Genomic DNA, 72,089 nt, shown 5'->3' on the forward strand with positions numbered 1-72,089 from the left:
ACTTGAGAAATATTCAGATAGGAGTCGGGGTAGTTAAAGGTACCGTATGAATGTTATGGAAATAAAAGATAGTCTCACTGGGAAGACAGTCAAAACTTTAGTTCAGGAGCAACCCTACAAGCACAAGGGCGTGGAAATAAGTAACTACGAATAATTATAGGCAGGAAAGAACATCAAAAATTCCGTCAAGTATACAATTTAATAAGCTCGCAGCTTCACGAGAGTCAGAAGATCTTCCCTAAGTACTACAACGAAAGACTAGTTAAGGAAATAAGGAAGAAGGCTTCAACCTAAGCACAGTGACCTAAAGAGGAAATGGTCATGTAAAAACAGTCTCATTACAACATTGTATGCACTCCATGAGAATGTGGCACCTACCATGGCTAAGGAATGGGAAGAAAAATCAAAAGTAATATTCGAGACCATGTGAGTTGCACAAAAATTCTGGCATGCGTGGGAACTAAGATATGCTAAGTATACACACAACAGAGGGGCAGAAAGACCAGGAAAAGTAATAGCTTACGTTTAAAGGAAGCTCAGAGGGAACAAAAGGGATTATGCACTTAAGACTTCAGAGTATTATCCATGCAGCATATATGTTGACAATCGTACGGCCATAGAAGACTCTGGTATAAGTTAGAATAAAGAATTGAGTCCATGTCATAGACAAGGGATTGAATTGTTATATGATGGTATCACGGATATTACATAGCGTCTATGAAAGGCTAAAATAATAACTAATACCATGAGCTGCAGATCGAAAGATAGCTTAAGCATACATAAAGGCTGATCAGAAGGAAGAGGAAACTAAAGAGTTACATCAACGAAGTAAATTAGGAGTCTGATTATTGGACCTAGAAAATTATAGACATCATGATTGAGAACATTGCAGAATCACTTTTAACATCAGAGATACAAGAGAGATAGTACAACAACCATATTCTATAACGGCCCTACGTTAGAGCCAGTTAGTAAAGTACCAACCTCATAAGAAATCAGTATGAAGCTCCCACCGGATTGTGTATGCACCAAAGGTGCAAGTGTTATAATAGAGCTTCAAGTTGTGGATGTGAATTATACCTATGTGGAAGGGAGGTCATGAAAGAGACATAAGATATGATGCGAGATTTTAAGGTAAGTAAGGTAAAGGTGAACACCATACGAGATACTCAAGCGCAGAAGGTTGTGAATAGTCCATACTACGGATAACAAGCTAGAAGCGTGGAGATTCAGTATCCAGGAATAATAGCAGCATCATCAGTGGCATATCTTCCAACCTATGGTTTCTAGGTATCGAGAAGTCTAGTTAAAAGAGTGAAGAAGAGTTAGAAATGATGTGATGTCTCTCGTGATGTTCCAGAATGACATAAGAAAATCTATGGTGCAAGCAAGTTGAAGGAAGATTGCGAGTAGTGTAAATGGATATGTGTAAATAGCATGATAAAGTATGTAGAGAGACAAGGTTTTAGAAAAATAAGAGTAAGGATAAGAAAGGGTGAGTGAGAAGGCGATGAGAATGGATAAGTCCTTAGGATTAAGTTCATGAAGAGAGCTGATGGTTTCTCTAAGTTATAGAAAGCTCAGTATAGCCTGAATGAACTCAAAGGAGTCTAAGACTAATAGCATTTAAAAGAGATGGCATGCTGCCCTGGTAGTAAAATGAGGGTATACTTGTGATAAATGAAGGATGACGTTTGGACCTTCGATTGAGTAATGATTTGAAGGGATTTCATGAATTGTACAGGATTAAAATACCCACATAAGTGAGTCCCATTGGGATACTATAAAGTACGGTTATTGAAGTACAGTATCGCCGCTAAGTGGATCAGGAAAATCACTTCGAATATTCCTCGATGCAACGTAAACCCCAGTGGAAATGTTTTACGTAAGAAGTTTCAAGATATCAGTGGTAGATTGTAGATCAACATTGAGGTAAATCAACAATGGATGGATAGAAGTTACAAACTACGAAATGAGATATGACAATATTTGTAAGTTCGACAAAGTACCGACCGAAGAACTTCAATACACCTATAGATACCTAGAGGGACATCTTATCAAGTTCTGTATATTCTTACAAAGTGGGGCCTAGATTTTGGCTAAAAACTAGAGGAAAAGGGAGAGAAGAGTCGCATAGGCGCACATACAAGGAAAAGGTCGTACAAGTTGCATGACAGAAGGTAGCAAGAGTTACGAGATTGGAAGAATTCCGACCACAGACCGTGGTGTGAGAAAGAGGCCTAAATGAGGGAATGCCTTGGCCTTTGGATTTATTCAAAGAATAGTTGCCTAAATGGCAAGAAGAGTATTAAAGTATTCGCAAGAGCTATGGGTTATGAGAATGATAAATGCATCAGTCAATATTCGAGGACGAATGTTCCAAAGGGGGGAATGATGTTACACCCCATGCTTTCGTACGTAAAAGTACGCCATAAGTAAATTGATGAAAGATATTACATCCCGCATTTTCGTACGTTAAAGTTTCGTCGTAAGTTAATCAACGTAAGTTCGTAAATGGGATTATTTTGAGATTATAAGCATTATGCTATTTCAAACAAGTGATGAGTAAATTCATGAAGGTGATAGGGTAAGCAAATCAAAAAAAATGAATTTCGTCGAAGTTTGACATTTTGGGATAAAATAGACCCGAGCTAAAATACCTGATATTTATGGACTAGAGCCATACAAGTATCACATGACTATGATAGTAAGATGTATGAAGTGTATTAAAAGTGAGTAGTATTTTAAGTTTTCAGATAATTCCTAATTATGTGGATAATCAGGTAATTATTCATTTTAGTGAGAGATTAACAATTAATTAGAAGTTTGTGCTTAATTATTTAAGTACAATTTTGGGTAATCATTAGGGGACAACACTTCCACGTGGGATTCTAGAATTGTGGCAGCAAATTGCCATCTAATTAGGTGCTTAAGGAGGTGGTGGAAAAAATTTAAAGACATGGGCACCTTATCTCATTCTTGTTGAAGAATTATATTCAAAGACCTCTCTTAAATTCACAAAAATGGAATGGAAAACGTGATTTGCTTTAGCAAGAAAAGCCATCCAAAATTGAGATCAAATTCACAAAGAGATTATATGAAATTTTCCACAATAACTCATACAAGACTACTAAGTAACGTGATATTTTCATATCATCTTCAACAAGATTTTCATATCATCTTCAACTAGATTTTCATAGCAATTCAACAAGATTTCATAACATCTTAAACAATGTGAGATTTTGCAATTATAAGGGAGTACAGTGCAATCTTTCTCAAGAATATCATACGAATTTTCTCCTACTTCGATCCGTCATTACGTGTTGTCACAATCAACGGGTGTTAAAGGGATTGTCAAGAAAATTGATTCAGGTATGTTAAGGCTATCCCTTCTTTCTTTTGGCATGGTCCAAATGATACAAATGAAACGAGCAAAATACGCAACTTTCATAAATGACTCTATTCATAGAAATACCAGTGGTGTCTATATTCTTGATTCCCCATGTGTCTTATTATTCTATCATATGTTCATGGGTCTCAGAAAATACGTAAGTTGATAAAGTTTATTTTATGATATTAAATCAAAGGCATAATGGTCTTATGACACTCTGAAAGATTTTATTGACGTAATTCTCATGCATTGCATTTTATATATATATATATATATATATATATATATATATATATTATATATATATATATATGTATATGAGATATGGGAAAATATTACGTCGTTATATACGCACCACCACCTGATCAGCTGGTATACGTTGATGATTTTACCCACAATGGCCGAAATAAAATGATGAGATTCCCTCAGAGGCTTGATGATGTTATGAACACATATACCTATGCATAGTATGATATTTATACGTATATGCATGATGTTATAAAAATGAAATGATTCACAGAGCTATGCAGACGTATATGCCGAGTCTTTTACTCCATGTTTCTCTCATGTCTATTATTTATTGATTTTCATTCCTTACATACTCGGTACATTATTTATACTGACGTCCCTTTTGCCTGGGGATACTGCGTTTCATGCCCGCAGGTCCTGATAGATAGGTTGAGAGTCCTCCAAGTAGGCTATCAGCTCAGCGAAAGGTGTTGGTGCGCTCCATTTACTCTGGAGTTGCTTATGTGGTCAGTATGATTAGGACATGTATTGATTAGTATAGCGGGGCCCTATCCCGACCTTTATGACCATTATGTACTCTTAGAGGCTTGTAGACATATGTCGTGTACGTGAAAGATTGTACGGCCTTGTCGGCCTATGTTTTGAGTTTATAAATGATCATGTTGGCCTATTAGGCCCTTATGTCATGTGTATATGATGATGTAATAAGAAAGATACGTTACGTTGGTACTCGGTTGAGTAAGGTACCGGGTGCCCGTCGCGGCCCATCGGTTTGGGTCGTGACACGTAGGGAGGAGCTACACAGGCAATTCGAGCAACAATGTTAGGATAGTCTATCTGTGACCCAGTATGAGATGGGATTTTTAGAGTTGGCTCGTCATGTAGTTTGGTTAGTTCCCACTGAGAGGGAGAGGATTAAGAGGTTCATTGATGGCCTCCACTATTAGTTGTGTTTTGTTATGACTTAGGAGAGTGTATCTGGTGCTCGGTTCGATGAGGTAGTTGATATTGCTCGGCGGCTAGAGATGGTCCGTAGTTAGGAGCGTGAGGAGAGGGAGGCCAAGAGATCTCGTGGTTTAAGTGGTTTCAGTGGTGTTCCTTCTGGGGGTCAGTTCCACTACAGCAGGGTTCGTACTTATAGGCTCGCTCAGATGGCTCGTCCAGTTCATCATGGCACATCAGCTAGCTATGGATTATACAGTGCTTGACCGGGTCAGTCATCTCTCAGTGCATTCCCAGCTTAGAGTTCATCCAGTGCTCCATCGATTTAGGGTTCATCTGTGTCAAGTCCTTATAGCAGTTACTCTAGTACTCGGGGCCTCATTCAATCCCCACCACTACTAGTGGGAGTTGCTTCAAGTGCGAGGAGTTTGGGCATATGTGAAAACAGTGTCCTCGCCCCCCGGGAGGTCCAGTTCAGTAGAGGAGTCAAGCCATGACTTCAACACCAGTTACTTCACCACACGCCCAGCCAACTCAGGGTGGGGCCTAGGCATCTAGAGGTCTCCCTAGAAGGGGAGGTCGATCAGGTGGTGGTTAGGCCCGATTCTATGTTATTCCTACCATACCGGATGTTGTTGCTTCAAACATAGTGATCACAGTTATTGTCTCAGTATGCCACATGGATGCTTCTGTATTATTTGACCCTAGTTCCACTTATTCGTATGTATCATCATATTTTGCTCGTTATCTAGATATGCCTCGTGAGTCCTTAGTTTCATCTGTTCATGTCTCTACGCTGGTGTATATCGGTCGTGTGTGGTGACTATTAGGGGATTGGAGACCAGAGATGATCTCTTATTGCTTAGTATGGTCGAGATGACGTGATCTTGGGTATGGATTGGTTGTCTCTATGTCATGCTATTCTGGATTGTCACGCTAAGACCGTGACATCGGCGATACCAGGGTTGCCAAGGATGGAGTGAAGAGGTTCTCTAGATTATATTCCCAGCAGGGTGATTTCTTATCTGAAGGGCCAACGAATGGTTGGGAAGGGGTGTTTGTCTTATTTGGCCTTTGTGAGGGATGTTGGTGTTGATACTCCTACTATTGATTCTGTTCCAGTGGTGTGAGACTTTCCATATATGTTTCCTGCAGACCTGCTGAGCATGCCGCCTGACACGGATATTTACTTTAGTATTAATTTGGTGCCGGGCACTCAGCCCATTTCTATTCCTCCGTATCGTATGACACCAACTGAGTTAAAGGAATTGAAAGAGCAACTTCAGGAACTTCTTGATAAGGGGTTTATTAGGCCTAGTGTGTCGCCTTGGGGTGCACCGGTTCTGTTTATGAAGAAGAAGGATGGTACTATGCGGATGTGAATCGATTATAGGCAGTTGAACAAAGTTACAATCAAGAACAAGTATCCTTTGCCGCGCATTAATGATCTATTTGACCAACTTCAGGGAGCGAGGGTGTTCTCTAAGATTGATTTGAGGTCTGGGTATCACCAGTTGATGATTCAGGACTCGAATATTCTAAAGACGGTATTCAGGACCTGTTATGGTTACTATGAGTTCCTTGTGATGTCGTTTGGGCTGACCAACGCCCCAGCAGCATTCATGCATATGATGAACAGTGTATTTCAGCCATATCTCGACTCATTTGTCATAGTATTTGATATTCAGGTGTACTCACGTAGCTAGGAGGAGCATTCCCATCATTTGAGGATGGTACTACAACGACTGAGGGAGGAAAAACTTTACGCCAAGTTCTCCAAGTGTGAGTTTTGGCTTAGTTTGGTGGCTTTCTTGGGGCACATAGTGTCCAGTGGGGGGATTAAGTTGGATCCAAAGAAGATAGAGGCGGTTTAGAGTTGGCCCAGACCATCCTCGGCTACTGAGATTCGGAGCTTTCTCTACTTGGCCAGTTATTATCTTCGCTTCGTGGATGGTTTCTCGTCTATTGCAGCGCCTTTGACCAAATTGACCCAAAATGGTGCTCCATTCAGGTGGTCGGATGAGTGTGGGGAGAGCTTTCAGAAGCTCGAGATTGCCTTGACTATAACTCCAGTTCTAGTTTTGCTTTCAGCTTCTGACTCTTATACAGTGTATTATGATGCTTCTCGGATCGGTATTGGTGTGTTTTGATGCAGGAGGGTAGAATGATTGCTTATGCTTCGCTCAGTTGAAGCCCCATGAGAAGAACTACCCTGTTCATGCTTTGGAGTTGGCTTCCATCGTTCATGCATGAAAGATTTGGAGGCATTATCTCTATGGTGTCTTGTGAGGTATGTACGGATCATCGGAGTCTCCAGCACTTGTTCAAACAAAAGGATCTAAATTTGAGGCAGCGGAGATGGTTGGAGCTGCTAAAGGACTATGATATCACCATTCTATATCATCCCGGGAAGGCCAATGTGGTAGCCGATGACTTGAGTAGAAAGGCGGTGAGTATGGGTAGCCTTGCATTCATTCCTGTTGGTGAGAGACCGCTTGCAGTTGATGTTCAGGCCTTGGCCAACCAGTTTGTGAGATTAGATGTTTCGGAGCCCAGCCAAGTTCTAGCTTATGTAGTTTCTCAGTCTTCCATATATGATCGCATCAGAGAACGCCAATATGATGATCCCCATTTGCTTGTCCTTAAGGACACGGTTTAGCACGGTGATGCCAAGGATGTTACTATTGGGGATGATAGGGTGTTAAGGATGCAAGGTCGGATTTGTGTGCCTAATGTAGATAGGTTACATGAGTTTATTCTTGAGGAGGCCAACAATTCCCGGTATTCCATCCATCCGGGTGCCGCGAATATGTATCAAGACTTGAGGAAACACTATTGGTGGAGGAGGATGAAGAAAAATATAGTGGGATTTGTATCTCGGTGCCTAAATTGCCAACAGTTGAAGTATAAGCATCAGAGACCGGGCAGATTACTTCAGAGGCTTGAGATTCTGGAGTGGAAATGGGAGCGTATCACCATGGATTTTGTAGTTGGGCTCCCACGGACTTCGAGGAAGTTTGATGTTATTTGGGTGATTGTGGATCGGTTGACCAAGTCCGCACACTTCATTCCATTTGGGGCTACTTATTCTTCAGAGCGATTGGCTGAGATCTACATCCGCGAGATTGTTCACCTTCACGGTGTGCCGGTGTCCATCATTTAATATCGGGGCACACAGCTTACATCGCAGTTTTGGAGAGCAGTGCAGTGAGAGTTGGGCACTTAGGTCGAGTTGAGTACAACATTACACCCTCATATGGACGGACAGTCTGGGCGCACTATTCAGATATTGGAGGATATGCTACGCACTTGTGTCATATATTTTGGGGGCTTTTGGAATCAATTCCTACCGCTCGCATAGTTTGCCTATAATAACAGCTACCAGTCAAACATTCAGATGGCTCTGTATGAGGCTTTGTATGAGAGACGGTGTCGGTCTCTGGTGGGTTGGTTTGAGCTAGGTGAGGTTAGGCTATTGGGTACTGACTTGGTTCAGGATGCTTTGGACAAGGTTAAATTGATTCGGGATCACTTTGCACGACGCAGTCTAGATAGAAGAGTTATGCCGATCAAAAGGTCCGTGATATTGCTTACGTGGTTGGGGAGAAGGTACTGCTTAAGGTTTTACCCATGAAGGGTGTTATGAGGTTCGGGAAGAAGGTCAAGTTGAGCCCTCGGTATATTGGGTAGTTTGAGGTGCTTCAAAGGATTGAAGAGGTGGCTTAAAAGCTTGCCTTGCCGCCTAGTCTGTCGAGTGTTCATCCAGTGTTTCATGTTTCTATGCTCTGAAAGTATGTCGGCGATCTGTCTCATGTTTTGGATTTCAACACAGTTCAGTTGGATGGTGATTTGACTTATGATGTGGAGCCGGTGGCCATTTTGGATCGACAGGTTCGAAAGTTGAGGTCAAAAGACATAGCTTCAGTAAAGGTGTAATGGTTAGCCAGTTGAGGCGGCAACTTGGGATACCGAGTGAGAGATGCAGAGAAGATATCCATACCTATTTGAGACTCCAGGTACATTTCTAGACCCGTTCGAGGACGAACGTTTATTTAAGAGGGGGAGGATGTAACAACCCGACCAGTCGTTTTGATAATTATACCCTCGTTTCCCCATTTACTGCTCACTTTATGCTTATCAGTTGTTATGTGACTTGCCGGGGTAGTTGGTTCAATTCGGGGGTGTTTCTGGATGAGTTGAGATGCTTAGTCTCGAGGTTGGAAGCTTAAGTTAAAAAGGTTAACCAGATGTTGACTCATGTATAAATGGCTACGAAATAGAGTTTTGATGGTTTTGATAGCCCTGTTGGATGATTTTGGACTTAGGAGTGTGTTCGGATAGTGATTTAGAGGTCCGTAGTTGATTTAGGCTTGAAATGGCAAAAGTTGGAGAATTAGATGTTTTGGAAATTGAGAAGTTTGACCGAGAGTTGACTTTATGAATACTGGGCTCGAATTTTAGTTCCGGGAGTTAGAGTATGTCTGTTGTGTCATTTATTACTTGTGTACAAAATTTGAGGTCAATCGAACTTGATTTGATAGGTTTCAGCATTGATTGTAGAAGTTGGAATTCCTTAGTTTTCATTATGCTTGAATTGGGGTGCAATTCATGTTTTTGATGTTGTTTGATGTGATTTGAGGGCTCGACTAAGTTCGTATCATTTTTTAGGACTTGTTAGTGTGTTTGGTTGAGATCTCGGGGACCTCGGGTGGAGTTTGGATGGTTAACAGATCAAACATTGGAATTTAAAGACTTCTGAAGTGCACCAGGTCTGGTGCGATCGCACATGCGGAGTTTTGATCACAGGTGCGAGCTTACAGAAGCGAGCAGGGAATCACAGAAGCGGCCTGGAAGGAAGTGGGTAGTGGTCGCATGTGCGAGGTTATTTTTCGCACCTGCGTGGTCGCAGATGCGACGCATTGAGCGTGGAAGCGGAGATTGGGCAATTGGGGGAGTTGCGCAGGTGCGAAGGGAAATTCTGCACCTGCGAGTTCGCAGATGCGGAGGAAGCGTCACAGAAGCGAAAGGGGGCCTGGTGAGGCAGATCTGTAGAAGCGGAAGAATTACCGCAAAAGCGGAACCGCATTTGCGGTTAAATGATCCACATAAGCGAAAGCATTGGGCAGAATGTTAAATTCGAGGGTTTCATGATTTTTCTCATTTTGGACTTTGCAAACTCGGTCTAAGGCGATTTTTGAGAGGATTTTTAGGGGTTTTTTGAGATAAGTCACTTGTGATAATTTTTATTCAATAATCTTGTTTCCCCATTGAATTTTCCACCTAGTTCGTGTGTTTTTGTGTTGAAATTTGGGAGTTTGAAGCTAGGGATTTGGAGAGTTTGATTTTGAGGATTTGAGTGGTGTTTTGGTATCGGAATTTGGTAAATTTAGTATGGTTGGACTCATGGTTGAATGGGCTTCTGGATTTTGTGACTTTAATTAGATTCCGAGACGTGGGACCGGGGTTCGACTTTTGAGTTGACTTTTTGACTTTTGATTAAGGACTTAGTATTTTCTTATGGAATTGATTCCTTTAGCTCGTGTTGATTGTATCGAATTGTTTGTGGCTAGATTCGAGGCATTCGGAGGCCGTTCCGTGAGGCAAGGGATTATTGGAGTAGGGATTTGCACAGTTTGAGGTAAGTAACACTTCTAAACTTGGTTCTGAGAGTATGAAACCCTAAACTACGTGTTGTGTGATTGGTGTTGAGGTGACGCACATGCTAGGTGACGGGTGTGTGGGCGTGCACCTTAGAAATTGTGACTTGGTCAATTCCATGGAATTATATAGTTGAATAATCTTGTTGTACCCGTATTTTCACCATGTGTTATAGAAGTTGATTTGTCAGTCATGTTAGAAATCATGCTTAGGCTACATGTTGGTATTGTTGAGACCCACAGAGGCTGTGTTACATGTTGAATTATTTGTTTAATTTGCTATTTTGTACTCAGTCACAGTTATTATTTGCATATTATATCTCAGTCTTTATTGTCCTTTATTGATACATTATATCATTATTGTTTGGGTTGATTATCATGGTTCTTGTGAGTCCGAGAGACTGGAGAGATTGATGACTGAGTGAGGACGAGGGCCTGATTGTGAGGATATTTATAGGATCGGGTTGCACGCCGCAACATGTTTATTTGATCCATGCCATGATTGGCTTATTATAGCGATTGGGCTGGAATTGCCCCTCTGGAGTCTGCACATCCACAATGAGCGTATTTACCTACTGAGTGCAAGTGCCGAGCGATTGGGAGGATTGAGTGGATGTGAGGATGGAGTGACTATAAGGAATGAGTGACTGTGAGGATGGCGTGAATGAGAGGACTGTGTGACTGATACTTCGAGAGTATGCATATGATTTCATTATAGTTTTTATACTTCAGTTGGCATATATGACTGTCATGTAGATACCGATATGTGCCATATCTTGTTTGAATTGAACTTGACATGATTTACCTTTTTGGGCTTTAACTATTAAACTTGAAAGCATGCCTATATTTCTGTACTGTAATCCTGTAATTGAACTATACCTATGAAGCTCGTCACTACTTTCAGCCCAATAGTTAGACTTGTTACTTACTGAGTTGCTTGTACTCATTTCTGTACTCATGCTACACTGGCGTCCGGACACAGTGGTTGCTGATTCTCAGAGTTTACTGTCGTTCGGAGATATTCGAGGTATTTGCCCTGGCGTCCACAGACCTTGACTCTCCCCTATCCCTCAGTCTTATTTATTCAGTTTCAGTTTTCTTAGACAGTATTGTAGACTTGTATTGAATAGATGCTCATGTACTCAGTGACACCGTGGTTTTGGGAACTTCTGTATTGAGTTGCGGCGGTTTTATCAGTTTTATGAGATATTTATTTATTTAAACCTGTTTTAGCATATCTTAAATTTGAAAGTGTTGGAATTGTCTCAGTAGTCGGCTTGTCTAGTACCATGATAGACGTCATCACGACAGATTGAATTTTGGGTCGTGACAATATTCCCTTTTGTTGCTCGACTACTTTGTCATGATCAATTTTACTATCGACATTGGCAAATAGAGTTCAACTTTTGCAATTATTTGACAATGCGATTTAAATCAATGCAAATCACAAACATATCCGAAATGTCTTTGAACAAATTGATTTTTAAAAATGAAAGTAGAGTTTTATTCGTTTATTTATAATTAGGAATAGTAGTGACACATTCAATTAGAATTTCGATATAGATCTCTAATTTGTATCTATGTAATAACAAAGTCAAAGAGTTAATTCTATATTGGTTAAAATCACAAAATATAGAATTGTCTCATTTTTAGAATATGATTGAATTAGAATAACATTCAGACTTTTTAACACCCGGAATATATAACACTTCCACATTCAGACATTTTAACATAAAACAACTGAATATTTATGCAAATAGGTCACATTCTGAATGTTTCTTTTAGTTTTTCGAGCAAACAAATCTGCATCGTACTATGAAATATTTTTAAAAAATTATATGAAACGCGTATTAAAATATTTACTATAAATAAATTTAATAGCTTTAATATCAGATAGAGCAGGTCTTAACATTAGAATAATGAACTCCTAACGAACACAACATCATTTTGTAACTAAAAGGAAGACAATAATTAAGCTCTTCACCCATGAAACCCCAGTCATGTATCGGAATTTAAGTTCAATTCTTTGCACTCAAAGTGATAATTTCTTTCAAGCCTACCCCTAAATATATTATAGTGTACTATAAAAAATTTAATATAGAAAAACTACTCTTTTACCTTCGGTCCTTTGTAGTTATATACTCCCAACAAGCAATAGTCAAGATAATTTTATACTTGAAAAAATAAATGTACGATGTTATGTGAGGAAAAAAAGGAGAAACTTCAGTACAAATAACTTAATACATAAAACAATAATGTAATTACATACATTAATTCATATTGTTATTATGGGCGTCATCTTTAACTTGCCAAAGATCTCCTTACCAATATGCTCTATGCAACCCGTATTATTCTTACAAATTTCAATTCAGTTATAGCATGATTACCATGGGTCCTAAATTTAATAAATACCTTTATTCATCAGTGGAATCTTATCAATTAGGTACCTACCACACTAAATTTCATAAATATATCAAGTAATCTGATCTCAAATATTGAATTAAATTAGCTGAATTGAATAACAAACTACACATAAACACGCACCCTACAAATTATATACGTCTCCTAACTACGCAAAAATCTCGTATTTTTATTAGTACGCTCAATTTATAAAAAATTAAACGAATTTAATGAGTATTGCGATTGGGATTGAACGTACTTTAGAATTTTGAAGAAAATAATACAACGTAAGAAATTCAATTGAAAATCAATATTCAGTCGAATTTGCTTCACATGAGCAATAAAAATATTTTCAAACTCATCATCACCTAGAAGAACCATATAACAATTTCTCTCCTTTGAGTGTTGTACGATGCTCTTCACGACTTCGTCTAAATACATGACGGCTAATTGTGAGTCTGTGACACCAATAGCTTATTTTGCATTACTACTTTCATGGATGGAACAAACCCTAGCGTAAAGGACAAAAACAACAAATCTAATTTAAATAAGGAATAATTTATATATGTTAGATTTTTAGTTGATATTTAGAGTCTTTAATATTAAGAGTTTTATATAATTCAAATAAGGAAATATTTAACAATTAAAAATTTAGTTGATTTCAATATCCTAAATATTAGAAAAATAACTTAAATTACAATTTTATCTAATGTAAAATATATTTTTAAGGGTAAAAAAGGCGAACGACATTTCACTAAGGGCATTCGTGCTATCAATATATATATATATATATATATATATATATATATATTGATACAGATTCGTGCCATTTTTAATTATTTCATATCCTTTTGTGAGTTTACAAACGAAAGGTCATAATAGTATAACTTGCAACACAAAATCAACTTGATATTTTAATTATACTAGCGATTAGTTTTTCATATATTAATTTAATACATGAAGTAAGAGCAATGTTTATAAAAGAATAATTAATATATATTCGTGTCATTTTTAATTATTTCATATCCTTTTGTGAGTTTACAAACGAAAGGTCATAATAGTATAACTTGCAACACAAAATCAACTTGATATTTTAATTATGCTAGCGATTAGTTTTCATATATTAATTTAATACATGAAGTAAGAGCAATGTTTATAAAAGAATAATTAATATATATTCGTGTCATATAACATGTATGTATCTAGCAAAATAATAATAAAATGTAACTATGAATGTCATTTTATACTAAGTTATGTTTTAAAATTTAAATTATCCGCAGTTAATTACTACGTTACAACTATTATTTTCTAGCTATTCTAATGACGTAAACGGAAAACATGTTCAATACGAATGTTCATAAATCTACTTATTTATATATATTTATCTATGCTATATTAAAAGCACAAAGATCCTTTGATAAATATTATTCATTTTTTTACCCTTTTAAAACAGGTTTTACATTGAACAAAATTATAATTTAGCTATTTTTCTGATGCTTAGTTATAAATCAACTAAATTTTAGTTATTAATTTTTTTCTTATTTGAGTTCTATAATAATTCCTAATATTTATGAACTAATGTGTGAACCTTACCTTATATGAATTGCTAAAAAATAGAAAACCCCACAAAATCATATATTTAATGCAAAAGTATTATAATAATGAACCACATGAATCTATATATCGTTCATCTTTTTTATTCTTTAAAATCTATTTTATATTAGACAAAATTATAATTTAAGCTACTTTCATACTATTTAAAACATTGAGATCTATTAAAATTTTACTTATTAAATTATTCAATATTTGAACTATGTACGAATACCTATTATTTAGGATTAAAAAAGTTATGTGAATAAGGAATAAACATATAAAAATTTCTCCAACAAATCCAATGACATAACATCTCTAAAATTGTGTTAGACTTTCAAAAACGTATCAATTACCGATAATAAATGACTCTGAAGTCAAGTATGAATATACCATTTCCATATGTTCATATCATTAATATTTGACATCTTTTCATATTCGTATAATATTTTCTCTTTTTGTTTTGGTAATAATATTTGAAAAATGCACTAATTGAACAAATGTAGTATTTTCTCTTCATCAATTGTGTAATATTTGAAAACCACTCTCAATATGTATGAACTATGAAGCAATTCTTTTTTCTTTGTCATTGTATTTTCTTCATACAAACTAATTTGCCTCTTTATTTTTCGTTTATATGAACGATTTGTGTTCTTAAAATTTAAAACATAAGTATTTTTTTTATAAGCTTAGGTATTGAATCTATTTTTTTTCTATTTTCTAAAACTTACTACGGCAAGTATTGCTACAAAAATTATCTACCATTATATTTTGAGATAGTAATTATTGTTGGAAAAAATAGCAATCGTTAATATCTCTCGCTAATTCGTCACTTAGTAGGATTTAATTTATGATGAATTTTTATTGTTTAAACTACATAACTTACCCGTCACTAATTCTTTTTTATTTTTTGTTAACTTGTCTAGAATACATGGTATCTAGAAGATCATGTTGATAAGAAACTAAAACAAAAGAAAGGGATACATAAAAAATCACTGAGCTTTCACCACTATCTTGGTCATTTTCATGATTTGCTAAGCCATTCTCTGCTTTGTTGACTAGATAGCACCAAATATTCTTATTTTCAAGAATTTTAATTTTTTAAATTTTATTTTATTACTTAATAATATTATTAATAATATTTATATATATATATTTTTAAATCTTTATATACATTAACATAGGTACACGTGCATCACACGTATCTTAAGACTAGTACAATCAAATCTCTCTATGCAGTCTCATTTGTTCCGATATTTTTTGATTGCTATAGTGAAGTGATGTTATACAGGATATATATTATAAATATAATATAAAAATTGGTTTCGAAAAAATATGACTTTTATAGTGAATGATTGTTATATACAGAATATGTTATATAAAGTTATGTCTGTATTATAAAATATGTATAGCCAAAAGAAGTTGAATAGGATTTTAAGAGAGAGAATTGAGTATTAACAATAGGCAACCTGGGCAAGGGGTTTATTCATATTAGTTCATTGACTTATTTCATACTTTGTTGAGTGTTCTTTTTATCGTTCAAAAGATCTTATTCTTATGACTAAAATTATTCGAATAAGATGTCAATTCCAGTATTGAATTTTTTTTTTTGTTGACGAAGGGGGTGTATTTTCCTTCTTAAAATTACTCTTATTACAAATATTAGTAAGTGGCAATTTGCTTATGACTACGATTTAAATACAACGTGTTTGAGTGGAAGGGGCGTAGGCGTTTACTTGATTTTATTAATTTATATTTATGCGTTTTTTTATTTTATTGAATTGAATTTGAATCGAGAAAATTAGATAAAGTTAGGACCAAAGTTTCCTTAAACCTATATTGTGTTATTTCCTTATACAATAATTTGTTTGTTCTGAATATTATTTTTAAATATTATAATAAAGTGACGTTATAGAGAACATATATAGTTATATAAGTATGCGAGAGTTACTGTTACTATATTTTCGTAAAAACCCTAAACCATTATATGTTGTGACCCATGTACAAAAGTCACACGTGCACTGTTCCACTTTCACCACATATAAAACCCATGGGTTTAGGCGTGTTTAGGGTTTAAGGCAGTACCACTCCAACAAAGAGCACTTGCAAGCTCTGTTGCCTGTTTTTTCCAGAGAAGAGAAAAAGATGGGTGCTGACAAAGGGAAGAAGCAAAAAGTAGATGAAGAGAACAACACCATTGATGGTGAGCTTGTTTTTTCCATTGAAAAATTGCAAGAAATACAAGACGAGCTTGAGAAGGTAAAGTAATCCATTTCTTCCTAAATATGATTTTTTTAAATTAAATTTTGAGGTAAAAAGGAAATATTTTACCCCCTTTGTGTTTATAATCCAAGATCTTAAGTGTGTTCGGAGTACACTGCATCTACTACTTTATAACAATTTTTGAGTTAGTGCTTATGGAGTATTAGTAACATATACTCTTTTTTTAAAGAATTAATTTGAGTGAAAAAGAGGACCTTTGATGTTTCTAATAGAGAATTTGGTGGTACCAGCTTCTAAATAGGGTGTGATTCATCCAATTTGGCATTTTGAAGCGGATTTTGTAAGTGGAAGGTTGTTGCAGTGGCATGGAATTTATTTCTTTGCGTGTGTTGATATATTATTATCTGGGTTTTCCCCTTATTTGTATATTGAAACCTGGGAAGATTTAATTTTTGCAATATATGCCTCCCCTTATTGGTCCCAATTTTTGCGAATTGGTGTGTAAATTTAATTTTTGCATTATATGCCTCTTCGTATTGGCCCTAAGTTTTGCAAATTGGTGAGTCTGTAACAGTGAAATAAGATATCGTGGCATCCTCTTATTGTGGACGCAAAGTGTCGTCTTTTTGTTGAAGTAATGGTAAAATGCTTAGCTTGAACGAAAAGTGAGTGTAACCTTGTTTATGTATTTTTTCTTCCTTGCAAACAACTCATGCTCGACAACGACATAAGCTACGCGAGAGGAATAACCTTGAGGTTTAGATTGGCAAGATAATATCTGAGTTACAACGTGTGAAACTCGTATAGAGGAAAAAAAAGGATTGTCTTCATTAATTTTTGTGATTTGGGGCATGTTGTCCTTTTTCTTTTCTTTTTGGATATGTTATGCGGCATCGTATGTTTTAGTTCCTGTTTTAGCAGTAAGTATTTACAAGATTGGTGATCCTTGTCTTTATTTCTGTGGTGGAAGAAAGGCCCAAATTTGGCTTCTAAGTTGCATCCAAGAGAGTTGACCTAGTGGTCAGTGAAGTAGATACAAACCTTGGAAAACCAGCAGAGACAAAAACATATAGGTGCTTTCTTCCCATCTGCTTAAGTCTTGGTGGGAAGATTACTCGGTACTGGGAGGTAGCAGGTACCCGATGGAATAGTCGAGGTGCGCATAAACTGGACCGTTATAAAAAAAGAAAAAAATTGGCTTCTAAGTTTAATGAGAATAACAACTAGTTTGCATCTGTGGGTTCCAATTTACATTTCTGTTTTTTTTCCCTTTTGAGTTAAGTTTCATTATTCTAATGCATCATTTTGTCGTTTGACATTAAAAATGTCACCTGCTCCGCCGGTGACGCGCCTCAACTTTTTTATATAAATCCTTTACCTTTTCATTAAAAAGAAGATTTAGGAGAACTCATTGGAGGAATAATCTAGTAATCCATCTTTCGTCCGCCAAAGTTCAATCTGGAAAACACCGTTGGAGCATATTTCTAAAAGCACCACCAATCTAAACCAAAATAATGAAAAGAACATAGAGAACTGGGACAATTTCTATATTGGTGGCACTCTTAGATCTTCCTTTATACGCAAGATGACAAAGAAAAAGTGTGTGATAGCTGAGAACCTTGCTTCGTAAGCTTCCCTTCTTTGAATGCATGTGGTAGTATCTATAGCATATAGTTCGACTCCATGATTTTTTGGAACATCATTAAAAGTACAAGAATATGGGCTGTTTTGCTACTGTGCTCACAACATAAGCTGGTCGTCAGGGTATAATCTAATTTAGGTGAAACAAAGATTATTTTTTTTAGCTATGGAAAAATAACTAAGAGTTGATTGCTAGATTTCTTTTGTTTAATTGGTCTTACATGTTAACTAATGAGCATTTAAATTTACCTAGCAGATCAATGAGGAAGCAAGTGATAAAGTATTGGAAGTGGAACAGAAGTACAATGAGATCCGCAAGCCTGTCTATGATAAACGAAACGACATCATTAAAGCTATCCCGGACTTCTGGTTGACTGCTGTTGGTGATCCTATCCTGATACTCCTCTCTAAGTTGTTTAAATTCTGAAGTGCTTCTCATCTTATTGACTTGTCTCATTTACTTGCAGTTTTTGAGTCATCCTGTCCTAGGTGAACTTCTAGCTGAAGAAGACCAAAAGGTTTGGTTCTAATCTGTTGCTTATAACACTATATTAAACTGGATTATTACCAACTCTACTGCTATTGATTTGGCCAAGTTTTATCAATGCTGAACTTGTTATTACTTTTAATGAGTCAATGCTGAATTAGCAATGAGGCTGTCTTCTACAATAAAAATTTGATTTATCCTTTAAATGCTTCTTGAGTTCTGCATCTCAAAATGTAACTGCCTTATACCATGCTAGATCTTCAAGTTTCTAAGTTCAATTGAAGTTGAAGACTCTAAAGATGTGAAGTCGGGCTACTCGATAACCTTTGTAAGTTTCCTCCCCCACATGAAATTAATGTACATCGGTATATGTTGCTTTTTTCTTTTTCTTCTTTTTATTTGGGAAATTCAGAATGTTGATCTCCTTTTTTTGACAGAACTTCAATGCGAATCCTTATTTTGAAAATACAAAGCTCTCAAAGACCTATACCTTCCTTGAAGATGGACCCACAAAGATTTCTGCTACAACAATAAAATGGAAAGAAGGCATGGTAAGTTTCCATTTTGCAGCTTGAGATGTGACATGTTCTGTACATTCTATATCTCGTCATATTAATTATGTTGGTCGACTCTTTGAAGGGCATTCCTAATGGAGTTGCACATGAGAAGAAAGGAAACAAGCGATCTCATGCTGAGGAAAGGTGAGTTTACTTATTTTTAGCATTTCTATATAATCTAAATTTAATCAAATTTGGCTATTTATTGATTTTATGCTAAGACTCAACTTAATTCACTGTTATATCGCCGGGAACCTTGGTTTGCCTAATGTCTGATGGTAGGCTTGCTCATGTCAAACTTTGTTGATGATATGTCAGAGGTGTTTGGTTCACATACTAGTTATAAGGGGATTATAATGTATGAATTGTTTTTGTGGGGATTAATAATGAGGGGATTGTTATGTATTGATTAATGATGAGGACATTGTTAAACATAAATCACTTATTTTAAAAGGGGAGTTTTTTGTCTTTAAATAGTTTAAACCCTATATCGCTAATACACATTCTAATTTCAAATTTAATGTTGCATAAAATATTACATAGATTCCCGCATAGTTTAATGCAAATATTATCTAATACCTCCAACCAAACACTATATTAGTTACGCGGCGATTATTTTTGCTTATGCGGCCAACCAAACACTGTATTATCTTATGCGGGATTTTATGCTGGTATTATTTATTCCAAACCATCAACCAAACGACCCCTTAATGCTTGAGTGTTTGTCGATGCAGACTATCACTTATGGGGCGTATAATTGGTCTATTGTAGTGCCTTTCGAATAGCATACCCAATTCATCATAGACAATATTGGTAACTGGATTGTTTTGCTTCAAAATTGCTGGTTTTTGGTTAATGGTGAGACTGAGCTTGGTCATCATAATGAGAACAGAAGCCGAGATTCTTTAGAAATCATGCCGGTAATTTTGGTTAATGCAGCTATGAAATTACTCTTCGTATTGGGGCTTGGTGGATGAGATGGAGGCTCGCCTCATGGGTTTTGTGTGATAAGAATGTGCCACCTGGACTTAAGGGCAAGTTCTATAGAGTGGTGGTCAGACCGGCTATGTTGTATGGGGCTGAATGCTGGCCTGTCAAGAAATCCCATGTTCAGAAGATGAAAGTAGCTGAAATGAGGATGTTGAGATGGATGTGTGAGCATACCAGGAAGGACATGATTAAGAATGAAGTTATTAGGGACAAGGTAGGAGTGACATCTGTGGAGGACAAGTTAAGGGAATCTAGGATGAGATGGTTCGGGCATGTGAAGAGGAGAGACATAGATGCACCGGTCAGGAGGTGTGAGGGGTTGTCCATGGCGGGTCTGCGGAGGGGAAGGGGCGGGCCTAAGAAGTATTGGGGAGAGGTTATTAAGCAGGACATGTCATTGCTTCAGCTTATCGAGGATATGACCCACGATAGGAAGGTGTGGAGGTCGAGGATTAGGGTTGCAGGTTGACAGTTAGTAGTATGTTCCTCCTAGGCTTACCAGTAGTACTAAGACTATTTTTGTATTATCTTAGTCATGGTTCTTTATTATTACATGTGTTTGTTGTTGTTGTGGTTGGTGTTGTTGTGTCATTCACGCTCGTCACCATAATACATTGTTGTCACCTTTGTTTACTACTTGGTTGCTTTATCTTATCTCTACTGTTCCATGAGCCGAGGGTCTATCGGAAACAACCTCTCTATCTTTATAAGGTAGGGGTAAGGTCCGCGTACACACTACCCTCCCCATACCCCATTTATGGGATTTCACTGGGTTTTTTTTTGTTGTTGTTGCAGCTTTAAAATTACTGTAGCAGTACTATGTCCTCACTGGCCTTATTTTCTGTAGTTTATGTTCTAGCACTTTCTTGATAAACATTGCAATGTGATAGTTCTGGTCATCCTTGCTCAGTTGCTTCCCCTCTTCGGGTTTTCTATGCAGCTTCTTTACATGGTTCAGTGAAGTCAATCAAAAAGATGAGGATGAGGATGAGGCTCTAGAGATTCAGGATGAGGTATATGTTTATATCTTCTGCAGATTTCTTCCTGATGATTTTTTCTTTCCAATTTTCCATTTTCTTTTTTAGGGGGGAGGTAGGGTTAACAGTGCTAATTTGGTAGAGACTGAGGTAAAATTTCTGCTGAAAGATTTTCATTTTGACACTTTGTACCTTTGTCGCTTTTGCAGGTCGCTGACATAATTAAGGATGACTTGTGGCCGAACCCGCTCACCTATTTTAACAATGTTAGTTCCATTCGAGTCCTTATTTTATTTAATAAAAATTTAGTCATGAATTGCTTTTGATAACATCATCTATGCATATTATACCACAGGAGCCTGATGAAGAAGATTTTGATGGTGACGAGGTAAAAATCACTTCGTTAGTGTCATATCTGTATCATGGATAAGTACATGAATACTTAGTTTTTTGTGACTGTTTGTGTGTTTCTCTTTGGGCATACATTTTTCTAAGAATATTTCATTTCCTTATTAAACTCTTGCATTATATCTGTCCTTTCTTGTAAATGATGTCGAACATTCTTCCTAATTGATGGATCAGCTTCATAATAAGGTACTTCCCAAGGTCAAAGATCGTAAGTAATAAAGGTTCATTGAGGGTGGAAGAAGACTCTGGAGTTGAGTGGAGCTTGAGGTTGTAACTACCTTATCACTAGAATTCAAGTGTATGGTTTTGGTTGCTACCTTGGGTGATTTTTTGTTGCATAAGTAAACTGTTGAGTAAAGCTTGCTGTAATGATGGCATTAGATTGAGTGCTTACTAAGCGTTTTCTTACTCCTACCTTAAGCACTTTTTGGTGAAAAACTATTTTCCATGTATAACTTCCTTTGTCCTTTTGTCTCTCCCTACTTACTATGTCAATACAATAGCAACAGAGCTTGCTCTTGAGATTAGAGGCCTTTTGAGCTTTTCAAGAATTTTCCTCATTTTATTTGTCTTCATAGAAGCATAAATTGTAAGCATAGTCTGATTATTCCGTGGAGGCTCTAAAATCCTAAGATCTGCAACCTCCCATATCTTTGTTGTGGTAGTTTCCTTCTCTTCTTTTAATGCTCATGCTACATTTTTTACATTATTTCTGATCAGTTTTCAGCTCGGTTGTGAGCCTCAGAAGATTCATTTACTATGCTTTCCACAAACCTTTATTGGTCTTATTTCAAGTCAAAAGTAAAGAAAGGGGACCTGAAAAATATAAGACACCAGAGGGTGAAAGGCAAGGGGTTGACGGCAGTGCTTTTGTATCTTTGCTCTTTGCAAAATGAGTCTGATATCAAGTCCAGAAGGTTAGAATGCAGCCGCCTTTAGAACATCGTAAAGAGAGAAAATAGTAGGTTTAAGTTTTGGGCAGGGTAGGTGAGTCGTTATTGTTACGTTTAAAAAGACCAGGTTACCTTCTAGCATTGAACAAATCTTTATTTCGATGGAGACTCCGCATTCTTATTTTGTTCTTGGGCGTAGGATATAGGTCTCTGTCGGAAGCTACAAGCTATTTGTTTAGAATGAGGGATGGGTAGCAGGACCGCTCAGTGTTGTTACCCTTCATTGATTAGGAAATAAAAGTAGAGTGGATACAATATTTCCAACCTCTCCCAAATTCGACTAAGGAAGAAATAATATCTTTTACCTTTTCTTTTTCCAGTTTTGTCAAACATGAGTAGAAGGGTAATTTTTTAAAACTTGGGGGAAGTATACATGTAATTCCCCTCACTTTATCTTCTCTTTCCTTGGTTAGACCATAGTGTATATGGTCCAATATTGGTCAGGACAGCTTAGAAGTGAATTCAGATGGATGGATAATTTTCAAACCTCTGGTGTTCTTTGATCCTTGATAAGTTACTGTTGAATTGCTCATAGGGTCATTGGTAGAGAAGTATCATTATGATGTGCGCCATTCTTTTTGGCAGAGGAACAATATTCTGATACTATCGTATTGATATGTTGTGCACTGTAGATTTTCGGGAATGTGGGCACAAATCACTTCTTGATTACTTTCCTGTTGTTGATTATATCAGGTGAAAAGACCTGTGTTTAATGGTTCTTGAGGGCTCTTGTCAAGAGCAGAAAGAGTCATTAATGGCTTAAAATTGTAAAACTGGCTTTAAGTCTTCCTGATGTTATTAAGATTGCAGATAAATGTTCTCTGGTCAAATTGTTGAATTGGTTGATTTGACTTGAATGCTAATGCAGGGAAAGGACAGTGAAGGCTCTGAAGACGAAGAGGAAGAAGAGGAGGAGGATGAGGATGGTGATGAAGAATGAAGGCAGATAATCGCCTCGTACTTTGGGATCTCGTCTTCAATGGTTTTAATCATCAGGGTTTAATGTCTGTAAAGAGGCTTTGAGTGTTGCCAAAGAACAGAATAACTGTGGTGACTATACCTTTTCTCTTCTTGTATGGTTTTAACTTATAAGCAAAATATCCAATTCCGGAGGTTCAAAAATGTTATTTCATTAGGCTGGCTTGCTCCCCCCTCCACCCTCCCTCCCAAAGGGAAAAAAAGGAAAGCGCGTGATTTTATGACACTTCTAGTTTGATTAATTAAGTGTTAGTCTGGCAAATACTGATAATGTTAGGTTATGGAGTTATGATCATGGATTATATATATTATATGCTCACTAATAGCTTAAATAGTGAAGTAGAGATTTTGTCTTTCTATCTGGAAAAAGCCTCCACAGTGCTCGTTTCCTAACTTATGCGCTTTTATAGAACACCACATCTTTTTAGTTCTCATCTTCAACGATCGAATAATCAGGGTCTTTTGATGTGCGTAAACAGGCGATGAATGTTGCATAAGAACGGAATTACCGATACTGGAGATTCTCGGAAGCTTGTTTAATTTAAAGCAGAAGCTTTCAGTTTCTAGTGATTTTGGAACATATAATGAGGTATTCAATTAAGGAGGGGGTTATTTTATGACATTTATTTATGGTTAATAATCAAGAGAAGTCTGGAAGAAAGTGCTCGTTTATTAGGTTGAATCGATTACTGGAGTTTTGGTTACGAAATCTATTCTATACTAACTGAAGAAGATGACATTGCTTTTAGGGAGCTCCCCATTTTGCTAGGGGCATCGCTATATATGCTTCACCACTTCGTCTGTGAGTTTGAAAATACGAATAGAAAGTTTTTGGCAAATATACATTTAACCCAAGCATGGATTGGACTGGATATCCTTTGCAAATATAAACTCACTCACGACGTTATTATACTCAAGATACAACATAGAAAATCAAGCAAAATGCAGTAGTTCAATTGTCTCTAAGTCGCAGAGGCAAAGGTGATTAATGTTGTATTGTCTTCGTGCCTGGCTGGAGGATTCAACTTCTCTTTTACTCTCACACCAAAGTAATCCTTATATGAGAATCTCCTATATTTTGGAGGCTCCCCGATTTCTTTACTAAATTGTGGCAATGGTTCAACCCATTTATCTCCATTCAAATTGTAGAAAAATACAAAAACGTAACGACTTTTTCCCTTGGGCCTCACCACTTGGTGGAAAGGGCTCACAAATCTGTCGTTGGTTAGCACCTGCCAATTTGCCATGCATACATTCAAGCAATTAGCAAGGATGAAATTAATACAATCAAATCTAAAACATTTCATTTTGTAGCTCTTGTTAATTAGTAATTTCTTTGTTACCTGAAGAACATCGCTTATATGGAAGACCAAGGCACCCTCAGTTGGAGTGACAGGTATCCATTCCCTATCAATGAGAACTTCTAAACCTCCAGCATCATCCTGAAATATGAGACTCAAAACAGTAGGGTCCTGGGAAGTAACGATAACTCAACAAAATATCCACCATGGTTGATCAAAGAATTCTTGTCAACAAAATAACGACAACTCCATAGCTTGGTGAATGAAATCTATGGGTACGCCATGGTTTACCACTTGAAATAAGCCGTACTCAGAGCAGGCTTGTTTGATTATGTCAGTGACCTTCTTCTTGCCCTCTCGATCTTCTTCATTCAAGAAGAAAGTTGACAGATCAATTGTGGGAATACTAACTGCGCTTGCCATCCTTGTCTAAGTTGATCCTAATTTGGAAGCCGTTAATTGTTGGTCTTTCCTTTCTTATCTATACACCCTCTCACTTGATCGTTCCCTTTTTATAGCCAGGCTCCAAGAGAACAAAGGAAAAATAATACGGCAAAGAGCCAAATATGCATCTTTACTTTCTAAAATGGTCTAAGAATACCCCTCGTTATATTATTGGATTATCTATACCCCTGCAGTCATACTTTGGGTTCAAATATACCCATCATTTAAATGGAGGGACACGTGTCATCGTCTTGTTGGTCAATTCTAAATATCTTCTAATTAATTAAAAAGACACATTACCCATACCCGAAAAATAATATTTTTTTTTGTAAAAACTGAAAAAAACTAAATTTTTGAACCCAAATTTTTACAAAAACAAATTATTTTTCGGGTATGTGTAATGAGTTTTTTTAATTAAATAGGAGATATTTAGAATTGACCAACGAGACGATGACATGTGTCCCTCCGTTTAAATGGGGGGTATATTTGAACCCAAAGTATGACTGCAGGAATATAGATAACCCAATAGTATAACGAGGGGTATTCTTAGACCATTTTCGAAAGTATAGGGGTATATTTGGCCCTTTGCCGAAAACAATAACCTTTGCCACAAGGAGGGATTAAACTCTTCTTTTGATGTTGTATGGGGTAAAACCGGTTGATAACAGATGGTCAAATGATAACATACCACGTGGAACCGAAGATAGACAAAGGACGAGTCGGGAAACAGCCGATACAACGGGTGTGGCCGGTACCGAGCAGATTCCAAGGAAACATAGTTGACGATAGAAATTCAAAGGTGTGCCATCGTATAACATTCAATGAGAGGATATTCACTAACATTAAACAACCTTTGCAGAGAATATTTGCATTAAACAACCGCTTGTGGGGTCTATCCCATTTAAGATTGAAAAAGAATTTTCTGCCAACCTATTAATTGGATGGCAAGTGGTGGTGAAAGTAAATTTAGTTTGTTTTTGCCTATGCAGAAAAAGAACTGAATTTACTTTTACCACCCTTTGCCATCAATTAATAGGTTGGCAAAAAATTCTTCTTCGGTAATAGATGGGATGGACCCCGTACAAGCGAAGTAGCAATATAGGTGCAAAAAAATTGAATTTACTTTCACCACCCTTTGTCATCCAATTAATAAGTTGGTAGAAAATTCTTCTTCAACCATAAATAGAATAGACCCCGCACAAGCGAAGTAGCATATAGGCAGCAAAAAAAATTGAATTTACTTTCACTACCCTTTGCCATCCAATTAATAGGTTAGCATAAAATTCTTCTTCAATCATAAATGGGACGGACAAGTAGCAATATAGGTCACAAAAAAAAAAAAAAAAAAAACAAAATTCCCTTTCACACCTTTTGCCATCAAATTAATAGGTTGACAGAAAATTCTTCTCCAATCATAAATGGGATGGACCTCGAACGATCAAAGTAGCAATATAGGCAGTAAAAAAAAAATTTAAATTTACTTTCACCACCCTTTGCCATCCAATTAATAGGATGTCAAAAAATTCTTCTTCAATGATAATTGGGATGGATCCTGCACGAGCAAAATAGCAATATAGGCGGAAAAATAAAACTGAATCATAGGTTGCCATAAAATTCTTCTTCAATTATAAATGGGATAGACCCCGCCCGCACGAGCGAAGTAACAATATAGGTAGAAAAAAAATTAAATTTACTTTTATCGCCCTTTGCCATCTAAATAATAGGTTGGTAGAAAATTCTTCTTTAATCATAAATGGGATGGATCCCGCACAAGCAAAGTAGCAATATACGCAGAAAAAAAAACTGAATTTACTGTCACACCCTTGCCATCCAATTGATGGACCTGCACAAGCGAAGTAGCAATCTTAATTTTATATATATATATATATGCACACTGATTACTACGTATCTTCATTATCTTAATACAAATGCTACCAAGTTATCAGTCTTAGACCGATAACTTGGTAGCATTTGTATTAAGACGATGAAGAAACGTAGTAACCGGTGTTTTTGTAGTAATCTCAGAAAAAATGGTAATAATTGCATATTTTGTTACTTAGAAGGTGAAGGTTCCTATCTGTCTCTTTTTGTAGACAATATTGTATTCAAATTTATGTGGGACTCATTTGTTCCGGAAAGAATGTCACTTTCCTTATTTAGAAAACAATTCTCTTTAGAATTCCTATTTTACCCTTAAAAATTGATTTACAGTCACACAAATATTTATAATTTATTTTAGATCATAAGTTTTAAAATTTTTCTTTCGTTCTTTCTTAAATTTCATGTTGAGTCAAACATCGCTACATAAATTAAGACGAAGGGAGTAATATAACAATACGATTCTCATTTTTGACGAATACAAAATACATCACTCGTTATTCGACGTAATTTGAGGATCGTTTCATTGTCATCTTGGTGGCCCATCCATATACAATTGTTGCAGTCCTTCATAGATACGGTCATATTCAGCAATAATTTCCTTCATATGTTATTCTATCATTTCTGTCAGTTTTTCTATCAGCGGTTGTACAACGTTCAATTGCACTTTCATATCCATTTACACTAGCATCATATCGGTATCTATTGACATCCAATTTTGGCTCTCCAAATTTAAAAATTAACTTCTGCAGGCTCCTAGTTACTAAGAGTAAAATTAGCCTTTTCACATTTTTTAACAAAAATATAATTTATTGATAATTATTTTTATTTTTGTAAAATACAGAAATTTTTATCATTTTATTGCAGTTACTCAATCATCAACATTTTTGTGTATTTTCTAAATTTTAATATAATTTATTAATAATTGTTCCATTTTCCAAATATTTGATTTTTATCAATTTATTGTCATTTAAAAAAAGAAAAAAGAAACTATCTACTATAATATTACTGTAATCATTGGCATTTTAAATAAATACTACGAGCCAAACTTTCTATTAAATAATTATCTTTAAATTTATAGCACAATCCATTAATTACATGATAGTCGGTATAATTTATTCGGGAGATAAAACTAGTCAAGCCACAGATATTTTGTCAAGCCACAGATATCTTGTCAACTTTCGGTAACGTGACTAGTTGTGCTTTTATCTTTTGCTTAATTACACTTTATCCTTTGGTTAAAGAGTTGAACAATTCAAAGGACAATGACTAATAGACAAAAGGGATCTTTGGGGGACAAGAGAAGATATTCTTTTGCCTAGAGGACAAAGAAAACGTGTCAATTTGCATATATAAAGAATTGAGAGTCTTGCATTTCAACTACACATACACACAGTACACCCATCAAATTTTTAGAAGGGGTGAAACCCTAATTTTTACTCTCATTTTTAGAGACAGCCAACCTCTCTTTTTTTTTCTCTCTCCCCCCTCTCTCATTTTGGAGAGAACCAGCTTCCCACTATCGCTGTAATTTTGCTGCCACAAGAGTTTACCACCGGCTTGTAACTACCCGACCGGTCGTTTTGAGCTCTAGTACGTCATTCGCTGGTTTGAGGCCTCGAGTAGTTTCACTTTATGTATTATCACCTACACATGTGTCCCGTTTCGATTTTCGGAAAGTTCGGAGTTGATTTAGAAGGATAATTCTCAATTCGGAAGCTTTAAGTTGGAAGAGTTGATCAATATTTGACTTTTGAGTAAACGGTCTCGTAATCAGGATTTGAAACTTCCAATTGGTTCGTATAAAGATTTTGGGCTTGGGCCTATGTTCGGGTTAAGTATTGGATGGTCCGGGAGCTTTTCGACGCTTAGTGTGGAAAGTTGGCATTTTGAAGGTTTTAGAATTTCCTAAGTTTAATTTGAAGTGGACTTTGGTGTTATTGATGTCCGTTTGGGATTCTGAGCCTTGGAATAGGTTCGTATTGTGATTTATGACTTATATGTAAAATTTGGCGTCATTCCGGAACGTCTAAGTGTGATTCAGACGCGTTCGGCGAAGTTTGATGTTTGAAAGTTAAAAGAAGGATTTTGATATCTTGGTTTTGATGTTATTTGTGGCGTTTTGATACTTAGGATAAGTTTGGATAAGGTATTAAGACTGGTTGGAATAATTGGACAGCGTCCTGGGGCCACGAGTTTGATTCGGGGTGGTTTTAGACAAAGTTTATATGATTTGATGGTGCTGGTTGCTGATGCTTGTGTTGTCCTATGCGATCGCGAGTGGACTTACACTATCGTAAAGAAGGAATTTTGTGGCTTCCTTTTTGTGCTTCGCGAACACGAAGTACGATTCACGAATACGAAGAAGGACTGGGGGGTCAGGGGACTTTACCCTACGCGAACACAACATTGTAGTCGCGAACCCGAAGAGTTGTTGGGCTAGCAGTTTGCCCTTCACGAACGCGGAGAGGAAATCACGAATGCGAAGGAGGAGTTCTAGGATGGGGGCGAGTTGGGTATCGCGAACGGCATGGATTGGACGTGAACGCGAAGCAACGGACTGTTAGGCCTTCGCGAACGCAACGAGAGGTACGCGAATGCAATAAAGGTCGGGCCTGGGCAAACTTGTTTTAATACGAGACTTGACTCTCATTTCTCTCATTTCTACTGGGGTTGGCCGAATTTGGGGAGCTATTTTGAGGGGATTTTCATCAAGCAACACAAAGTAAGCGAATTCTACCCGCTTGTGAGCTAAATACATGAGTTATATATGGATTTAAGCATGAAAATTTGTAAAAATTATGGAATTTTTGAAAAAAACCTAGAAATTGAATTTTTGGATTTTGACCACGAAATTGGATATGGAATTAGGAATAAATAATATATTTGAGTTCCTGGTGTTATGGGTAATGTTTATCTTCTAAAAGTTTTAGAATCCGGGCACGTATGCTTGAGGGTTAACTTTGTTGAATTTTCGAGCGGAGTTGAAAATTATTATAAATTGATTAATTATGAGTATTGGAGTATATTTTTTATTGTTTTGCACGTTGTTTGTCTAATTTCGGGTCGATGGGAATTGATTTGAGGTGTTAGAGAGGCGTTGGAGCCAGTTATGGAACTTCAGAAAGAGGTATGTCTCTTGCCTAACCTTGTGAGGGGGAAATTATCCTATAGATGATGTATTTGTTATGTGCTACTTGTTGTGGGGGCTACGTATGCACGAGTTGACGAGAGTCCGTACATAGCTAATATCGTACTTATGTCCGGGTCGACTTAGGACTATATCATGCAATATTTGTACTACCTGAACTCAACTTGGTACTTTAATTACCCAAACTTGTAAATGTAATTTGATTAGAGATCATGCTAGGTCGAATCTTGAAACCTTGTTTGGCGAGATATCCGACTGCTGGTAACAATTATGCTTATTTTATGTTCCTGTTCTTGTGTTGCAAACACGTTACCCGTTATTCGATAAGTTTCTCCCTTTCTTGTGGATCTGGCAGAATGCCTCAACAGTATATTGAGATGCATCTATAGTTCGCGCCGGTTGACTCTCGGCAGTATACACACTATTCTGGATTGGGCCGTACGACCTCGGCATAACCTATGCATAATATCACAAGGAGTCCAAATATTCATGAGATTCTTCTTTGATTAGAATCTGGCAGTTACATGAGATGCCTTATTTGTTGAGATAACGCTTGATATCCCTTACCCGTTTGAGGTAGCCTTTGATTCTTTTATTTTAAGATAGTACATGAGATATGACGAATTTATGTTGTCACCGGGTTGGAGGATTATGTTAGTTACAATTCTTACCTCATTATTGATGTTGTATTTCATATATGTTTATAATTTATTATATTGATATATTGGATCACTAGTAAATGTCAATGTCGACTCCTCGTTACTTCTTCTTCGGGGTTATGCTAGATACTTACTAGGTACGCGTTGATATACGTACTCATGCTACACTTCTGTACTAATTGTGCAGGATCTGACAGGTTCATTTAGTGATCATCTTGACGCGTAGGCGCAACTGCTGAGGGGAATTGTAAGCTGCATTGTATGCTATGTTCCACAGCACACGGGGTCTTTATCATGTTTATTTACATTATCCTGTCTATTTTACATTCCAGATAGATGTTAATGGTTTTGCATTAATGATCGGTTCCTTTAGTGTGGTAAAGCTATACAAGTGATTCGTGGCGGTACGTGCGGGCTTGACAGCCATCATAATTTGATTGATTTGGAGGTATTTGTTTCTTATGGTTTTGTTATGTGTAAATGGATCCCAGAAGAGTTATGGCGGATTAGAACACGACTTGAGGTTTGCATTTTCTAAAGTTATGGGAATTTGGCTGCATGTTGCAATATTTCTTTTGAAATAAGTTAAGTGAAAGGTTTCTAGTCGATGGAGTGTTTATTCTACTGGTGGTTCAGGAGTTATGATAAAATTCTTGTACTCCCGCGTAGCATCACGACAGGTGCAGTGAGCGGTATGGAAATTGGAAGTTGAGGATTAAGGTTGTGGTTCAACTTTTATAAGAATGTCACGAGCTCGAAGGATCAAGGGTAGATTTTAATTGTTTAGAGTATGCTGGCGCTATCTTAGTGTCGCCTGAGAATGGTGTTATGTGGAAAGGCATTGTGTATTGATTTGCGGATTCTTACATATCATATCTCAGTCTCTGTTGTTATTTATTGATAAATCATATCATTATTTTTGGGCTATTTTTATGACATTGTGAGGCCATGAGAGGGAGACTGGAGAGATTGATGACTGAGCGAGGCCGAGGGCCTGATTGTGAGGATTTTTATGTGGATCGGGGCTGCCTGCCTGCAACAGGCCTTATAGTCTTTATTATAGCACATGAGTTATCCTTGCAAATACAGATATGATATTATAGCACGTGAGTTGTCCGTACAGATTATAGCGCTTGGCTGTAAGAGCCCCTCCGGAGTCTGAACACCCCTAGTGAGCGCATGTACCTACTGAGTGTGAGTACCGAGTGCCGAGTGCGAGTGCCGAGCGCGAGTGCTGAATGATTTGGGAGGATTGAGTGAATGTGAGGACTGAGTGATTGGGAGGACTGAGTGAAATGATATTCTGAGAGTATGCATATGATTTTATTCACTGAGTTGCATCGCATTTACATGCACACATGACATACAAGCATATAGATGTATTTTCCTCATGCTTTACAGTATCACATCATTCATGATTTCTTACACATGTTGACAGACGGGCATAGTGATGCATTTGTTTTACACAGGTTATCTAGAACGAAAATGAAACATCTCATTTATTATTGAAAGGATTTTTGGGAAAATTATTGTTTTCAAACTTATTCATATTTTTGGTAACTTTGGTAAACGATTTGGGTTTTCACTAATGTACTTGAAAGGAAGAACTATTTTTTAAATCATGATTTAGTTGAGCATTTTATCTCTGAGTTACTTCTTGTATTATTTGATTTATGTGGTTATGGATTATTGTGGACTATTGGTATTGGACCCAACCTTGTGATAGCTCGTCACTGCTCTCAACCTAAGGTTAGGTTTGTTACTTACTCAGTACATGGGGTCGGTTGTACTGATACTACACTTATGTACATTGCGTGCAGATGTTGGCCGCTGTTGTTGCTGTGTTCGATGGTTGCTGGATTTGAAGATGTACCCGCGTCCCTGTCATAGCTGCCTCTTGTTCATGGTAGCCTTAGATTCATAAAATTCTGTTTATGAACTTTTCAAACAGATGATGTATTTATTTCATACCAGCCTTGTAAATTCTATTCTTAGAAGCTCATGATTTGTACTACCAGTTCTTGGGAAAATGTATTCGTTGTAGGTATTTTCTTTTCATTAATTACCTTATTAATTTCATTAGAATTGGATAGTTGGTAATTGGCTTACCTAACGGGTTGGGTTAGGTGCCATCAAGACTAGTTGGATTTTGGGTCGTGACAAGGTGATATCAGAGCTCTAGGTTCATAGGTTCTACAAGTCATGAGCAAGTGTCTAGTAGAGTCTTGTAGATCGGTATGATGATGTCCATACCTATCTTCGAGAGGCTACGAGACATTTAGGATGTACTTCCCATCTTTCTTTCTTTATCGGGCGGCATTGATTCGGCTTAAAGCATAACTCTTTGAATTCCTTCCACGCATTTGTATGCGCATATGAGCGCTCGGTATCGGCTGTGCGCTGACGGCTTGTGATTCCATGGTTGAGGTATGAGATGTGATTTTGGCATGCTGATGATGGGCTAGTCTGGAGGACTTGAGGCTGGGTTTTGACGGTGGCTTGATCACGGAGGTTTCGGTTGCGTGAGCACGTGTGTTTGGGAATTATATGTCCGGTGGTGTCCTTGTTAGAGGAATTTGTGATTGGATGACTATGGGGTGAGTATGATGAGACTGCAAAATATGTTCAGATTGTTCGAATGTGACGAGAAGAGTTTAATTGAGATGTAGCAAGGACGATGTGGTGTTTGATTTCTATCTTGATTTGGCATATGGTCTCAAGTTATGGGTGTGTTGAGTGATCTCTCATGTTGTTTAGTTGTGGAGTGAAGTAGATTCTCATGTCTTATTGATGAGTTCAGAATAGAGAAGATTAGGTGATTGCGTAGTAGTCGTGACTATGGAAGGGTATAGAGAGATGTCAGTTTGAGACAAAGCAGGTGGGTTATCTCCTGCGGGGTGTCCTGAGGTTTGTGTGATCCCTATGTTGTTTTGTAGCGAGTTCTCTTTTACCAGTGAATTTTATGTGTTGCAATTTGGGTTTGGATCACTTATGAGTGTTGGCTTGACTCTTACAAGGGTGAATGCGAGATTTGCAGATGATATGAGATGTTAGATGGTTTGTGTTACTTAAGCTTATGCAGGATTTGGTTGAATTTCAGGGCGGGATTTTGGGCAGCAACAGAGTATGGGTATTATAAGTTATCAAATGCTTTATTCCTAGGCTTTGAGCCAAGTGGGGGAGTCTGCTATCGACGGGTTAATTGCGCGGTTATGTGTTGTATTGGTTTCAGTTTGAGGTATACTTATGAACCAGTTATGACTTACAGAGGTTGAGATTGAGGAAGACTCGAGTAAAGGAATTTCTTGATACGGGTTGTATCATGTTTGGTAGGTATATGGGAAATATTGAATGATTGAGTTGTTATTCATAAAGGATGTAGTGTGCACGAAGTACGGATTCACCCGGTTGCTTAGGAGTGTGGATTACTTCCTTGGTTGTTGTTGTGCTAATGGGGCACATGTCGTTCGGTATGTTTGGTCAGTTTAGTTGAGATTTGAGCAGAGTGGAAGACTCTTGAGAATTGTCCTAATGGATTCAAGATTTAATATAGGGATTGGAAATTTTCAAGATTTGTATATGGCTAGGATCTGAGATTTTCATTGGATGGTGTCGAGACTCGTAGTATTTCTATATCATTATAGATTCTACATTCAGTATCAAGAAGGTAAAATGAATAGCTTTAAATTCATAGAAGGTCTCTTCAGAGTGGGTATCTCGGCTGTGGTACTTTTGGGGTGCTTAAGAGAGCATTCAGCGGCTTATGAGCCTTAGGGCGGTGTGATTTTATGCTAGGGTCTCGTGTGGTGAGTTTTGGTTGAGGATTGTGGTATTATGGCGAGGAGAAGAATAAATTTGAAGGTAATTCATAAGGAACTCGGAGAAATAGGACAACTTGATAGTAGGTTGGATCAACATAATAATGGGTATGATCGGTTCTTTGGGTGCTTATGATGTGGTGAGTTTCTACATGTGATTCGTGAAAATGCTATTGGGTTTTGGCGACCTGCGTGGCTAGGTTGAGTTAGAGGGATTCGGTTCTGATAGCGTGGTTATGTGCAAATGGGTTTCGAAGAGTTCTCAATGGGTTGTACCACGATTCGAGGGGTATAATTCCTACTGGCATGAGGGGCATGTGCTGTACAATGGATTTCTCTTGGGTGAAATCAAATGGAAGATCCTTGGCTATTTGGGTATGTAGTTACTTGTGACTCAGAGTGGACTATGAAGTTCTCGTATTTTTTTTTCATATGATATCAGGGTATATGCGGTGTATTGTGTGGGAGTGAGATTTGCGTGCGCAAGGTCAAGATTCGGTTTTGAAACAGATGATGTATTTATTTTATACCAGCATTGTAAACTCTATTCTTAGAAGCTCATGATTTGTACTACCAGTTCTTGGAGAAATGTATTGGTTTTAGATATTTTCTTTTAATTAATTGCCTTATTAATTTCATTGAAATTGGATAGTTGGTAATTGGCTTACCTAATATGTTGGGTTAGGTGCCATCACGACTAGTTGAATTTTGGGTCGTGACAGCTTCTGGGATGATGTTTGGCCGCGCCACTCTCCTCATAGATGTATGCCCTAATTTATATCAAATCACAAGGTTCTCATGACCTCAAAGTGATTGACTACATTCAATATAAAGGAGAAAAAAGGATTTATCCCCCTATTCAACTACCCATCCAAGAGCATTTGGCTTCAGAATACTTTATTCTTTTTATTTTTCTATGGACTGCATAAATCTTCTCTTCCAGCCCAAAGGAGGATAATCTCAGCCTTCCATTAGCTTTCGATTTAGTTTGCATTCAAAGTCTTGGAATGGGACGCAAGCGGATGCGCGGTAGTGTTCGTGGTGGTGCTTCAGGATTCCAATGTAGTGCGTCCAAGATCAGAACGAGATTCCCGGTGGACCACTACCGCCCAATTCTTGATTGAGCCGGAGTGCAATCATCTTATCCACTGAACTAGCTAGAAGCTATCACTTTGGGTCGAAGCACTAAAAGAAAAGGACCGGGAAACGCGTCGGCATAGGAACCACGGGACCCCCTACTAGTAAAGGGAACATGGAAGTGCTTTGAAAGAGAGTAAAATGCCCAAAGATAACGTGTAGAGGAGATCGCTCACCAATAATATGAGCCATCGTCTTCTTAAGTTCCTAGCTAGTCTGATGCTTTTGCCGAGTATTAAACTTTGACTCCTAAACTCAAAACTGGTCGGAAATTCCCATTTTGAGCTCGAGAGTTATTCCGTGAAATAACTCAAATTTCAAATCATTCACTTGCTTTAACAACTCATGCTATGGATGTAGGAGCATCAACTCCGTTCCTGTGGGATTTTGAGAAGCGGGAGAAATTGTTGGAATTCTATGAAAGAGTCTTGGGAGCCAGGATGCATGCCAGTTTCATATGACCAGGTGGAGTGGCACAGGATCTGCCTCTTGTGCTTGACTCTTGTGGGATGTGCTCAACCGCCTCCAACTCTTTCTGTGGTAAAAATTGGAAGGACTTTAGACTTTCAAAATAAGGGCAGTTAAATTGGAATTTAAATTTATGGCTTAACAACGCCTTCAGCAAAGAAATTGTGAACCGCCCTTCGCTTTCTGGGACCAAAGCAGTGCAGTCTTTCCTGGCCAAATCAAAGATTTGGGGATTCTTGCTACGCTACACTTTATTCTGTGTCCTATCCTTCCTTGCGGGTTTCCGGTTTTTGAAGGAGTAGCGGCATGTATCTTTGGCTCTGGGAGAACTTTACGTATAGCTAACCTAGAGAGCTTTATTTTAATATAGCTCGGGCAGGCACATGGGAAGTGACTAATGAGAGGGGTACCTTAGCTTATGCTAGGTTGAAACATTTCTTTAATAAGTCCCCCACAAAAAAGCAAATGCATGGGCAAGTTCGGGATTCACTATCGCTTTCCGCTTGGAGCGGATCACCCCCTTGTCACTTAAAGGGCGAAGTCGCCGAAGCGAGTCTAAAGGCCAAAGAGGGGACGTTTATTTTTACTCAGTGAATGTTACCGAAACTCTCATTCTATAGGAGTAACAAGCGAAAAGGGGATTCTTTAGGCTACTCCGCGGAAGAGTCAACACGAAAGAATGATAGTATTCAACTTTCTAGTGTCAATGTTCAAGTTTTTTGTCTTAGCTTATCTTATTCTTCTTGAATTGTCTCGAATTACCTACGGAGTTTGAGGGGTTCACTAGATTTTTGATTCCTTCTCCATCTCTGAGAGCCTTTTTTTCTCTCCTTTGCTTTTCTTTTGCCCCTCGTTAAAGTAAAGCGGATAAGAGGAGGGGAGTGAAGAGAGTAGGCTGCACATGACAGACTCTGCTCCTATTTCAAATGCCAATTTTTTTTAATAATTATATAATAATATAAAATAAAAAGAAATTTTTTAGTATTATATATAGGCCAACTTGACAAGCAACCCTTCCTCTTGATCTGAGGTCGACTAGCAGGTCGGTTCTCTCCTGAGTATCATTAGTAGGTCCACAGACTTTTTTGATAAAAAAGAAAGGATAGGTCAAGCATGGATTGGATATCCTTTGCAAATATAAACTCACTCACGACGTTATTATACTCAAGATACAACATAAAAAATAAAGCAAAATGCAGTAGTTCAATTGTCTCTAAGTCGCAGAGGCAAAGGTGATTAATGTTGTTTTGTCTTCGTGCCTGGCTGGAGGATTCAACTTCTCTTTTACTCTCACACCAAAGTAGTCCTTATATTGGAATCTCCTATATTTTGGAGGCTCCCCGATTTCTTTACTAAATTGTGGCAATGGTTCAACCCATTTATCTCCATTCAAATTGTAGAAAAATACAAAAACGTAACGACTTTTTCCCTTGGGCCTCACCACTTGGTGGAAAGGGCTCACAAATCTGTCGTTGGTTAGCACCTGCCAATTTGCCATGCATACATTCAAGCAATTAGCAAGGATGAAATTAATACAATCAAATCTAAAACATTTCATTTTGTAGCTCTTGTTAATTAGTAATTTCTTTGTTACCTGAAGAACATCGCTTATATGGAAGACCAAGGCACCCTCAGTTGGAGTGACAGGTATCCATTCCCCATCAATGAGAACTTCTAAACCTCCAGCATCATCCTGAAATATGAGACTCAAAACAGTAGGGTCCTGGGAAGTAACGATAACTCAACAAAATATCCACCATGGTTGATCAAAGAATTCTTGTCAACAAAATAACGACAACTCCATAGCTTGGTGAATGAAATCTATGGGTACGCCATGGTTTACCACTTGAAATAAGCCGTACTCAGAGCAGGCTTGTTTGATTATGTCAGTGACCTTCTTCTTGCCCTCTCGATCTTCTTCATTCAAGAAGAAAGTTGACAGATCAATTGTGGGAATACTAACTGCGCTTGCCATCCTTGTCTAAGTTGATCCTAATTTGGAAGCCGTTAATTGTTGGTCTTTCCTTTCTTATTTATACATCCTCTCACTTGATCGTTCCCTTTTTATAGCCAGGCTCGAAGAGAACAAAGGAAAAATAATACGGCAAAGAGCCAAATATACACCTCTATTTTCTAAAATGGTCTAACAATACCCCTCGTTATATTATTGGATTATGTATACCCCTGCGGTCATACTTTGGGTTCAAATATACCCAGTATTTAAACGGAGGGACACATGTCATCGTCTTGTTGGTCAATTCTAAATATCTTCTAATTAATTAAAAAGACTCATTACCCATACACGAAAAATAATATTCTTTTTTGTAAAAACTGGAAAAAACTAAATTTTTGAACCCAAATTTTTACAAAAATAAATTATTTTTCGGGTATTGGTAATGGATCTTTTTAATTAATTAGGATATATTTAGAATTGACCAACGCGACGATGACACGTGTTCCTCAGTTAAAATGAGGGGTATATTTGAACCCAAAGTATGACTGCAGGGATATAGATAACCCAATAATATAACGAGGGGTATTCTTAGACCATTTTCGAAAGTAGAGGGGTATATTTAGCCATTTACTGAAAACAATAACCTTTGCCACAATGAGGGATTAAACTCCTCTTTTGATGTTGTATGGGGTAAAACCGGTTGATAATAGATGGTCAAATGATAACATACCACGTGGAACCGAAGATAGATAAAGGACGTGTCGGGAAACAGCCGATACAACGGGTGTGGCCAGTACCGGGCAGATTCCAAGGGAACATAGTTGACGATAGAAATTCAAAAGTCTGCCATCGTATAACATTCAATGAGAGGATATTCACGAATATTAAACAACCCTTGCAGAGAATATTTGCATTAAACAACCGCTTGTGGGGTCTATCCTATTTAAGATTGAAAAAGAATTTTCTGCCAACCTATTAATTGGATGGCAAGTAGTGGTGAAAGTAAATTTAGTTTTTTGTTGCCTATGCAGAAAAAGAACTGAATTTACTTTTACCACCCTTTGCCATCAATTAATAGGTTGGCAAAAAATTCTTCTTCAGTAATAGATGGGATGGACCCCGTACAAGCGCAATAGCAATATAGGCGCAAAAAATATTGAATTTACTTTCACCACCCTTTATCATCCAATTAATAAGTTGGTAGAAAATTCTTCTTCAACCATAAATGGGATTGACCCCGCACAAGCGAAGTAGCAATATAGAGCAAAAATAATTGAATTTACTTTCACTACCCTTTGCCATCTAATTAATAGGTTAGCATAAAATTCTTCTTCAATCATAAATGGGATGGACAAGTAGCAATATAGGTCACAATAAAAAAAAAACAAAATTCACTTACACACCTTTTGCCATCAAATTAATAGGTTGGCAGAAAATTCTTCTTCAATCCTAAATGGGATGGACCTCAAACGAGCGAAGTAGCAATATAGGCAGTAAAAAAAAAATAATAAATTAAATTTACTTTCACCACCCTTTGCCATCCAAATAATAGGATGACAAAAAATTCTTCTTCAATGATAATTGGGATGGACCCTGCACGAGCAATGTAGCAATATAGGCAGCAAAAAAAATTAAATTTACTTTCACTACCTTTTGCCATCCAATTAATAGGTTAGCATAAAATTCTTCTTCAATAATAAATGGGATGGACAAGTAGCAATATAGGTCACCAAAAAAAAAAAAAATTCACTTTCACCACCTTTTGCCATCAAATTAATAGGTTGGCAGAAAATTCTTCTTCAATCATAAATGGGATGGACCTCGAACGAGCGAAGTAGCTATATAGGCGGCCAAAAAAAATTGAATTTACTTTCACCAACCTTTGCCATCCAGTTAATAAGATGACAGAAAATTCTTCTTCAATGATAATTGGGATGGACCCTACACGAGCAAAGTAGCAATATAGGCGAAAAAATAAAACTGAATCATAGGTTGCCATAAAATTCTTCTTCAATCATAAATGGGATAGACCCCGCCCGCACGAGCGAAGTAACAATATAGACAGAAAAAAAATTAAATTTACTTTTACCACCCTTTGCCATCTAAATAATAGGTCGGTAAAAAATTCTTCTTTAATCATAAATGGGATGGATCCCACACAAGCAAAGTAGCAATATACACAGAAAAAAAAATTGAATTTACTGTCACACCCTTGCCATCCAATTGATGGACCTGCACAAGCGAAGTAGCAATCTTTTATATATATATATACACTAATTACTATGTATCTTCATCATCTTAATATAAATGCTACCAAGTTATCAGTCACCGATAACTTGGTAGCATTTGTCTTAAGACGATGAAGAAACGTAGTAACCGGTGTAATACATAATCTCAGAAAAAATGGTAATAATTGCATATTTTGTTACTAAGAAGGTGAAGGTTCTATCTGTCTCTTTTTGTAGACAATATTGTATTCACACTGAATTGTAAGTATAGAAGGTAATTGTGTAAAAGTTAACGCAACACCAGAAAAAAAAGAAGATATTGTATTTATTTTTAGTCTATTCCCTTCATTCAAATTTATGTGGGACTCATTTGTTCCGGAAAGAACGTACTTTCCTTATTTAGAAAACAATTCTTTTTAGAATTCCTATTTTATCCTTAAAAATTGATTTAAAATCACATAAATATCTATAATTTATTTTAGATCATAATTTTTAAAAATTTTCTTTCTTTCTTTCTTAAATTTCATATTGAGTCAAATATCGCCACATAAATTAGGACGAAGGAAGTAATATAACAATACGATTCTCATTTTTGACGAATACAAAATACATCACTCGTTATTCGACGTAATTTGAGGATAGTTTCATTGTCATCTTGGTGGCCCATCCATATACAATTGTTGCAGTCCTTCATAGATACGGTCATATTCAGCAATAATTTCCTTCATATGTTATTCTATCATTTCTGTCAGCTTTTCTATCAACGGTTGTACAACATTCAATTGCACTTTCATATTCATTTACACTAGCATCATATCGCTATCTATTGACACCCAATTTTGGCTCTCCAAATTTAAAAATTAACTTCTGAGGCTCCTAGTTACTAAGGGTAAAATTAGCTTTTTCACATTTTTTAACAAAAATATAATTTATTGATAATTATTTTTATTTTTGTAAAATACAGAAATTTTTATCATTTTATTGCAGTTACTCAATTATCAAAATTTTTGTGTATTTTCTAAATTTTCATATAATTTATTAATAATTGTTCCATTTTCCAAATATTTGATTTTTATCAATTTATTATCATTTAAAAAAAGAAAAAAGAAACTATCTACTATAATATTACTGTAATCATTGGCAATTTAAATAAATACTACGAGCCAAATTTTCTATTAAATAATTATCTTTAAATTAATAGCACAATCCATTAATTACATGAAAGTAGGTAGAATTTATTCGGGAGATAAAACTAGTCAAGGCACAGATATCTTGTCAAGCCACAGATATCTTGTCAACTTTCGGTAACGAGACTAGTTGTGCTTTTATCTTTTGGTTAATTACACTTTATCCTTTGGTTAAAGAGTTGAACAATTCAATGGACAATGACTAATAGATAAAAGGGATCTTTGGGGGATAAGAGAAGATATTCTTTTGCCTAGAGGACAAAGGAAACGTGTCAATTTGCATATATAAAGAATTGTGAGTCTTGCATTTCAACTACACATACACACAGTACACCCATCAAATCTTTAGAAGGGGTGAAACCCTAATTTTTACTCTCATTTTTAGAGACAGCCAACCTTTTTTTTTTTTTTTTTTTTCTCTCTCTCTCTCTCTCTCTCTCTCTCTCTCTCCCCCCTCTCATTTGGAGAGAACCAGCTTCCCACTATCGCTGTAATTTTGCCGCCACAAGAGTTTACCATCGGCTTGTAACTATCCGACCGGTCGTTTTGAGCTCTAGTACGTCGTTCGCTGGTTTGAGGCCTCGAGTAGCTTCACTTTATGTATTATCACCTACACGTGTGTCCCGTTTCGGTTTTCGGAAAGTTCGGAGTTGATTTAGAAGGATAATTCTCAATTCGGAAGCTTTAAGTTGGAAGAGTTGATCAATGTTTGACTTTTGAGTAAACGGTCTCGTAATCGGGATTTGAAAGTTCCAATAGGTTCGTATGATGATTTTAGACTTGGGCCTATGTTCGGGTTAAGTATTGGATGGTCCGGGAGCTTTTCGACGCTTAGTGTAAAAAGTTGGCATTTTGAAGGTTTTAGAATTTTTTAAGTTTAATTTGAAGTGGACTTTGGTGTTATTGATGTCCATTTGGGATTCTGAGCCTTGGAATAGGTTTGTATTGTAATTTATGACTTATATGTAAAATTTGGCGTCATTCCGGAACGTCTAAGTGTGATTCAGACGCGTTTGACGAAGTTTGATGTTTGAAAGTTAAAAGAAGGATTTTGATATCTTGGTTTTGATGTTATTTGTGGCATTTCGATACTTAAAATAAGTTTGGATAAGGTGTTAAGACTGATTGGAATGATTGGACAGGGTCCTGGGGCCACGGGTGTGATTCGGGGTGGTTTTAGACAAAGTTTAGATGATTTGATGGTGCTGGTTGCTGGTACTTGTGTTGTGCTATGCGATCGCGAGTGGACTTACACGATCGTGAAGAAGGAATTTGGTGGCTTCCTTTTTGTGCTTCGCGAACACAAAGTACGATTCACGAACGCGAAGAAGGACTAGGGGGTCAGGGGACTTTACCCTACATGAACACAACATTGTAGTCGCGAACGCGAAGAGTTGCCGGGCTAGCCGTTTGCCCTTTACGAACGCGGAGAGGCAATCACGAACGCGAAGGAGGAGTTCTAGGCTGGGGGCGAGTTGGGTATCGTGAACGGGATGGATTGGACGTGAACGCAAAGCAACGGACTGTTAGTCCTTCGCGAACGCGACGAGGGGTACGCGAACGCAATGAAGGTCGGGCCTGGGCAAAATTGTTTTAATACGAGACTTGGCTCTCATTTCTCTCATTTCCACTGGGGTTGGCCGAATTTGGGGAGCTATTTTGAGGGGATTTTCATCAAGCAACACAAGGTAAGCGAATTCTACCCGCTTGTGAGCTAAATACATGAGTTATATATGGATTTAAGCATGGAAATTTGTAAAAATTATGGAATTTTTGAAGAAAACCTAGAAATTGAATTTTTGGATTTTGACCACGAAATTGGATATGGAATTAGGAATAAATTATATATTTGAGTTCCTTGTGTTATGGGTAATGTTTATCTTTGAATATTTTCAGAATCCGGGCACGTGTGCCTGAGGGTTAACTTTGTTGAATTTTCTAGCGGAGTTGGAAATTATTATAAATTGATTAATTATGAGTATTGGAGTATATTTTTTATTGGTTTGCACGTTGTTTGTCTAATTTCGGACGATGGGAATTGGTTTGAGGTGTTAGAGAGGCGTTGGAGCCAGTTGTGAAACTTCAGAGAGAGGTATATCCCTTGCCTAACCTTGTGAGGGGGAATTACCCTATAGATGATGTATTTGTTATGTGCTACTTGTTGTGGGGGTTACGTATGCACGAGTTGACGAGAGTCCATACATAGCTAACATCATACTTATGTCCGGGTCGACTTAGGACTATATCATGCGATATTTGTACTACCTGAACTCAACTTGTTACTTTAATTACCCAAACTTGTAAATGTAATTTGATTAGAGATCATGCTAGGTCGAATCTTGAAACCTTGTTTGGCGGGATATCTGACTGCTGGTAACAATTATGCTTATTTTATGTTCCTGTTCTTGTGTTGCAAACACGTGACCCGTTATTCGATAAGTTTCTCTCTTTTTTGTGCATCTGGCCAAATGCCTCAGCAGTATATTGAGATGCATCTATGGTTCGCGCCGGTCGACTCTCGGCAGTGTACACAGTATTCTGGATTGGGCAGTACGACCTCGGCATAACCCGTGCATAATATCGCGAGGAGTCCAAATATTCATGAGATTCTTCTTTGATTGGAATATGGCAGTTACATGAGATGCCTTATTTGTTGAGATAACGCTTGATATCCCTTACCCGTTTGAGGTCGCCTTTGATTCTTTTATTTGTTAAGATAGTACATGAGATATGAGGAATTTATGTTGTCACCAGGTTGGAGGATTATGTTAGTTACAATTCTTACCTCATTATTACTGTTGTGTTTCATATATATTTATAATTTATTATATTGATATATTGGATCACTAGTAAATGTCAATGTCGACCCCTCGTCACTTCTTCTTCAGGGTTATGCTAGATACTTACTAGGTACGCATTGATATACGTACTCATGCTACACTTCTGTACTAATTGTGCAGGATCTGACAGGTTCATTTAGTGGTCATCTTGACGTGTAGGCGCAACTGCTGAGGGGAATTGTAAGCTGCATTCTATGCTATGTTCCACAGCACACGGGGTCTCCATCATGTTTATTTACATTATCCTATCTATTTTACATTCCAGATAGATGTTAATGGTTTTGCATTAATATTGTCACCTTTTTATTTTTATATCTTACTAATATTGTATGTATCCATTTTAAATGCAATAAACCCTTTATTTAATAAAACTTATGATTTCAAAGGTAATAATATGAATAAATATTTAGATGGTTCACCGTTGTCTTGCCTAACGGCGACATTGGGTGTCATCATGACCTATAGTGGATTTTCGGTAGTGACATCTTAATATTAGAGCTCTAGGTTCACTTGGTTTTCTCGAGTCATGAGAAAGTCTATTAGAGTCTTGTGGATCGGTACGAAGACGTCTGTACTTATCTTCGAGAGGCTACAAGGCTGTTAGGAGCACTTCCTTTATTGATTCATCGTCGTGTGATTTGATTCCATTGAAGCTTCTGTCTTTATTCCCTTCCTACTCATTTAGGACTGTTAATTTGGGATGTGTGATGATTAGTGCAACAAGAGATTTTGAGAAATTTGGCTGAGTAACGGTGTGGGATCATGGTAGCCAAAAGGAAGAGTCATTGTTGGTCCTTGGATTTTGCAATTGTGTCTTAAATCTAAGTGGGGGAGCCTACCATCAATGATTGGGTTATGTGGCTGTACCTTAGCAGCTTCTAGTTACCCGTACGCTAGTGGATTAGTTATGACTAAGGGAATAAAATATAAAGGGTAATTATGGCAAGGAATTTGATGAATGTGTGCTACATTTCGCCTTATCGATTCATGTGCAGATTTCGGGATGACTCGAATTTCATACTTCTTGTGGATGTGATGTACAAGGAAAAGAATTCATCCGGTTGCTTCTTTGGAAGTGTTCATATGCTAACACAACACTAGTGTTTGGTTATATATTCGTGACCAGGTCACAGTAGGTGACTCTTAACAATGGTTCTAGTGGGTTCAAGAATTAAAGTGAGGTGCCTAAAGATTTTTGGGTTTGTTGTGTGGTTAAGGATTGAGTTTTGCAGCAGATTATAAAAAGGACTTAGAGCGTTTCTATGTTAGCACCGGGATCTGCAGTAGGTGTTAGAAAGATAGAAGGAAACAACATTGGATTAGCAGAAGATCTAATCAGCGCAGGTGTATCAGTTGGAGATACTATTGAGTGCATAAGAGGGTATGGCATGGCTTATGGGCATTGAGACGATGTGGTCTCGTGATTTTGGTCACTCGGGATGAGTGTTGTTTGAGGTCCATTGTGCGTTTGCATAGAGCTATTATTTTGAGGGCAAGTAAAGGGTAAATCGGAAGAAGTTGAGTCAGTTAGTAGCGGTTTGGATCAACATAGTTAAGCATATGATCGGTTCCTTTAGTGTGGTAAAGTTATACAAGTGATTCATGGCGATACCTGCGGGCTTGACAACCATCATAATTTGATTAATTTAGAGGTATTTGATTCTGATGGTTTTGTTATGTGTAAATGGATCCCAGAAGAGTTATGGCGGATTATAACACGACTTGAGGTTTGCATTTTCTACAGTTATGGGAATTTGGCTGCATGTTGCAATTTTTCTTTTGAAATAAGTTAAGTGAAAGGTTTCTAGCCGATGAAGTATTTATTCTACTGGTGGTTCAGGAGTTATGATAAAATTCTTGTACTCCTGCATAGCATCATGACAGGTGCAGTGAGTAGTATGGAAATTGGAAGTTGAGGATCAAGGTTGTGGTTCAACTTTTATAAGAATGTCACGAGCTCGAAGGATCAGGGGTAGATTTTAAATGTTCAGAGTATGCTGGCGCTATCTTAGTGTCGCCTGAGAATGGTGTTCTGTGGAAAGGCATTGTGTATTGATTTGCGGATTCTTACATATCATATCTCAGTCTCTGTTGTTATTTATTGATAAATCATATCATCATTTTCGGGCTATTTTTATGACATTGTGAGGTCATGAGAGGGAGACTGGAGAGATTGATGACTGAGTGAGGCCGAGGGCCTGATTGTGAGGATTTTTATGTGGATCGGGGCTGCCCACCTGCAGCAGGCCTTATAGGCTTTATTATAGCACGTGAGTTGTCCGTGCAAATACATGTATGATATTATAACACGTGAGTTGTCCGTGCAGATTATAGTGCTTGGGTTGTAGGAGCCCCTCCGGAGTCTGAACACCCCTAGTGAGCGCATGTACCTACTGAGTGCAAGTGCCGAGTACCGAGTGCGAGTGCCGAGCACGAGTGCTGAGTGATTTGGGAGGATTGAGTGACTGTGAGGCATGAGTGACTGTGAGGACTGAGTGACTAGGAGGACTGAGTGATTGGGAGGACTGTGTGAAATGATACTCTGAGAGTATGCATATGATTTTATTCACCTAGTTGCATCGCATTGACATGCACACATGACATACAAGCATATAGATGTATTTTTCTTATGCTGTACAGTATCACATCATTCATGATTTCTCACACATGTTGACAGACGGGCATAATGATGCATTTGTTTTACACAAGTTATCTAGAAAGAAAATGAAACATCTCATTTATTATTGAAAGGATTTTTGGAAAAATTATTGTTTTCAAACTTATTCATATTTTTGGTAACTTCGGTAAACGATTTGGGTTTTCACTGATGTACTTGAAAGGAAGAAATATTTTTTTAATTCATGATTTAGTTGAGCATTTTATCTCTGAGTTACTTCTTGTATTATTTGATTTATGTGGTTATGGACTGTTGTGGACTATTGGTATTGGACCCGACCTTGTGATAGCTTGTCACTGCTCTCAACCTAAGGTTAAGTTTGTTACTTACTCAGTACATGGGGTCGATTGTACTAATACTACACTTATGTACATTGCATACAGATGTTGGCAGCTGTTGTTGCTGTGTTCGATGGTTGCTGGATTTGAAGATGTACCTGCGTCCCTGTCGTTGCTGCCTCTTGTTCATGGTAGCCTTAGATTCATAAAATTCTGTTTATGTACTTTTTAAACAGATGATGTATTTATTTCATACCAGCCTTATAAATTCTATTCTTAGAAGCTCATGATTTGTACTACCAGTTCTTGGGGAAATGTATTCATTTTAGATATTTTTTTTTAATTAATTACCTTATTAATTTCATTGGAATTGGATAGTTGGTAATTGGCTTACCTAACGGGTTGGGTTAGTTTCCATCACGACTAGTTGGATTTTGGGTCGTGACAAGTTGATATCAGAGCTCTAGGTTCATAGGTTCTACAAGTCATGAGAAAGTGTCTAGTAGAGTCTTGCGGATCGGAATGATGACGTCGATACCTATCTTCGAGAGGCTACGGGACATTTAGGATGTACTTCCCATCTTTCTTTCTTTATCGGGCGACATTGATTCGGCTTAAAGCGTAACTCTTTGAATTTCTTCCACGCATTCGTATGCGCATGTGAGCGCTCGGTATCGGTTGTGCGCCGACGGCTTGTGATTCCATGGTTGAGGTACGAGATGTGATTTTGGCATGCTGATGATGGGCCAGTCTGGAGGACTTGAGGCCGGGTTTTGACGGTGGCTTGAGCACGGAGGTTTCGGTTGTGTGAGCACGTGTGTTTGGGACTTATATGTCCTGTGATGTCCCTGTTAGAGGAATTTGTGATTGGATGACTATGGGGTGAGTATGATGAGACTGCAAAATGTGTTCAGATTGTTCGAATGTGACGAGAAGAGTTTAATTGAGATGTAGCAAGAACTATGGGGTGTTTGATTTCTGTCTTGATTTGGCGTATGGTCTCGAGTTATGGGTATGTTGAGTGATCTCTCATGTTGTTTAGTTGTGGAGTGAAGTAGATTCTCATGTCTTGTTGATGAGTTCAGAAAAGAGAAGATTAGGTGATTGCGTAGTAGTCGTGACTGTGGAAGGGTATAGAGAGATGTCAGTTTGAGGCAAAGCAGGTGGGTTATCTCCTGCAGGGTGTCCTGAGGTTTGTGTGATCCCTATGTTGTTTTGTAGCGAGTTCTCTTTTACCAGTGAATTTTATATGTTGCAATTTAGGTTTGGATCACATATGAGTGTTGGCTTGACTGTTACAAGGGTGAATGCGAGATTTGCAGATGATATGAGATGTTAGATGGTTTGTGTTACATAAGCTTATGGAGGATTTGGTTGAATTTCAGTTCGGGATTTTGGACAGCAACAGAGTATGGGTAATATAAGTTATTAAATGCTTTGTTCCTAGGCTTTGAGCCAAGTGGAGGAGTCTGCTATCGACGGGTTGATTGCGCGGTTATGTGTTGTATTGGTTTCAGTTTGAGGTATACTTGTGAACCAGTTATGACTTACATAGGTTGAGATTGAGAAAGACTCATGTAAAGGAATTTCTTGATACGGGTTGTATCATGTTTGGTAGGTATATGGGAAACATTGAATGATTGAGTTGTTATTCGTAAAGGATGTAGTGTGCATGAAGTAGGGATTCACCCGGTTGCTTAGGAGTGTGGATTACTTCCTTGGTTGTTGTTGTACTAATGGAGCACATGTCGTTTGGTCCGTTTGGTCAGTTTAGTTGAGATTTGAGCAGAGTGGAAGACTCTTGAGAATGGTCCTAATGGATTCAAGATTTAATGTAGCGATTGGAAATTTTCAAGATTTGTATATGGCTAGGATCTGAGATTTTTCATTGGATGGTGTCGAGACTCGTAGTATTTCTATATCGTTATGGATTTTACATTCAGTATCAGGAAGGTAAAATGAACAGCTTTAAATTCACAGAAGGTCTCTTCAGAGTGGGTATCTCGGCTGTGGTACTTTTTGGGGTGCTTAAGAGAGCATTCAATGGCCTATGAGCCTTAGGGCGGTGTGGTTTTATGCTAGGGTCTCGTGTGGTGAGTTTTGGTTGAGGATTGTGGTATTATGGCTAGGAGAAGAATAAATTTGAAGGTAATTCATAAGGAACTCGGAGAAATAGGACACCTTGATAGTAGGTTGGATCGGCATAATAATGGGTAAGATCGGTTCTTTGGGTGTTTATGATGTGGTGAGTTTCTACATGTGATTCGTGGAAATGCTCTTGGATTTTGGCGACCTGCGTGGCTGGGTTGAGTTAGAGGGATTCGGTTCTGATAGCGTGATTATATGCAAATAGGTTTCGAAGAGTTCTCAATGGGTTTTACCAGGTTTAAGAGGTATAATTTCTACTGGCGTGAGGGGCATGTGGTGTACAATGGATTTCTCCTGGGTGAAATCAAATGGAAGATCCTTGGCTATTTGGGTATGTAGTTTCTTGTGACTCGGAGTGGACTATGAAGTTCTTGTATTTTTTTCTTCCTATGATGTCATGGTATATGCGGTGTGTTGTGTGGGATTAAGATTTGCCTATGCAAGGTCAGGATTCGGTTTTGAAACAGATGATGTATTTATTTCATACCAGTATTGTAAACTCTATTCTTAGAAGCTCATGATTTGTACTACCAGTTCTTAGAAAAATGTATTGGTTTTAGATATTTTCTTTTAATTAATTGCCTTATTAATTTCATTGGAATTGGATAGTTGTTAATTGGCTTACCTAACGGGTTGTGTTAGGTGCCATCACGACTAGTTAGATTTTGGGTCGTGACAGCTTCTAGGATGATGTTTGGCCGCGCCACTCTCCTCATAGATGCATGCCATAATTTATATCAAATCACAAGGTTCTCATGACCTCAAAGTGATTGACTACATTCAATATAAAGGAGAAAAAAAGATTTATCCCCCTATTCAACTACCCACCCAAGAGCATTTGGCTTCAGAATACTTTATTCTTTTTATTTTTCTATGGTCTGCATAAGTCTTCTCTTCCAGCCCAAAGGAGGATAATCTTAGCCTTCCATTAGCTTTCGATTTAGTTTGCATTCAAAGTCTTGGAATGCGACGCAGGCGGACGCGCGGTAGTGTTCATGGTGGTGCTTTAGGATTCCAATGTAGTGCGTCCAAGATCAGAACGAGCTTGCCGGCGGACCACTACCGCCCAATTCTTGAGTGAGTTGGAGCGCAACCATCTTATCCACTGAACTAGCTTGAAGCTATCGCTTCGGGTCGAAGAACTAAAAGAAAAGGACCGGGAAATGCGTCGGCATAGGAACCACGGGACCCCCTACTAATAAAGGCAACATGGAAGTGATTTGAAAGAGAGTAAAACGCCCAAAGATAACGTGTAGAGGAGATCGCTCACCAATAATAGGAGCCATCATCTTCTTAAGTTCCTAGCTAGGCTGATGCCTTTGCCGAGTATTAAACTCCGACTCCTAAACTCAAAACTGGTCGAAAATTCCCATTTTGAGCTCGAGAGTTATTCCGTGAAATAACTCGAATTTCAAATCATTTACTTGCTTTAGCTACTCATGCTATGGATGTAGGAGCATCAACTCTGTTCCTGTGGGATTTTGAGAAGCGGAAGAAATTATTGGAATTCTATGAAAGAGTCTTGGGAGCCAGGATGCATGCCAGTTTCATATGACCAGGTGGAGTGGCATAGGATCTGCCTCTTGTGCTTGACTCTTGTGGGATGTGCTCAACCGCCTCCAACTCTTTTTGTGGTAAAAATTAGAAGGACTTTAGACTTTCAGAATAAGGGCAGTTAAATTGGAATTCAAACTTTGGGCTTAACAACGCCTTCAGCAAATAAATTGTGAACCGCCCTTCGCTTCCTGGGCCCAAAGCAGTCTTTCCTGGCCAAATCAAGGATTTGGGGATTCTTGCTACGCTACACTTTATTCTGTGTCCTATCCTTCCTTGCGGATTTTCGGTTTTGAAAGAGTAGCGGCATATATGTCCGGCTCTGGGAGAACTTTACCTATAGCTAACCTAAAGAGCTTTATTTTAATATAGCTCGGGCAGGCACATGGGAAATGACTAATGAGTGGGGTACCTTAGCTTATGCCAGGTTGAAACCTTTCTTTAATAAGCCCCCCACAAAAAGGCAAATGCGTGGGCAAGTTCGGGATTCACAATCGCTTTCCGCTTGGAGCGGCTCATCCCCTTGTTACTTAAAGGGCGAAGTTGCCGAAGCGAGTCTAAAGGCTAAAGAGGGGACGTTTCATTTTATTCAGTGAATGTTACCGAAACTCTCATTCTATAAGAGTAATAAGCGAAAAGGGGATTCTTTAGGCTACTCCGCGGAAGAGTCAACGCGAAAGAATGGTAGTATTCAACTTTCTATTGTCAATGTTCAAGTTCTTTGTCTTAGCTTATCTTATTCTTCTTGAATTTTCTCGAATTACCTATGGAGTTTGAGGGGTTCACTAGATTTTTGATTCCTTCTCCATTTCTGAGAGCCTTTTTTTCTCTCCTTTGCTTTTCTTTTGCCCCTCTTTAAAGTAAAGCGGATAAGAGGAGGGGAGCGAAGAGAGTAGGCTACACATGGCAGACACTGCTCCTATTTCAAATGCCCATTTTTTATATAATTATATAATAATATAAAATAATTTTTTTTTTTTTAGTATTTATATAGGCCAGCTTGACAAGCAACCCTTCCTCTTGATCTGAGGTCGACTAGTAGGTCGGTTCTCTCCTGAGTATCATTAGTAGGTCCACATATTTTTTTGATAAAAAAGAAAGGATAGGTCAAGCATGGATTGGATATCCTTTGCAAATATAAACTCACTCACGACGTTATTATACTCAAGATACAACATAGAAAATCAAGCAAAATGCAGTAGTTCAATTGTCTCTAAGTCGCAGAGGCAAAGGTGATTAATGTTGTTTTGTCTTCGTGCCTGGCTGGAGGATTCAACTTCTCTTTTACTCTCACACCAAAGTAGTCCTTATATTGGAATCTCCTATATTTTGGAGGCTCCCCGATTTCTTTACTAAATTGTGGCAATAGTTCAACCCATTTATCTCCATTCAAATTGTAGAAAAATACAAAAACGTAACGACTTTTTCCCTTGGGCCTCACCACTTGGTGGAAATGGCTCACAAATCTGTCGTTGGTTAGCACCTGCCAATTTGCCATGCATACATTCAAGCAATTAGCAAGGATGAAATTAATACAATCAAATCTAAAACATTTCATTTTGTAGCTCTTGTTAATTAGTAATTTCTTTGTTACCTGAAGAACATCGCTTATATGGAAGACCAAGGCACCCTCAGTTGGAGTGACAGGTATCCATTCCCTATCAATGAGAACTTCTAAACCTCCAGCATCATCCTGAAATATGAGACTCAAAACAGTAGGGTCCTGGGAAGTAACGATAACTCAACAAAATATCCACCATGGTTGATCAAAGAATTCTTGTCAACAAAATAACGACAACTCCATAGCTTGGTGAATGAAATCTATGGGTACGCCATGGTTTACCACTTGAAATAAGCCGTACTCAGAGCAGGCTTGTTTGATTATGTCAGTGACCTTCTTCTTGCCCTCTCGATCTTCTTCATTCAAGAAGAAAGTTGACAGATCAATTGTGGGAATACTAACTGCGCTTGCCATCCTTGTCTAAGTTGATCCTAATTTGGAAGCCGTTAATTGTTGGTCTTTCCTTTCTTATTTATACACCCTCTCACTTGATCGTTCCCTTTTTATAGCCAGGCTCGAAGAGAACAAAGGAAAAATAATACGGCAAAGAGCCAAATATGCACCTTTACTTTCTAAAATGGTCTAAGAATACCCCTTGTTATATTATTGGATTATCTATACCCCAGCAGTCATACTTTGGGTTCAAATATACCCATCATTTAAACGGAGGGACACGTGTCATCGTCTCGTTGGTCAATTCTAAATATCTTCTAATTAATTAAAAAGACCCATTACCGATACGCGAAAAATAATATTTTTTTTTTGTAAAAACTGAAAAAAACTAAATTTTTGAACCCAAATTTTTACAAAAACAAATTATTTTTCGGGTATGTGTAATGAGTTTTTTTAATTAAGTAGGAGATATTTAGAATTGACCAACGAGACGATGACACGTGTCCCTCTGTTTAAATGGGGGGTATATTTGAACCCAAAGTATGACTGCAGGGATATAGATAACCCAATAGTATAACGAGGGGTATTCTTAGACCATTTTCGAAAGTATAGGGGTATATTTGGCCCTTTGCCGAAAACAATAACCTTTGCCACAAGGAGAGATTAAACTCTTCTTTTGATGTTGTATGGGGTAAAACCGGTTGATAACAGATGGTCAAATGATAACATACCACGTGGAACCGAAGATAGACAAAGGACAAGTCGGGAAACAGCCGATACAACGGGTGTGGCCGGTACCGAGCAGATTCCAAGGAAACATAGTTGACGATAGGAATTCAAAGGTGTGCCATCGTATAGCATTCAATGAGAGGATATTCACTAACATTAAACAACCCTTGCAGAGAATATTTGGATTAAACAACCGCTTGTGGGGTCTATCCCATTTAAGATTGAAAAAGAATTTTCTGCCAACCTATTAATTGGATGGCAAGTGGTGGTGAAAGTAAATTTAGTTTGTTTTTGCCTATGCAGAAAAAGAACTGAATTTACTTTTACCACCCTTTGCCATCAATTAATAGGTTGGCAAAAAATTCTTCTTCGGAAATAGATGGGATGGACCCCGTACAAGCGAAGTAGCAATATAGGTGCAAAAAAATTGAATTTACTTTCACCACCCTTTGTCATCCAATTAATAAGTTGGTAGAAAATTCTTCTTCAACCATAAATAGAATAGACCCCGCACAAGCGAAGTAGCAATATAGGCAGCAAAAAAAATTGAATTTACTTTCACTACCCTTTGCCATCCAATTAATAGGTTAGCATAAAATTCTTCTTCAATCATAAATGGGACGGACAAGTAGCAATATAGGTCAAAAAAAAAAAAAAACAAAATTCACTTTCACACCTTTTGCCATCAAATTAATTGGTTGACAGAAAATTCTTCTCCAATCATAAATGGGATGGACCTCGAACGATCAAAGTAGCAATATAGGCAGTAAAAAAAAAATTTAAATTTACTTTCACCACCCTTTGCCATCCAATTAATAGGATGTCAAAAAATTCTTCTTCAATGATAATTGGGATGGATCCTGCACGAGCAAAATAGCAATATAGGCGGAAAAATAAAACTGAATCATAGGTTGCCATAAAATTCTTCTTCAATTATAAATGGGATAGACCCCGCCCGCACGAGCGAAGTAACAATATAGGCAGAAAAAAAATTAAATCTACTTTTATCACCCTTTGCCATCTAAATAATAGGTTGGTAGAAAATTCTTCTTTAATCATAAATGGGATGGATCCCGCACAAGCAAAGTAGCAATATATGCAGAAAAAAAAACTGAATTTACTGTCACACCCTTGCCATCCAATTGATGGACCTGCACAAGCGAAGTAGCAATCTTAATTTTTTATATATAGCAATCTTAATTTTATATATATATATATATGCACACTGATTACTACGTATCTTCATTATCTTAATACAAATGCTACCAAGTTATCAGTCTTGACCGATAACTTGGTAGCATTTGTATTAAGACGATGAAGAAACGTAGTAACCGGTGTTTTTGTAGTAATCTCAGAAAAAATGGTAATAATTGCATATTTTGTTACTTAGAAGGTGAAGGTTCCTATCTGTCTCTTTTTGTAGACAATATTGTATTCACACTGAATTGTAAGTGTAGAAGGTAATTGTGTAAAAGTTAACGCAACACCGGAAAAAAAAGAAGATATTGTATTTATTTTTAGTCGATTCCATTCATTCAAATTTATGTGGGACTCATTTGTTCCGGAAAGAATGTCACTTTCCTTATTTAGAAAACAATTCTCTTTAGAATTCCTATTTTACCCTTAAAAATTGATTTACAGTCACACAAATATTTATAATTTATTTTAGATCATAAATTTTAAAATTTTTCTTTCTTTCTTTCTTAAATTTCATGTTGAGTCAAACATCGCCACATAAATTAAGACGAAGGGAGTAATATAACAATACGATTCTCATTTTTGACGAATACAAAATACATCACTCGTTATTCGACGTAATTTGAGGATCGTTTCATTGTCATCTTGGTGGCCCATCCATATACAATTGTTGCAGTCCTTCATAGATACGGTCATATTCAGCAATAATTTCCTTCATATGTTATTCTATCATTTCTGTCAGCTTTTCTATCAGCGGTTGTACAACATTCAATTGCACTTTCATATCCATTTACACTAGCATCATATCGCTATCCATTGACACCCAATTTTGGCTCTCCAAATTTAAAAATTAACTTCTGCAGGCTCCTAGTTACTAAGGGTAAAATTAGCCTTTTCACATTTTTTAACAAAAATGTAATTTATTGATAATTATTTTTATTTTTGTAAAATACAGAAATTTTTATCATTTTATTGCAGTTATTCAATTATCAACATTTTTGTGTATTTTCTAAATTTTAATATAATTTATTAATAATTGTTCCATTTTCCAAATATTTGATTTTTATCAATTTATTGTCATTTAAAAAAAGAAAAAAGAAACTATCTACTATAATATTACTGTAATCATTGGCAATTTAAATACTACGAGCCAAACTTTCTATTAAATAATTATATTTAAATTTATAGCACAATCCATTAATTACATGAAAGTTGGTAGAATTTATACGGGAGATAAAACTAGTCAAGCCACAGATATCTTGTCAACTTTCGGTAACGAGACTAGTTGTGCTTTTATCTTTTGGTTAATTACACTTTATCCTTTGGTTAAAGAGTTGAACAATTCAATGGACAATGACTAATAGACAAAAGGGATCTTTGGGGGAGAAGAGAAGATATTCTTTTGCCTAGAGGACAAAGAAAACGTGTCAATTTGCATATATAAAGAATTGAGAGTCTTGCATTTCAGCTACACATACACACAGTACACCCATCACGGGTGTGATTCCGAGTGGTTTTAGACAAAGTTTAGATGATTTGATGGTGCTGGTTGCTGGTACTTGTATTATGCTATGCGATCGCGAGTGGACTTACACGATCGTGAAGAAGGAATTTGGTGGCTTCCTTTTTGTGCTTCGCGAACACGAAATACGATTCACGAACGCGAAGAAGCACGGGGGTCAGAGGACTTTACCCTACGCGAACACAACACTGTAGTCGCGAACGCGAAGAGTTGCTGGGCTAGCACTTTGCCCTTCACGAACGCGGAGAGGCAATCACGAACGCGAAGAAGGAGTTCTAGGCTGGGGGCGAGTTGGGTATCGCGAACGGGATGGATTGGACGTGAACGCGAAGCAAAGGACTGTTAGACCTTCGCGAACGCGACAAGGGGTACGCGAACACAATGAAGGTCGGGCCTGGGCAAACTTGTTTTAATACGAGACTTGGCTCTCATTTCTCTCATTTTCACTGGGGTTGGCCGAATTTGGGGAGCTATTTTGAGGGGATTTTCATCAAGAAATACAAGGTAAATGAATTCTACACGCTTGTGAGCTAAATACATGAGTTATATATGGATTTAAGCATGGAAATTTGTAAAAATTATGGAATTTTTGAAGAAAACCTAGAAATTGAATTTTAACCATGAAATTGGATATGAAATTAGGAATAAATTATATATTTGAGTTCCTGGTATTGTGGGTAATGTTTATCTTCGAATATTTTTAGAATCTGGGCACGTGTGCCTGACGGTTGACTTTGTTGACTTTACAAACGGAGTTGGAAATTATTATAAATTGATTAATTATGAGTATTGAAGTATATTTTTATTAGTTTGCACGTTGTCTTTCTAGTTTCGGGTCGATAGGCATTGGTTTGAGATGTTAGAGAGGCGTTGGAGCCGGTTATGGAATTTCAGAGAGAGGTATGTCTCTTGCCTAACCTTGTGAGGGGGGAATTACCCTATAGATGATGTATTTATTATATGCTACTTGTTGTGGGGGCTACGTATGCACGAGTTGACGAGAGTCCGTACATAGCTAACATCATACTTATGTCTGGGTCGACTTAGGACTATATCATGCGATATTTATACTACCTGAACACAACTTGTTACTTTAATTACCCAAACTTGTAAATGTAATTTGATTAGAGATCATGCTAGGTCGAATCTTGAAACCTTGTTTGGCGGGATATCAGACTGCTGGTAACAATTATGCTTATTTTATGTTCCTGTTCTTGTGTTGCAAACACGTGACCCGTCATTCGATAAGTTTCTCCCTTTCTTGTGGATCTGGCAGAATGCCTTAGCAGTATATTGAGATGCATCTATAGTTCGCGCCGGTCGACTCTCGGCAGTGTACACACTATTCTGGATTGGGCCGTACGACCTCGGCATAACCCGTGCATAATATCGCGAGGAGTCCAAATATTCATGAGATTCTTCTTTGATTAGAATCTGGCAGTTACATGAGATGCCTTATTTGTTGAGATAACGCTTGATATCCTTTACCCGTTTGAGGTAGCCTTTGATTCTTTTATTTGTTAAGATAGTACATGAGATATGAGGAATTTATGTTGTCACCAGGTTGGAGGATTATGTTAGTTACAATTCTTACCTCATTATTACTGTTGTATTTCATATATATTTATAATTTATTATATTGATATATTGGATCACTAGTCAGTGTCAATGTCGACCCCTCGTCACTTCTTTTTCGGGGTTATGCTAGATACTTACTAGGTACGCGTTGATATACGTACCCATGCTATACTTCTGTACTAATTGTGCAGGATCTGACAAGTTCATTTAGTGGTCATTTTGACGCGTATGTGCAACTGCTGGGGGAATTGTAAGCTGCATTCTATGCTATGTTCCACATCACACGGGGTCTCCATCATGTTTATTTATATTATCCTGTCTATTTTACATTCCAAATAGATGTTAATGGTTTTGCATTAATATTGTCACATTTTTATTTTTATATCTTACTAATATTGTATGTATCCATTTTAAAAGCAATAAACCCTTTATTTAATAAAACTTATGATTTCAAAGGTAATAATATGAATAAATATTTAGATGGTTTACCGTTGGCTTGCCTAACGGCGACATTGGGCGCCATCACGACCTATAGTGGATTTTCGGTAGTGACATCTTGATATTAGAGATCTAGGTTCACTTGGTTCTCTCGAGTCATGAGAAAGTCTATTAGAAGTTATGCCTATAGGATTATTAGTAAGGACTTGTGTTACTTGATCATAGAAATCATGCCTATAGGATTTCATAGGAAAGTCTTTTATTTCACTGTAACATCCACGTAGAGATCATGCCTATATGATTAACATTAAGATAGTTTGCACCCTTCGTTGTCGTATCTGACCACTTGCAATTATTACTTAGAAATCTTGTTTTAGGCCCAAATCAGGTAATTCAATAATATAGGTTAATTAATGTCTGACATACCCTCACAGTTAGAAATCATGTTCATAGGACAATTTGTTAAACCAGTCTACCATGTCAACAGATTTTAATTCTACCATCTTTTAAAAATCATAATTTGTTAGTAAGCTTCTTTGCATATATGGGAGTTAAATGTGAGATTTACATGCTAATTATATTCTTTGAAGTCCTATATGTTTTCAATTATTTGGCACCTAGTTTTAATTTTTTTGAGCAACTCTAGGTTGAGTCTAGAACCACCCTACAATTATCCAACACCTCGTGGACAATAGAATGGGACGGACAGGCACCCATAGGGCACGACTTAGAAATAAATTAGTGCTCTTTAGGTAAATAACTTAAAGATAGTAATCGGTTAGCTGGAGATGATAGTTTGTGCTTACCGGATAATATGAGCAACTATTGCACCTAAGATTGTGAAGTATTATTTATGTTGCACAGGGTGATCCCTTAGGACTAAAAATTTAGGACCCCCCACTATGCCTCATTATTCACTTATGTTTAGGAGTTGGTACTTAGGATTTATAAAGTAGCTCTAAGATTGGTACCTTTGTAATTACAAGGTTTTTTAAATTAATGTTAGTTAATGAAATTTCATCTTTGTAATATATTTATGATGTTTACTTAAAATATCCTTAATATGGTGGATTATTAGTAATTGAGTTATATCCGATCAACTTGTTCCATTTAGAATAATTAGTGACCTATTTAACTGTACACTCACTTAGAATAATAATCAATTTATATGTTCACTTAGAATAATCTAGTTAATAACTTCATATTCTCACATAGCTTAAAATTTTGTGAATATAGCTTAAAATTTCGTCGGGAACCACAGTTGTGGAACTCGAGGAGTGCCTAACACCTTCTTTTTTAGGTAACTTGAGCCCTTACCCGATCATTAACAATGCTGGCTAGTTAAAATAGAGTTAGCGTAATAGGTGCCCTAACTCACCTTAAAAATCGTTAGGTGGCCACTCTTCTCTTTTAATACCCTTTAAAAGACTTGTCACATGTCGAAACCCGCTTTGGCGAGAAAACGGGATGCGACAGCATGGCAACTCTGCTGGGGATGTATTTAGGCTCTACCATAACAGAATTTTGCTTGTGTGGGATCATTAAGTTGCTTTATTTGATTTCTTTCACGTACCTCCATTTTCCCGTCCCTTTATTTATTTCAAATTGTTACACCATGAACTTCCCTTTCCCCTCTCCTTTATTTGTCTTACTGTTCAATCATCTTTTTCGAATTTTATGATTATTTGATAACCATGCTGACTATTTTCCTTTATAATCTTTTTCTCCCTTATTTATTTACCGCATTATCAAATATTGTCTTTATTTTTTTTTTACCATGTAAAATTACGTGGCTATATGTTTCCGCTTTTTCATAAGCATGCCTTCAACATCATATTCCACTCGTGCCTATTATCAATATAGCGGTGCTTGATGAGTTTCTGTACTTTTCGAAAATACCCTTTAAATTGGGAAAAGCATATTAGTGGTAGACTAGTCGATCAGCGGTGCAATCGATGCTCAAGTGTCTTTCCCTCTCAAGTTGTCCGATTGAGAGTACTGGTTAGACCCTTAGAAACCTACTCTAATTGAAACTTTGTATGCATCATGTTATATCTAGGATGGATTAATACATGTGGTGTATAAATCTATTTAGATAAAACTCATCCAAAGTCCGAAAGGGATCTATGCAATCCTGAGGGATACCCTCATACTATGTGCATTACTTGGAGAAAATATGCCAACATGTTGACTATTATCGCTTAACTAATCAAATCAGGAGAGGGTAGGGCTAACTCCTTTCTTTAATGCAATAAATGAAGCATGACATCCCTAGGTTCAGCATGGTCCAAAGCATCCTATCCAAGCTGATCTATGGGTGGAACGACTTCCCTCAATGTGATAGGAATCACGTGAGAAGAATACTGGATAACTTGCCATCCTTGATTGACGTTCAGCCATGTAGGGAACTAATCGGGGTCGTTACCATATTTTGGGATGAGAAAAGGGATGTCCTTCATTTCGAAAACTTAGAGATGACCCCACTCTTAGAGAAAATTAGAGGTTTTGCTAAAATCCCTTGGGATAGTCCAACTGCTGGTACCGAAAAATGGTACACCCTGTGGTTTTCTAGAAATGTTTGGAATCAAAAAGAATGATGAACTAGGTTGTTTGATAAAGTCCTACAATTCTTTTGATTTTATGTATGAACGATATGGACACAACAAATAATACCGGTTATTTCACCAAGAATTGGCAATTACTTATGTTGGGTGGATTCACCGTAAGGTTTATGTTTTCATTGTGTATTTTTTGGGTTTGTTGTTCTTTCTGATGCAAGGGAGAAAAATCCATATCTGACTGGCCATGGCGGCCAAAACCATGATAGAGGAAATCGAGGGACAAGCCTATACTGTTGTCCCTATGATATAGGTGGAAATGTACACAGCCCTAGACTAATGCAAGCATAGGGCAGGTTACTTTGAGGGGAGCAAATTTTTGCTGCAAATATAGTTGATAGAACATCTCCAAAGTTTGCTGGCAATAATTTCTTCGCATAATGTTGAATGACTATGTTGCTAGCCACCATCCAAAAAATATGACTTTTGCTCCAGAAAGATTTGCAGGGTCCATTGATGCTAAAGGATGGGCACACCTCTTCAGCAATTTGACCGAGGAACAGATACAGTGGATGTTCGAATGGTTTCTAAGCAAATAGTTCATAATACGGTCCAAAACGTCTACTTATATGGTGTTGATAGGGTTGCGAGGTCTTTACGTTTATGCTCCAATAAGAAGTAATAAGACAAGCTGGAAGAAAGCAGATTATACCCCCGGTATCCAACATGACACAGTACAAGGAGGATTTTAAAGGGGGCATCATACCCTTCAAGTTCGAAACCCAACATATGTAGAATCAGAAAATCATTGTGGAAGAAGAAACCATAGAGCCTAACATCTATCATGCTAGACACATGTACTACTATCTTTTGTGGATTGAAGATGACATAACCGGGGATGTCAAACCATGTATCAAGCTAAAGGGAAGGATCATAGACGAAGAGGCCAAAGCCTAGTTTAAATTAGAAGGTTGTGTAAGAGGGTCTTTGAGTCCAAAGCCAAGCACATGGAGCAACACAAGACGGACATGGAAGCTATATGAGAATGGAGAGAGATAGCAAACAAAGCGACGAAAAGGTTAGAATATTTGGAGTAGGGATTGATGGAGTTAGAGGAAAAAATGAGGAAGAGACTCTGGGACTGCTAGGGTATGGGATATGATGAAGGTGGAAAGCTGTTAATGGCCTACCTGCTGATTGACATGTGCGACCTCAGGAACATGATCGAAGGACCAAAGAAGTCGAGACATGGAGAAGGGCCTTATGGGACCAAGTAGAATAGGAAATTTCTTTTTATGTAATGAGACTTCAAGATAATTATATAGGTAGCATCAGATTTCGTTTTAGAATTTATATAATAAGGCCCTGAGCCACTAGTGATTCTATTTCCCTATTTAGTTTTAGTAATAGAATGGTTTTATTTATTTCGCATTAATGGGATGAAACAATGTTGGCACAAATTTCTCCAAGTTCACTTGTCGCTTTAGGCCTACCTCGGGCACAACGAGGTCCCAAAATTAGGACGCGAGCTATTAATTGCTTTATGTGCTATCTATTTAAATACCGCAATGTTCTTTTTTCATTTTTACCTTAATGACTTGGCTACCTTTTATTTTCTTTCTTTTTGATTATTCTCATTTTCAAAAGCTCTGGCAACGTCAACATACCATGCAAGATCCAAAGGTCCTTCGATTCCTCCCTATCCTAGCAGCATCAAAGGCAAAGGTAAAGGAAAATTATACAACTTAAGTGGAAATGGGAACAACACTGCTCCTTTGGCATAAAATATAGACATCCGACGGTAGAAGCACATCGGGGCAGAACGAGTTGGTTCTATGCTTAGAACAAAAGTTTCTAAAATTGCAAGGCGAGTTAGATCAGGTCCGCAACCTCGCCAACTTTTCCCTCACCTTGAACATCCTAGATATCAACCACCAAAATACCACTACCCAAAACCCACTGCAACCTCAGAACCCACAACCTCAAGCTCCACAAAATCCTCCTACCACTCAATAGTACCAAAACCCCACACCTCCACAAAATTTGAAACCTCCCCCACTAAAATTTCCACAAAAATACCACCATAACACAACTCAATACCCACAAACCGCCACTTACCCCTCTCCTCAAAGTGCATCCCAACCTACCCATCATCCACCGCAAGCATCCTCAATTATCATCTATACCCTTAAGTCCCTAGAACTCACCAAAATAATCCCATATACATAAATTCCTTGCCATACACACCACAGAAAACTGTATGTACACCTAAACCTACTGAAAAGGACCTGCTTATTAAAAACATAGCCGAGGAGCTGAAAACGATATCTGGAAGGGTCCATAGTGTTGATAGAGGAAAGGGTATTGAAGGACTGAACTATGAAGATTTATGCATCCAACTTGATGTCGAACTGCCCGAGGGTTACAAACCCTCAAAGTTCGAAATATTTGATGGTACTGGTGATTACAAAGCACACCTGAGAACTCATTACGACAATCTCGTAGGCATGGGTAAAAATGAGCAAATTCGCATGAAGTTATTTATGTGAAGTCTTATAGAAGATGCCTTGTAATGGTATATTAGTTAAAACTCAAAGAAGTGGTCAAGTTGGGTGAGCATGGCATCAGATTTTATGGACATATTTAGGTTCAACACTAAAAATGATCTGTCTATATTCAAAACCTCAAGAAGATGTCCATAAAACCATTCTGTGAGTATGCTACCCATTGGATATCTGAAGCTGCTAAGGTAAGGCCACCACTAGAGGAAGAACATATTAATAAGTTCTTCATGTGAGCTCAGGACCTGCAATACTATGGAAGGTTTATGGTCATACAAAAGCACAAATATTTTGGCATCATTCAGCTAGGAGAAAGAATTGAATGAACCAAAAGTTGCATGGTCACCAATTTTGAAGCTTTTCAACATTCTATCAAATCTTTATAGTCTAGGGGAATCTCGAAGAAGAAGGAAATATGTGCCATAATGGTAGACTAGGGGCTGAAATCTCCACTCACCTATCAAACACCCCCGCCAGTATATCATCCTTAATCCCCAAAAAATCTATTTTCCCACTACCACCTACCATACCTATAATACCCAGCCGGCATACTATCACTCACCCCTACCTGCACGATAGAATTACCTAAACATTGAGCCAACTTTGATCGCAGACCGCCCAAACAGTATACCTCTCTCACTGAGCCTATAGCCCAACTGTATGAGAGGTTGAAAGCTGCCGGTTATATCACCCCTATCCCTGTAGTAGTAACTGAAAGCTCTGCCTGGTGGATCAACCCCAACAAAACATGTACCTATCACTCTAGCATGAAAGGGCACACCATTGAATAATGTCTCATGTTGAAGTACAAGATTCAAACGTTGATTGATACCAAGGTGATACAATTTAAAGAACCTACACCCAATGTCCATAATAATCCGATTCCCAACCATAGGGGTGATGGGGTAAACATGATTGAAACTGATGAAGAATGAGACCAAGAAGGGTCCATTGGTTTTATTCTAGATAGAGACACTGTTGTGGCATCCCATGTAATGCCATTGTCAATTATGGTGAAAGCCAAGGCATCAATTGAAGTCTAAGGGGCCATATCCAGGCCACCGCTCACTGTGATGGTAGCTCCATCACCTTCTTATCACCCTAAAGTTGTTCTAAGGAACTATGCGGTTGAAGCCAGAAGAAAAGGAAAGGCTAAGGCAAAAGAAGCAGGCGATGCTCAAGGAATGACTAGAACAGGAAGAGTGTATATGCCAGAGAAACTTGCCCAAGGAGGATCAAGTAAGGAAACTGCACCAAAGCCACCTGTCGTGGAAACAGGTACTGATGACTTGTGGAGGAAAGTACATGTCAAGGAATATTCTATTGTTGATCATCTGAACAAAAACCCAGGCCAGATATACATCCTATTGTTGCTACAGAATTCAGATGCGTACAAGAATTCCTTGATGAATGTATTGAGTGATGATTATGTGCTTGTTGGCATCACTAGTAGAGAAATGGCAAACATAGTGGGATAAATACAAGAAACACATAAAATCACTTTCCATAAGACGAGTTGCCACAGGAAGGTTTGAGTCACAACCGAGAATTGCACATTACTGTGCAGTATGAAGACAAGTTCATCGCTCGAGTTCTGATTGATGGAGGTTTAAGTTCAAAAATATATGTCCTTTGACCACTCTGAGAAGGTTAGGTATAGGCATACCTAAAATAAGGCAAAGGAGAATGACCGTGAAAGCGTTTCACGGGTCGTACAGAGCTACAATCGGGGAAATTGATTTGAGTTTGAAAATAGGTCTGACTGTCTTCGCCATTGAGTTCCAGGTGCTAGACATCTCTGCCACTTACAACCTGCTACTAGGATGACCATGGATATACATGGTCGGGGCAGTTGCTTCTACTTTACATCAGGTTATGAAATTCGAGTGGAACCAACAGGAGGTTGTCGTTTCATGGAGATAGTAACAATCCTATTTATACCAACCAAACTGTACCAGTAGTTGAAGGAAAAAGGAAGCTAGGATGAGAGATGTTCCACAGTATTGAATGGGTAAACACCGTTGAGAAGGGGAGATGGTGGAGTGACAAAGTTCAAAGCATGTTGCTTTGGTTGGAATACAAGCCAGGCCGAGGTCTCGGCCCCAAGATTTAGGGGATAACAGAACCAATACGACTGCGGACTAAGAACACCACATTCGATTTTGGGTATAAATACACAGTGCAGGAATATCACAATTGCTCGCCTCCATGGAACGATTTCTACTATCCACTGCCCAAACCCATACCACCGTGTTACAAGACATTTTGCAAGGGTGACATGATTTGGGGTTATGAAAAAGACTAGATTTTAGCTGGCATGAGAAGTTTGTTCCTGGCCGAAGAAGACATGGATTCAACATGATTTTGGGAGAGGAGGTGGAGGATCTCACCATCTAGATAGCAGAAGATGGAGCTATTCTAGAGAATTGGATCGCAACACCGTCCCGGGCTCGTCGAGCACCATCTTGTGGTTGAGTATCCGCATTGGTTAGCCAACATTGTAACAGTACCGAATAAATATGGAAAGGTCAAGGTATGCGTAAACTACAGATATCTGAACATAGAAAGTCCCAAGGATGATTTCACGCTGAAAAACATACATATCTTAATCGACAATTGTGCTAAGCATGAACTCCAATCCTCTGTCGACTATTTCATGGGATACCACTAGATTTGGATGGATGAAGAAGATATAGATAAAATAGCCTTCATCACGTCATGGGTTGTGTATTGCTATAAAATTATGTTGTTTGGTTTTTAGAACACTGAAGCTACTTGCATGAGGTCCATGACTACCCTCTTTCATGATATGATCCATAGAGAGATCGAGGTTTATGTGGATGACGTCATCATCAAATGCAGAAAGATCTCAGATCACATAACAGATTTGAAAAAGTTTTTTGACCGTTTGTGGAAGTATAATTTGAAGATGAACCCCACAAAATGTGCCTTTGGGGTCCAAGTCGGGAAGCTATTATGTTTCATCGTCAACCGCCAAAGGATCTAGCTAGATCCATCAAAGATCAAGGCCATCCAAGATCTGCTGCATTATAATAACAAGAAATATATGATGAGCCTCTTGGGTCGTCTCAACTACCTCAGCCGTTTTATAGTGCAATCGACGGTAATATATGAACCAATCTTCAAAATGCTGAGAAAGGATATTGCGACAAGTTGGACTAAGGAATGTCAAAAGGCTTTCGATAAAATCAAGGAGTACTTATCCAAGCCTCATGTACTAGTACCACCAGAGCCTGGGAGACCTCTATTGTTGTACCTGCCCATATTGGACGGAGCATTTGGATGCATCTTGGGACAGCACGACGAGACCGGAAGAAAAGAGCAAACCATATACTACCATAGTAAGAATATCACACCCTATAAGGCTCGGTATTCTTTATTGTACTGTACTTGTTATGCCCTGAAATGGATAGTCCAAAAGTTGAGGCACTATTTATGTGCATACACTACATATCTCATATCAAGAATGGACCCCTTAAAGTATATGTTTCAGAAACCTATGCCCACTGGAAGTTGGCGGAGTTGCAAAAACTGCTAAGTGAGTTCGACATCATTCATGTGACTCAAAAGGAAGTCAAGGGGCAAGCATTGGCTGATCATCTAGTAGAGAATCATGTGGGTGGAAAATACAAACCGTTAAATATGTATTTTCCTGACGAGGAGGTATCATTCATAGGGGAGGATATCATTGAAGCTTATGATGGGTGGAGATTGGTTTTCGACAGGGCTGCAAACTTCAAATGAGTAGGCATTAGGGCTGTCCTGGTATCGGAAACCGGCCAACACTATCCGGCATCTGCCTAGCTCATATTACGAGGCACTACCAATATGGCAAAATATGAGGCTTGATTCTGGGACTTAGGTTGGCCATTGACATGAACATCCAAGAAATATTGGTGATTGGAGATTTATACTTGTTGATACATCAGGTACTCGGAGAATGGACCACCAAGAATACCAAGATACTGTCCTACTTGCATTGTATGTAGGGACTGATCAAGAGATTCACAAAGATAGAATTCAAGCATGTTCCCTGGATTTAGAACGAGTTCATAGGCGCATTGGCCATATTGTCTTCCATGATACAATATCCATATAAGAATTATATTGACCCCATCTCGATAGAGATCCGCAAGAAGCATGCCTACTGTGCCCATGTTGAAAAAGAATTTGATAGGAAGCCATGGTTTCTCGACATAAGGGAGTACTTGGAAAAGTGAGAATACCCAAAAGGCGCTACATATACTCAAAAGCGCACACTGCGAAGACTAGCCAATCATTTCTTTTGGAGTGGAGGAATTCTGTACATAAGAACTTCGGATTTTGTGTTTTTAAGATGTGTTGATTCCAAAGAAGCATCCAGATTGCTGGAAGAAATACATGATGGAACATGCAGAACCCACATGAATGGGTTCATTCTAGCCAAAATGATATTGAGGGCGGGATACTTCTGGATGACTATGGAGACTGGCTTCTTCAGGTAAGTACTGAAGTGTCATCAGTGCCAGGTACATGCTGACATGATACGGGTTCCACCCAATGAACTCAATATGATGAGTTCGCCCTGGCCCTTTGCCGCTTGGGGCATGGATGTCACTGGCCCAATTTAGCCTGCCGCCTCCAACGGACATATATTTATCCTAGTAGCTATTGATTACTTCACCAAATGGGTCGAAGCCACCTCCTACAAATCTGTGACAAAGAAGGTCGTAGCATATTTTGTTCGAGATCGTATTGTTTTCCGGTTTGGAGTTCCCGAGTCAATTGTCAATGACAATACTGCCAACATCAATAATGATCTGATGCAGGCCATGCACGAGACATTCAAGATCAAGCACTATAATTCCATCGCATACTGACCTTATATGAATGGAGTTATAGAAGCCGTCAACAAGAACATCAAGAAATCTAAGGAAAATGATAGACAACTACAAACATTGGTATGAGAAGTTACCATTTTCTTTGCTTGGATACCGCACTATGGTCCGAACATCAACTGGGTAACACCCTATCTACTGGCACCAAGGCTGTGATACACATTGAGGTAGAAATCCTATTCTTGCAGATCATACAAGAATCCGAGCAAAGTGACGCAAGTGGATATAGAATCGATATGATCAGTTGGCTCTCATTGACGGGAAAAGAATCAATACGGTGCTTCATGGTCAACTTTACTAGAACAGAATGGCAAAGGCTTTCAACAAGAAGGTAATATCAAGACAGTCCACACCGGGGCAACTAGTTCTGAAGCGAATTTTCCCACATTAGGATGAGGCAAAGTGTAAATTCTCACCAAAGTGGCAGGGTCCTTACATGGCTTGCCGAGTGATGACAGGAGGAGCACTCATACTAGCACAAATGGATAGAGAGATATGGCCAAAACCCATCAATTCAGACGTCGTCAAAAGATATCATGTCTAAGATTGTATTCGCGATTTCTTCTTGATGTAACACGAACTACGCTTGACATGATTCCCGTTTAAGATGGGATACGTAGGCAGCCCTGTGGATTCAATCATATCATAACAAAATTTTCATTTTCCTCCATGATCAAAAGATTGGGAAAAACTTTGAATTAGATCTAATATTGTCAAGCCAAGAGTCACCAGAAGAATATTATCAGGAAAACATATCAGAGTCGATCTGTCAGAATTGGGGCAGAATTCGAATTCTAGGGGAGTCCTCACAATTCTATACAGGATAAGGACGTTGCAATGTCTCAAAATGTGACCCAGTTTAAGATTTGACAAAAGTATCTATTTCATGCATTGTCACATAATTTACTAAATTGCATTTTTTACCACTGACCAATCACAAAAATGCATATTTTCAAAATTTAATTTTTGTAATAGAAAAATACTGCCCATGTTGGCTCAAAGCATAAGAAGTATCAAGCTCAGAAAGCAAATCCAAAAGCAGGGATGGAACGCAGAAACCAAAGCACGAATCAACCTTCACCCCGAACTCATTATTTTTCTTTGAATGCGGGGATAACAGGTGCAACAGTATCAGGGATATCAGCAGAGGACATATGACGATTTTACTATCCTCACATGGATAAATTCTACCAAGTCCAAATACGTCAAGCTAAGAATTGATTTCCCTTATTGCATTTGCCTGAGGCTACACTATGCCTCCACACTTGTATAGGGCTAAGCACTGCCTTCAATATCTGTATTGGGTCAAGCAAGACCCTTCTACTCGCATAAGGCTAAGCACTGCCTCCACATCTACTTAGGGCTAAGCGTTGACCTGACTATTCGCATAAGGCAAAGAATCGCCCTCCTACTTGCATGAGGCTAGCATTGTCTCCATAACTGCATAGGGCTAAGCGTTGCACTAACTATTTGCATAGGGACAAGCACCACCTTCCTACTTGCATGAGGCTAAGCACTCCTCCATATTTGCATAGGGCAAATCATTGCCCTGACTATTTTCATAGGGCCAAGCACCGCCCTCCTACTTGCACAAGGCTAAGCACTACCTCTACTTTTGTATGAGGATAAGCATTGCCCTGACCATTTAATCAGGCCAAGCACAACCCTCCTACTCATACAAGGCTAAGCACAGAACTTCCTATTTTTGCATAAGGTTAAAGCTCAGCCTCCATTCTTGCATAAGGCTAAGCCTTGCTTTTGCCATTTGTATGTGGTTAAGCACTGACTATTTTCCTTGTCGAACGATCAAATATCCTACATCTATGAATTTCATAGCTAAAATATTGCCAAATTATCCAAAGGCATCATAGTCTAAAGGCACCATTATCATTGTATACATCTGATTTGTTTTTCTTGATTTGGTGTGATTGACTTCTTTCCTTATGTTCTTGTTAATTCATCACTATATAAACCCTTTCCCCTTCCCCTCAAGAGATAGAATTTAATCACTTCTAACTCTCACTCTCACTCATTCTATTTGGTGTTCTGGTTCTTTAGGGACTCTGTTGTTTGATTTTTCTCTTGGCTAACTAAAAACTAAGGCCCCCTGAGATTGTTCTATAACTTCCTCTAGCACAAGAACTACTCGGAGTCCTCGAGGTTCTTATGAACTCTGAAGTGCCGAAGATCTTGAGGTCTTCATTGCTCCCCTTCACTTGTAATTGTTGTTGAACTACTGTTGGAACTTTGATTTCTCACATTTACTCACTTCTCTTTGCAACAGGTTAGTACTCTTAATTCTGCAGTTTAATTCTCTGCTTGCTAGTGTAAATATGTTTAGATTACTTTCTTTACTTACTCATGCCTATGTGCACTCTATATGCCACTCCTATGTTGGATCCTTTCAAGTAGAAAAATTGACTTAGGATATTGGCTTTCTGAAACGTCTGAACTGCAATACCATATCATGTTACATTTTATTCCAACTTTGTAGTAATATTGTTATTAATGTAGTATTTCGATAGTCCATGTCTTAATATTGCTAGTTTACTTAGGTTTCAGTATCTCTAATGCGACCCTTCGCAACAGGTTAGCTATACCCACCCATATATATATGCTCTAATCGACCAGCAGAATCCCCTATTTTCTTTTGAAATCAGATGAATACATGCCCATTTGACTTGCTGAGTATCCTGTCTAGAAACCATGTATGTAGGATGTTTCTATCTTAGACCTTCATGTTAGACTTTTCTGTATGAATTCATGTCTGGTTGTGTTCTTTAGGATTAAGTCCTGGCCTTTCTAGAAGACTTGTCCTTAAGATGCTGTCACTTTGAATTGATTCCATCAAATGAGTGTTTATTCTACTAGACCTATATGATTCTATGTACCACTTAGACGTTGTACTCAGAGTGTATATTTATAAGACCCTTCAAGTGATTTTTATAAAGATGATGGATTCTCAAGTATGTTCACTTCTTGTATATGTGCTCTGTCTCATCTATTAGATCTCACATCCTAGGATGTTGCTTATATAGCCCTGCTCTAGGTTATTTTGTAAACATTGAAGATCAAAATCTTCTGGGTGCACATGTGTGTTTCTTGCCTAAGTTCTAAGTCGCCTAGATGGCTTGTTTGCATAGCCTTTCACTCGCATTTTTGGTATGCTTGTTGGATGTTAGTTAATATAGTTTGGTCTACTTAAGAGTTTGGGCATGCGTTGTTGGGCCTAACTGGGTACTGGGTCCAAATTCGCTTTATCCACTTAACCTTATGCATCTGGAGCTTGGGCTTGCCGGTCTGCACGGTGTTTTGAGAATGTTGAAGGCCCAGAAGTATGGCAGGGTTGTCTAGTGGATCGGTACAGAGACGCCTGTACTTATCTTCGAGAGGCTACAAGGCTGTTAGGTGCACTTCCCTTATTGATTCCTCATCGTGTGATTTGATTCCATTGAAGTTTATGTCTTTATTCCCTTCCTACTCATTCTT

At 37.9% G+C, this 72,089-nt stretch overlaps 1 protein-coding gene and 4 long non-coding RNA genes across 6 annotated transcripts; 2 read left to right on the top strand and 3 right to left on the bottom strand.

The window, feature by feature from the left end:
• Window positions 1-16,280: 16,280 nt before the first annotated feature.
• Window positions 16,281-23,587, top strand: LOC104115026 (NAP1-related protein 2-like). 2 transcript variants are annotated; one of them, XR_001973002.3, is made up of 10 exons: window positions 16,281-16,488; window positions 18,350-18,472; window positions 18,561-18,611; window positions 18,837-18,908; window positions 19,018-19,131; window positions 19,220-19,281; window positions 21,018-21,140; window positions 21,314-21,370; window positions 21,460-21,492; window positions 23,334-23,587. XR_001973002.3 is itself a non-coding variant. In XM_009625591.4 (10 exons), the coding sequence occupies exons 1-10, from the start codon at window positions 16,375-16,377 to the stop codon at window positions 23,403-23,405; spliced, it is 771 nt and encodes a 256-aa protein (XP_009623886.1). In that variant the 5' UTR covers window positions 16,284-16,374; the 3' UTR covers window positions 23,406-23,587. The 2 variants fall into 2 exon arrangements, 1 of the variants encoding a protein (XP_009623886.1); XM_009625591.4 differs by having other exon boundaries at window positions 16,284-16,488; window positions 21,068-21,140.
• Window positions 23,588-24,317: 730 nt separating this feature from the next.
• LOC104115027 (uncharacterized) lies at window positions 24,318-24,926 on the bottom strand. The gene is made up of 2 exons (XR_690525.4): window positions 24,787-24,926; window positions 24,318-24,675 (listed from the first exon to the last, which is right to left on the bottom strand). It is a non-coding gene; the product is annotated as an uncharacterized lncRNA (long non-coding RNA).
• Window positions 24,927-37,263: 12,337 nt separating this feature from the next.
• LOC138900605 (uncharacterized) lies at window positions 37,264-39,386 on the bottom strand. The gene is made up of 2 exons (XR_011411724.1): window positions 37,894-39,386; window positions 37,264-37,782 (listed from the first exon to the last, which is right to left on the bottom strand). It is a non-coding gene; the product is annotated as an uncharacterized lncRNA (long non-coding RNA).
• A 12,882-nt stretch (window positions 39,387-52,268) lies between these two features.
• Window positions 52,269-54,399, bottom strand: LOC138900587 (uncharacterized). The gene is made up of 2 exons (XR_011411713.1): window positions 52,760-54,399; window positions 52,269-52,648 (listed from the first exon to the last, which is right to left on the bottom strand). It is a non-coding gene; the product is annotated as an uncharacterized lncRNA (long non-coding RNA).
• A 2,145-nt stretch (window positions 54,400-56,544) lies between these two features.
• LOC138900518 (uncharacterized) lies at window positions 56,545-58,184 on the top strand. Its single transcript, XR_011411581.1, has 2 exons — window positions 56,545-57,071; window positions 57,397-58,184. It is a non-coding gene; the product is annotated as an uncharacterized lncRNA (long non-coding RNA).
• The last annotated feature ends 13,905 nt before the right edge of the window (window positions 58,185-72,089 follow it).

Source organism: Nicotiana tomentosiformis, chromosome 10 (genome assembly GCF_000390325.3).
Source record: "Nicotiana tomentosiformis chromosome 10, ASM39032v3, whole genome shotgun sequence".
Taxonomy (NCBI): Eukaryota; Viridiplantae; Streptophyta; class Magnoliopsida; order Solanales; family Solanaceae; genus Nicotiana; species Nicotiana tomentosiformis.

Excerpts from the sequence above, each read along its gene's own strand:
- LOC104115026 (XM_009625591.4), top strand. The coding sequence starts at position 16,375 with ATGGGTGCTGACAAAGGGAAGAAGCAAAAAGTAGATGAAGAGAACAAC. Across the intron at positions 16,489-18,349 it reads TACAAGACGAGCTTGAGAAG|ATCAATGAGGAAGCAAGTGA; the intron begins GTAAAGTAATCC and ends TTTACCTAGCAG. Across the intron at positions 19,282-21,067 it reads CGATCTCATGCTGAGGAAAG|CTTCTTTACATGGTTCAGTG; the intron begins GTGAGTTTACTT and ends TTTTCTATGCAG.